The sequence below is a fragment of the Malania oleifera genome, chromosome 9 (assembly GCF_029873635.1).
Source record: "Malania oleifera isolate guangnan ecotype guangnan chromosome 9, ASM2987363v1, whole genome shotgun sequence".
NCBI classification, from domain to species: Eukaryota; Viridiplantae; Streptophyta; class Magnoliopsida; order Santalales; family Ximeniaceae; genus Malania; species Malania oleifera.
The window spans coordinates 43,900,148-43,972,236 of record NC_080425.1 but is presented as its reverse complement, the minus strand read 5'-3'; the positions used below and the strand labels follow the sequence as shown (position 1 = coordinate 43,972,236).

Genomic DNA, 72,089 nt, shown 5'->3' with positions numbered 1-72,089 from the left:
AATTTCACCTAACACCAATAAGGATACACAAAGCACAGAATCTGACTGTTCTCCTATTAGTTTTAAGAGTGATTCTGAAATTGATTTAAGCAATCTGTTTGACCAATTCTTTGAGGAAGTCATGGCTGCACCAGCACCATGTACACTTCAGGATTTTCCACATCCCACACACACATCGACACCTTTATGCATTGTGTTGCCACAAGATGCAGCTAACTTCAATCTTAAGCATGACATGTTATTTGTGATACCACAGTTTCATAGGATGGATTCTGAGAGTCCATACCAATACTTGACAGAATTTGAGTTGGTCTGCACCACTTTCATTAATAGAGCTGGAACTGATGAATATATCAAACTTCGCTTGTTTCCCTTTTCTTTGAAAGATAAGGCAAAAATCTGGTTTAATTCTCTGCGACCTAACTTTATTACTAGCTGGGTTGAAATGCAGCGTAAGTTCTTACATAAGTTCTTTCCTTTTCAAAGAACTCAGTACCTGCAGGAGCATATCAGTCAGTTCATGCAAAAAGATGATGAGACATTCCAAGCTTGCTATGAGAGATTCAAGGACTTGATGAACATATGTCCACACCACGGATTCGAATCTTGGAGGTTAGTGAATTATTTTTATACTACTCTAACCCCTGCGTGTAAAAAATTCGTTCAGACTATGTGCAACGGGGAGTTCTTCCGCAAAGAACCAGATGAGGCTCTATCATTCTTTGATTATTTAACTGAGAGTGCCCAACAATGGAACACATGTCATGAACGAGCACCAATAGTAGCACGACCTCTCAGAGCGATCAGTGGTGGAGGCAGATACGAGATCAAAGAGGAAACTAGCTTACAGGCTCTTACTGCTGCGTTGTCTATGAAACTGGATATTATGGAATTAGGAAAAGTGAAAGCTGAGGACTGCTCTATCTGTGAGGCCTCAAACCACAGACCTCAGGACTGTCAATTCCTACTAGTATGGCAAGAGAGTAGATTTGATTAAGTGCCATCAGCGAATTAGGTTAACAAAATGCATAATCAGATGGTCTCGAACACTTATAACCCAAGATGGAGGAATCATCCGAACGTCTCATGGAGGAATGATCAGCTCGGTCCATCATCCTCTTGGTATTAGCAAGTTCCTCAACCTTACACAGCGCCTCCGCAACCGACATATCACCCAGTTGCAGCTCCTCAATCGCAGTATCAGCCGCAACAGATTTCTCAGACCTACGCATGTAACGACCTGATTAATTTCCATAGTTTTTTTTCCATAATAAAACCAATATCACAAAACTCAGCAGATCATATTCCACCTGGACCCGTGGGTACCAAGGGATATAACAGTAACAAAATGAGGAAGCCTAAGCAGCAGGAAACATAAAATCATAAGCATATCATAATATCATACACATAAAACCATCCATCTCAATACTAAAGTTACTACATCCATTGTATTTAAGTATATACATCCCAAAAGAAAGACCTAGGGACATTTCCCACAAAATCCAACCATCCTTACCAAAACTTACCCTTCAGAGAGGGCAGATTAACAGTACTAAATCAGCGATGCTTTACCCGCTCTCCTATCAAGAGCTCCTGAGATGTTTATAAAATTTTGAGGTCACACACCTCTCAATAAGGGAAATAAACTAATACTAGTGTGTGGCAACATAAGCATTTCTATGGTATACATATAATCATAAACATAACCAGTAAAACTGTATATATATCATTTCTGGGAAAACATATATAATCAAAACATTGCAGAATATAATGGTTTCCATAGCATAATTCATCTCATATAAATAATAATACAAAAACAATCCTAGTAGGTTAACTGACTGTTGTCATGTATTACCCCCACATGATTGGGTTGTGTGGCCCGAAGGCAGGACTTGACAATGGTTGGCCGACCATTGCTAAGTCAAAAGTACAGTTTGTAAGTCCGATGGGTCTGCCAGACCTAGTCCGTACACCTGGCGCACTTACACTTCTTAAAACCATATCGACCATCCAATCTCACACCACTCCGTACAGCGGCGTTAACACAAATATCATGATGAATCATGAACACATAGCATCGGTACTATGCAAGTGCTAGCCCAAACCAAAACAACCAAGTTTTGATAACATATAACATATAATGAAACTGTGATACATGAATATTTATACTATTTGTTGCCAAATCAATATCATCACATCATTTTGCATGTATATATATATATATCATCATGAAAATCATCGGCCCGTACGCCAGTATTTCATATTTTTCCATAGCTCGACCCGTACACCTGCAAACATATCAATAGCATGGCTCGTACACCAGCAAATATATCAATAGCACGGCCCGTACGTCGTCAAACATATCCATAGCCCGGCCCATACGCTGGCAAACATATCAATAGCACGGCCCATATGCTAGCAAATATATCAATAGCGCGGTCCGTACACCGGCAAACATATCCATAGCACAGCATGTACGCCGGCAAACATATCAATAGCACGGTCTGTACGCCGGCAAACAAATCAATAGCACGGTTCATACGCTGGAAAAAATATCCGTAGCAGATTCCATAACATTTCACATTTCCCAGAAAACAGTATTTTACCATAAATTTTACTCATACCACACGAACTAGGTTTTTCGTATATTTAACATACCATCATTTTCAGTAGTATTTCCCAAATATAAATCATATATAAATATATTTATTTTCTTGAAATCAAATGCTGTAATAACATACATATATTCTCATAAAATACCTAGCTTAGTTTATCCCTTTACCTGATTCCTGAAAAGCCTCTAAGAGAAATACTCCTGCACCCATAGGGTTCCCCACTCAACACCTTGAAAACGACATTTCCCAGAACTAAAGTTCAGTATTTCTACGCGTACTACGCTTTCTACAACTGTCAAATAGCCAAATACTAAGTAGAAAGTCTTACCCTAGATTTGGGATGGTTTCCAACTCAGCCCCACTGATGATCCGCTCCGACAGACTTGCAGAGAACTTTTCTAGGAGTGTCGTGGTGGCCTCAGATCGTCGATTCAGTGACTAATGGGGCCGAAATCGAAGAGAGAGAAGGGAGAGACTGTAGAGAGAGAAAAGAAAGGGTTTTGGTGAATTTCCTGCACAAGAAAATGATTTTAACACTATTTATACTGCGGGATTCGTCGACGAGCCACGTCACCTCATCGACGAGTCCTGTAGAAAGTTCGTCGATGAACCTAAACCCTCATCGATGAATTTCAGACTTCCAAAAATCCTATTTTGGTATCTTCTCGTCAACAAGACAAAACTTCATTGACAAGATCCTGAAGAACCCTCGTCGACGAAACCCCTGTGTTTGTCGATGAGGCTTGGAAAATTTCTTGGGATTATCACATTCAAAATACAACGTCGTAGACGAAGTCGGCTGCCTCCTTCTGTTCCTGTTTCCATTTTCCTTTCTTTTAATTATTTAAATACCATTATTCTCCGGGTCATTACAACGCACCACCGGGATTTCAACCAAATTTAGCTCCAATTCCAGCAAAGAAATCTCTTGATGTTAGCATGACACAGATAGCGAACATGTTTTAGCAATTCATGCAAATTCAGGTGACGACTAGCAATCAGAGTAACCAAACCTTCAGTGAATTGAAAGATGTCATGAATAAGATAAGTACGTAGCTGAACATCATGGAAAAAGGGAAATTTCATGCATAGCCTCAGCCTAATCCCCAAGTATATAAACAGCAACAGCAACCAGTGCACAATGTTTCAAGGGATGCTATTGAGTTAGTTAAGATAGTTATTACCTTGCGAAGAAAAAAAGAAGTTTCTCGTCCTAAAATGCCCACTGATCAACAAACAGTCGTTCTCGCACTTGAAGTGACAACTGACCTAGATGAGGGAAAAGAAAAATCAGATAAGGCCAGCTCAAGTTTAACAAAGTCAGATAATAAGGAGGATGAACCGGTCAAGGAGTACCTGTGGTACCCTATCCTCAGCAGTTGACATCTGGTCAAAAGAATAAGTATCACACTGAGATCCAAGAAATATTCAAACAGGTGAAGATTAACATCCACTTTAAGAGGCCATACAGAAAATCCCTGCATATGCAAAATTTCTGAAAGACCTATGCATAGTAAAAAGGAAATTGAATGTGAAGAAAAAGGCTTTCTTAAGTGAGCAAGTTAGCCATTGATATTGAGTTAGACTCCATAAAAGCTTAGAGACCCTGGTTCTCCCACCATTTCGATCATGATTGGTGAATCTCGTATTAGGATAGCTCTACTTGATCTGGGAAGTAGTGTGAACCCGCTCCCATTTTCGATATATGAACAACTGGGTTTAGGTGAGCTGAAGAAGACTACTATGATGCTACAGTTAGGAGACAGATCCGTAAAATCTCTACAAGGTGTTGTTGAGGATGTATTAATTCAAGTCAACAAATCTTACTACCCAGTGGACTTCATTATTCTGGAAATGCAACAACATGTGTCCACCATATATCAGGCCCCTGTTATTCTTGGCCGACCATTCCTTGTCACTTCTAATGCATTGATTAACTGTCAAAGCGGAGTATTCAAGCTCACATACGAAAACATAACACTAGAAATGAACGTGTTTAATAAGACGCCGATTGGGTGTGATGATTTGGAAGTACACGCATTAGATGTGGTGCATGACTTAGATACGTTGGAGCTATTTTCAACATTTGGTCCTGTTGGTGCATTTGAGAATGAAGCTTTTGAACAACCTGAGGTAATTGATGACAAAGTTCCATTGATTAGTGCATTACTTGAATCTAAGGGGCAGTCCACAGTGATAGATACAATACCAATTCGTGATGTGCGATGGAAACCGCCAGAGTTGACAATGTTAGACATCATCTATCCTATCACGAACATGTCATGCGGCCCTCGGGTTTATGATATTGTGACCTACTTTGCCACCAATCAAACACCAATGCAGGATAAGCAACAATTCTTTTTAGAAGTCAAGATCATATATGACCAGATGGGTTGCCCTAACCGAATAGCCTGGTTCGAGAAATTGGTTATGCGCGCTGGGCTTACCACACTAGAATCAAGAAAATTTCAGGGATGACTCAATACAGGTTGATTTACAGTAAGGCATGTTATGTAACTGTTAAAATTCAGCATTATGTATTTTGGATTATAAAGCAGGTCCGTGCGCTCACAGAATCTAAGAAGAAAGTCTATGACAAGGACCGCTTAGAGAAGAAGCAGATGAAGGTGCTGCATAAACTCAAGGATAAACAACCCTTCCCAAATCAGCAAGGCCCTCTCTACAACTCTAGATACCGTCTGTTTCCTTGGAAGCTAAGATCCCGATGTGGCTCGTATATCATTGAACATGCTTATTCCCACGACATAGTAGAAATGGTGGATCCAACAAATGATAAAAACATCATGGTCAAGGAATAGCAGCTCAAGCCTCCCACAATCCCATTTGATCCCAATAAAAAGGTCTTGCTTCTGCAGGACCCAGGGGAGTCCTCTGACCTTTCTATTTTACTATTTTCTTTTTCATTTTTTTTTTGATTTATTTGTTTTTATTTGCATCTTTCTTTCATATTTCTATCGCATTAGTTGGTAGTGATGTTCTATTAGTTTGTACACCCATGCACAGTTTTTCTATTTCCCTTATGCTTTGACATTGAGGACAATGTTCCACCTTAGTTTAGGGGTGAGCATTTGCATGTGACACTATGCACGTATACTTGCTGGGTTTTATATATTAATTTGAGAAAAAGAAATAAAAATGAAAATAAAAAAATTTCAAAACAAGAAAGAAAGAAAGAGCATTGAGGATAAACAAGTATGTCATAATGAACACTGACTTATATCCTTCACATACTTGCATATAACCTAAGAATTACACACTTGAGTCATTTATGCGTAGTTTCTCTTTATATGACTTTGTAACTCCATGAAGAATTGATACCATACACTAGTGTTAATCTGGTTATATAATTTCTTGTATTTACATGACATATCATGAGGTTGAATAGACACATTCACGTGATTCATTGCACTTAGGGTTCCTTGTGAGTACTGAGAGAACACCCGTGGCGACTATGACACCTTGTGAGATATCTTTGAACTATTTATCATCCTTTTGAGTGTTAACATCAAATCAAAGTTCACGAAACTCGATTTTCTTTTCTTCTGAACGATTCTTTGCACACTAGTCTCTGTTTTTTATTTGCTAGCATAGAGGTGACATCTAGAGAGGAGATAGAAACTTAGGTCTTGTAGCCTACCCAAGATGTGAAGGCTGAGCCACCCCTGGAGATAGATTTAGTTTATGGACTACTATTCGAGATTAATTCCCATTGATGGTATGAAGATAACAAAAGAAGTGTAATAATTGTCCTAATTGACCAAGAAAAGACCGAAATTGAAGAATGAGCAGAAGAAAGAATAAGAAATAGAAACGCACAAGAAATGAAATGCTAATGCTTGCTCCACAAAAATTTTACAAAAAAGTCAAGGACACGACACACGTTCTCCATGTATGAAGATTCTTCAACCGTTTAATGCCTCAGATGTATTCACGTCAAGTTTGTGAATAAGTTGATCTAGGGTGGTCTCGGTTGGATATGGCGAATAGATGAGAAGATGCTAGGGTGAAGGACCCGACACCTCATAGATAGGTTAGATCCTTCTCTGACTAGGCCACTCCATATACTTAGCATTTGTTCCTTTCAATATGTGGGGTGTTTGATCGCGACACTCCTCCTCACATATAACAAGTGAACTCATCCTCTTTGAGTATTTTTTAGGGTATACCAGTTAGGCCGAGTCAAAACGACCGTTTTGTAGATGTCTACTAGTATCTTAGGTGTAATGAGTCACACACATCACACACACCTTGAGATTTCGTCTGTTTATACTCGAACTTATATGACCACATTAACTTTGAATTGTACCGCCAGTTAACTTCATGTGAGTATATTATTCTTAAATGCTATATCATGATGAAACTTGCATGAGTGACATGCTTCGGAGTTGTGTGCGCTAAATATGAACGAATGTGTGTGAAATTTAGTTATATTCTTGTATGTGAAATGGTATGACTGTGTTGCATGTGCATTAATTTCATTTTCTCTGGAGTTGGTATTTTTGGATACGCCCCTAAAATTCATTCATGTTATTTACCAGAGACTAGCAAAACGTTAATTGGGGGGTGTGATTGCGCGCTTAAACTGCGTAATTAGGCATTTTAATCCGTGCAATAGGGTTTATATTTTAAGTTAAATGCCCAATTACTCTCAACATTTTAAAAAAGTGTCCCATTTATAATATCTAGGTTTTATTAAGCATTTTATGAAATTTTGGCATTTTTTTATCGCAGAAAAATTATCGGGAGCTAAAACCGGCATCAGTTCGTAATTCACGCCTAACTTTTCCGTCTAAGCTCTGAATGAAACGATTCAAAATTATAGAGAAATATGAAAAGATTACCTACAACTTTCGTGTTCAAGTTTCAAGAGATACGAGCTCCACGAGGGTCAAGATTGGCTTCGTTCGTAAAGGAATAAAAAGAAGAAAGAATATATATAAATATACAAAACCTTTTATGTTACTGGGTCGGATCCACCTGTCTAGGTCCTCTTGGCCGGTCGTAGGGCATCTTCCCTCCTCCATATATCATCTCTTCTCTCCCGCGTACCCCCTCACCTGTTCTCTCCCTCTTTTCCTCTCAAACTCTCTCTGAATCTTTTTTCTGCTCTTGTCCCTGCCCGCTCTCTTTCTCTCCTCCCTCAGTCTCTCTTTCTCCCTCAATCTCTCAATTTCCCTCCCTGCACACTCTCACTAACTCCCCTACAGCTCCCTCGTCTCTTCCCTTCCTCCTCCTTCTCTTTCCCTACTTCCTCTCTTATTCCTTCCTTTTCTTCTTGGTCTATCTCCCTTTCTCTGTCTTGCCCTCTATTTTTTTCCCTCTGATCTGTAGCTAAAAATCTCGTAGCCCTTCTTCCTTTCCTCCTCCCTTAATCCTCTTCTCCCCCTCTCCTTTCGACCTCTATGCCACTGCGGCTCCACAGCAACCACCAGCCATCATAACCTCCGGCTGCCAAAAACCTACTATCGAGAACCTCTAATCCAATTACACTCCAGGCACAGAATGCTGCAACTGCTCCAAGCACAAACCTGCTGTGCTGCCTAACACCCCTGAGCCACCAGAAACTAGAAGCTCCACTCCAACTGCTGCTGAAGCCGAGAAACAGCCACTAGAAGCTCCACTTCTGCTACAGCCTCACCAACACCAACCGAGAGCCACTATCCGTCACAGATTTTCTCTCTTTTCCTCTCTCTTTCTTTTATCTTTTCTTTTTTTTATTATTGTTTAGTTAGTTGAATATTGATAAAGTTTAGTTTTTGAACTTTATTTGAAATTTTAGATGTTGAATATTGTTTAAGGTGTTTAATTATTATTAAGGTTATTTATTTATTTATTTATTTTCTCTCAATTAGTGGTAGATTTAATTAGTACGTTGAGTTATTTAATCAATTAAGTTAAATCTGGTTTGGTTCTAAAAAAAAAAGAATAAAATAGAAAAAATAAAAAAATTTGTTTTTGTTCTTAGAAATTAAATTAGTTCTCCTTTTAAAATTTAATTTTTGATTGAAACTCGATTAGTTTAGGGTTAGCCTTATCAAAGTTTTCATTTTTATCGTGTTCAGTTATCGTTTGATTTGTTTAAGCATTAAATTTTTGTTTGTGCTTGCGTTTAAGTTTGGTCTTGAATTAAGTTCTTGATTTTGTTAATGGTTCGGTTTTTATCGTTTGTGTTTGTGTTTGTGTTTGTGTGAATTTTCATCATTGCGTGTTTAGGTTACATGTTAAACTTATCGTCTTTAGTTTCTATTCTGAAGTTTAACGCGTGTTTCAATTTCTGCCTGATTAGACGTAAGATTTCCGTTCTTGTTATTTAATTCAATGCATGTTAAGATTAGGGTTTAATTTGCGTGTTTGTTTAAATTGTCAAAAGAAATCTCAACCAATCCTGAAAACCTCAAATCTGATCTAAGTTTAGTAACCTTTTATTTTTTGATTGGACAAATGTAAAATTTGATATTAAACTGCATTTCCTGAGGAGACGATCTAACCTTTGGGCTGAATATTACACGACATAATTCCTATACTTAGGATAACTTCCAAGCTGCTCATTTTTCGAGTGAGTCAGTTAGTGAATCTCTGAGCTCTAACTCTCCATAACTGACCACGTGGGAGGGATCTGGGACGTAATTTCTCAGCATGGGACATGAAATACGTCATGCAATCTAAATAAGGTTAGTGGTAAAGCTAGCCGGTAGGCAACTAACCCCACTCTTTCAAGTATCTCAAAAGGGCCAATAAACCTAGGGATCTGTTGACCCTATGGGTCATACCCTATTTTGATTATGACAAATACTCTGGTATTTAACATTTGCCAAGTTTGTGTGCAGTAGGACTATATTAGGAAGATCATATTAATGGCATGCGGCAACCTGAAGAGAAGTGAAGACCCCGACACATTTATTAATTGTTGTAATGTTATTGTTTGTAATAGTAATTAGGATACGGTCTGTAATAATCTCTGCATGTCATGCATGTAGGTTTCTGTAAGCTCAAAAATATCATAGACAGACCATAAAGACCAAATGACCTTAGGGCATTTGGTCGACCGACGCCAGCTTTTTTTGGTGTACTTGAAAAGACCCTAGGTCCCTACATAAAATGCACAAAATAGTCCCCATTATCATGCACTATATCAGAGGAATTAAAATTGGATAAAAATGGACTTAATTGAAAATATTATGAGTGTTTGGGCGACCAAACCCATTGCGTTTAAAACGCTTTGGGCGACGAACTCTAGACAAGTCAACTTGTTGACTTTTGTTCGGGTACCCGAACCCTTTAAAGGGAACTTTCCACCAATCCGGGCGACCGAACCTTTTAGTTCAAATCAGACCCCGGGCGACCGAACACAAGAGTTCAAGCTACCGAACCCAGGACCGAGCACCCGAAGTCACAAACAAATGTTTCTGACTTTGATTCGGGCTACCGAAACACGACACGGGTGATCGAACTCAGTTGAATATCTTTTAAAGTAATGTCTGTTCGGGCGACGGAACAAAGGTTCAGCCACCCGAACCTTAGCAGGTTAAAAATATTTAACCATGGTAAATTTGGGTTAAGTTGAGTTAATTGTGTTTAAGCTTTTTGAAATTTTTCTAAGAATACCCAATAGGTCCTAAACGGTTATATTTTTAACCTTGTCTATAAATATGGGTTCATTTGTGAGGATTAGACAGAGATTAGCATAAAATCATTAACAAATCCTCTCTACTTCAAAATCCTATTCCTTCCCAAATACTCTCAAATTTCTATTCCCTTGATACATTTTAGTGTTATGAGAGTATATTGGTGTTGCTAGTATTGCTAATACTCCCAGTGTGCTCGTGTGATTGAGATATTGTTTTTGGGGAGTTTAGCTTAGGTTTATCCCACAGATTTTTATACTATAAATCTTGTGTTGGGATAAACTAGCAAGCTTAGGATATTTGCATTGTTATTGCAAGTTTTCCATAACTTTGATTTTGTTGTGCAAAAATATTTTCTACAAGTTATATTATTATTTCAAGCAACTCTTGAGCATATGACATTGAAGAAAATATTTTGAGTTGTATTGAATACTTGCAGCATCTTTAAAACCCTGGTTTATTATTGAGATTTAATATTTACTATTTCAAAGAAATAACTTGATTAAAACACGCTTGAGCATATTAACGATCATATCTTATTGAGTGTAGCTTGCACAAAAATACACATCACTGAGCTTACATTTACCTACATGGTTGATGTGCATTTGATTGATTAAGTATACTGCGCGTATCTGGGTACACATCTACTTTACATGAAAGCATAATCACTATACCATTTCGTTGTATTTCAAATACTGTTGTATTTCCAGGCACGGGCCTGAAGAGGGAGACTAGCCCTTTGAAATAGTCCCGGATTGGCTTTGACCCAGTTAGGAAAGCTAGGTGCGCCATCCTAGTAAGGCGTGTTGGTTGAGGTCAGCCCCTTAATTGACCTGGTTAAGGTTGAGGTCAGCTCTGTGGTAATTGACTTGATTGTATTAGGTGCTGCTCCACCCGTTAAGTGAACTTTAGTGGAATCCTTGGGCTTGCGAGCTAGAGGCAGGAATGTAGGCTTAGTTGGTTGAGCCCCGATAACATATCGTGTGTCTATTTATATTTCCGCACTTTATATTTACCGCACGTGTATGCTATTGTGTGAATGATGCGCATGATTTAAATTCTGAATATTACACTTATCTACGCATTTGGGTAGATAGACCTAGGTTGTGAATGTACTGTTGCTGAACTAGTTTAACCTAGGAGAAAAAGTTTCAAATTCCAATTCACCCCCCCTCTTGGGAATACACCAAAGCTAACAAGCTCAACTTACCCTTCCTCCCAAATCTCATAACTCCCTTAAATGGTTCTATCTTCAAAAACACATGGTCCCAAACTTCAAATTCCAACTTCCGGCGGCGAGTATCGGTGTAGCTCTTTTGCCGACTCTGAGCTGCACATATTCTTTCTTTAATAAGCCATACTTTGTTGTAGGCTTGCTGCACTATTTCTGCTCCCAACACTCGCCTCTCGCCTATCTTATCCCAATATAGAGGAGAACGACACCTCCTACCAAAAAGAGCCAAAGTGTCATGCTGATGCTGGCCTAGTAGTTGTTATTGTATGCAAACTCTACCAGCAGCATATACTAGATCCCACTACCCCCAAAATCCAGCACGCACTCCTGCAGCATATCTTCTAATATCTGAATCACCCTCTCAGTCTAGCTTTCTGTTTGAGGATGAAACGCTGTGCTGAAAGATAACTAAGACACCAGAGCCCCTTGCAAGCTCTTTTAAAATTGTGACATGAAATGTGGGTCTCGGTCAGATACTACAGACACTGGCACACTATGTGAGCATACTATTTCCTCAATATATAATTCCGCTAGTCTGTCCATGGAGTAGCTGATTTTAATTGGAATGGAGTGAGTGGTCTTCGTCAATCTATCAATGACCACCCAAATCACATTTTGACCATGCTGTGCTAGCGATAAACCTATCATGAAGTCCAAAGATACATGATCTCACTTCCACTTTTAGATGTAAAGCAGCCGCAACTGGCCCGCTGGCCTCTAATGCTCAACCTTTACCTACTGGCACGTCAGACACTACTACAAAAACTCGGTAATTTCCCTCTTCATGCCGCTCCACTAGTAAGACTCTCGCAGATCCTTATACATTTTAGTACTACCTGGAAAAAATGTGTACAAGGACCTATAAGCCTCCTCTAAGATCGTCCTCCTGATGTCCATATCTTTAGGCACGCACAACCTGGAACGGAACCTCAAGACCCCGTCATCAGAAATATTGAATTCCTCTCCCTATGCGTCCTGCACCTTAGTTATCGGCTCTGCTAATTTTGTGTCATCCATCTGAGCGGCTCTAATCCTTTCCCGTAAAGTAGGTTGCACCACTAGGTTGGCAATAAATGCCTGAGGATCACTCTCTACCAACTCTACACCAAGTCTCTCCAGATCCATCTAGATTGGATGTTAAACCTCCATAGCTGCCAATGCTGGTCCCACTAATTTCTTGCTCAAAGCATCAGCTACCATGTTTGCCTTCCCTAGGTGGTAACTAATAGTGCAGTCATAATCTTTAATAAGCTCCAACCACCTCCTCTGTCTCATATTCAACTCCTTCTAAGTGAAAAAGTACTTCAAACTTTTGTGATCGGAGAATATCTCGCATCTCTCACCGTACAAACAATGCCTCCAAATCTTTAATACGTGTACCACTGCAGCCAATTCCACATCGTGGGTAGGGTAGTTCTTTTCATACTCTTTCAACTATTAGGATGCATAAGTTACAATCCTACCATGCTGCATCAATACACATTCGAGTCCTTTCAAAGACACATCACTGTAAATTACATAGCCATCACCCCCCGATGGAATCATCAGTACTGGTGCAGTGACAAGCCACTGTTTCAGTTCTTGGAAGCTCTGCTTGCAATCAACATTCCATTCAAACCTGACATTCTTCCTGTTCAAATGCGTGAGTGGCCCTAATAAAGATGAAAACCCCTCTATAAACCGACAGTAATAACCCGTCAGTCCCAAAAGACTCCTAATTTCCCAAATGTTCTTTAGCCTGACCCAATTCAACATTGCCTCAATTTTACTGGGATCCACTGAAATATCATCCCCTGAAATAACATGCCCCAAAAATGACACTTTCTTTAGCCAAAATTCACATTTGCTAAACTTGACATACAATTCCTTTTCCCTGAGCATCTGAAGTACTAGCCGTAAGTGCATCTTATGCTCCTCAAAGCTCCTCGAGTAGACCAGTATGTCATCAATGAAAGCTACAACGAAGTGGTCTAAATACTGATGAAAGATTTTATTCACCAAATCCATGAATACAGTAAGAGCATTCGTCAGACGAAATGGCATAACTAGAAATTCATAATGCCCGTACGTGGTCCTGAAAGCTGTCTTCGAGACATCTACTGCTTTTACTTTCACCTGATGATAGCCTAACCTGAGATCAATCTTAGAATAGACTCGTGTACCTTGAAGCTGATCAAATAAATCATCTATGTGGGGTAGAGGATACCTGTTCTTGATTGTCACCTTATTGATTTCTCTATAATCTATATACATTCTCACAAATCCGTCTTTCTTCTTTACAAATAACATTGGAGCTCCCCATGGTGATACACTGGGCTGAATAAAACCCTTATCCAGCAAGTCTTGCAACTGATCCTTTAGCTCTCCTAACTCCACTGGAGCCATTCTGTAAGGAGCTTTAGAAATCGGTGTCGTCCTGGGAAGTAGATCAATAGCGAAATCTACCTCGCGGTCAGGAGGCAATCTTGGTAGATCTTCTAGAAAGACGTATGGAAACTCCTTAAACACTAGTGTATTGCCCAGCTTCAATCCATTTTCTAACACCTCCTTTGCAAAGGCCATAAACCCCTGACAACTGTCTAGGAGCAATCTTCTCGCCTACATGGCTAACACTAACTGTGGCGGGGAACTTACCTGCGATTCCACAAATCTGAATTTTTGCTTCCCCGGTGGTCTAAAAATCACTTCTTTCAAATGACAGTCAATATTAGCATAGTTAGCTGTCAGCCAATCCATACCCAGTATTACATCAAATCCATGCATATTAAGCTCAATAAGATCAACTAGCAGTACTCTCCCCTAAATTTCTATCGGATAACCCCATGAGCACCCTACGACATTACACCACTGACCCTGTCAGAGTAGCAACCAACAACTCTACATCTAATAACTATGTCTCATTTCTAGACAATTTAATATAGACTGCAAACACAAAAGAGTGGGTGGCACCTGAATCAAATAAAACAATCACTTGATATGATAAAATGTTAAAGGTACCTATCATGATGTCACTTGCGGTCTCAGCATCTCCAAGCATCAAAGCATAGACCCTCGCCGGAACTACATTCCTCTGCTGGCCTCCACGGGGCATTTGATAGCCTCCCTAGTAAGGTCTGGGAGCAAGAGCAGTACCAGGTGGTGTAAGGCAATCTCGCAGCAGATGGCTCTGCTCACTGCAATGATACCAGACGACTCTTCCCACTCGACACTCTCCCAAGTGTCTCTTTCCACAAGTCTGACATACAAGGAAACTCTGCACCGCCTGAAACTCACGACCTCCAGTCTCCTGCCTCTGTCCTCTACCACAGTTTCCTCTGCTCCACTGACCTTGCCTAGATCCTTACTGGAAGCCTGAAGGCATAGATCTCTTCCTATGTCCCTGTTGCTCTGCATCTATCCACTCACTAGCTTCAGCCAATGTTGCTATGTCAACCAACTCGGCAAAATCTTGTATATTCAACGCTACTAATTTCTTGTATATTCCACGCCTCAAACCTCTCTTAAACTGTCTCGCCTTCTTTATTTCATCAGGAACAACATACGGGGTGAAGTGGGACAACTTTATGAACCTCGCTGCATACTTCTAAATTGACTGCTGTCCCTACTTCAAATTCAGAAACTCTTCCACTTTGGTCTCTCTAATAGTGGCTAGAAAATATCTATCAAAGAATAATTCTTTAAATCGGTCCCATGTCATAGTTATCGGCATTGTCCTCTGCTGCTCCAGGAGTTTCACAGAAGTCCACCACCTCTCGGCCTCCCTTGTCATTTTATAGGTGGCGAAGAGGACTCTCTGCTCCTCCATACACTGCAAAACTACCAACACATTTTCAATCTCTTGCATCCAATTTTCAGCGACTGCAGGATCAACACCTCCTGAAAATGCTGGATGATTCATCTTGGTGAATTTCTCTATCATGCACCCATAGCCTGCAAATAGGCCTCCCTGCTCTCTAGAGCTCCTAGCAATCTCAGTCATAACATGCTAAGTGACACTACGTAATATTGCATCTGAATTAGCCCCACCTGCATTTGAGGGCCTGCACCGTCACTATCGCTTGCATGGGCACTACCTCCTCCAAGGTTCATCTTGAAAAGACAACAAACATGGCTCAGGACCCTATTCTTATAATTTACACATCTACGCAAAATCCCCTATCTTTACATCTTTTTCTTAATTCAAGATTCAGTCCTGCACTTTAGAAACACAACCCGACAATGGTTTGCTATGACTTTCCTGAAATCGTTACCCTAGGAAAAACACAGAAACCATCATGGAAATCCTGCCTCCAAACTGCAGAACAAAACCTAAAATCCTTTTCTTATACTCTAGTATTGTTTTCGCTGCATTCTAAAGTTTACAGAACCTAGCAACCTAGGTTTTGATACCAAACTGTAACGACCCGCCTATTTTACCATATAATATTTTTTTTCACATAAAACATTCATAATATCCATAAACATAATTCACCTAAACCCGTGGGTACAGGGAATAAACCAGTCATACACCTCTGATACCTAAGCAGCAAAAAACATCCATCATATACATTTCAAGTCATCCAACCAACACAATACCAGAGTTCTACCAAATCAGTCATATACATATACACATCCCAAAAAGACCAAAAAGTGTCCTAGGGTCATAACCCAAAAATCCATCAGACCCTAGCATAGCTACTTACCCTTCTGATAGGGTAGAACAGTCGACCTCTAACGCTGCGGAGCTCTATCCGCTCTTCTATCCGGGTTTCTTGAAATGTTTATATAGTTGGGGTGAGAAACCTCTCGGTAAGGGAAATAAACTAACATCAGTGTGTGGCAAAAAAAGTATTTTCGTGTTATACATGTATCAGTTCATAAATCATATTTTGTAAAACTATTTGTATCATATCTGGATAAACATAATTTATCATAACATGGTATAACATACTAAGTTTCTATACATGAAAATCATCTTATATAACTGTACATTACATAACACTCAGGATGAATAGCTGGCTGGTGTCATGTTTTACCCCCACATGACTAGGTTGTGCGGCTCGAATGCGGGACCTAGCAATGGTTAGCTAACCACGCTAGATCAACATAAGTCTATAAGTACGATGGGTCTACCCCTCCTGGTCCGGACTGTAGATGGACGCATGTACTACCATGAAACCACATCGACTGCCGTTCTCCCACAGTCTCTTACGACATGTGGTAGCATTAACATACACATGATCGTGAACATATTGCTACGGTACCTTGCTTTGTGAAAGCTTAAACCAAGTCATCCGGGTTTTGATAACATATAGTGATTTTTATATAATGATACATAGCTGTTTCATAATAACATCTGTCGTAATAATATTTTCATAAACTTTCGCAAAACATATCATGTAAACCACGGCCCTTGCGCCGGCATAGTATAACATGTAAAACCACGGCCCTTACGCCGACATAGCATATTATATAAAACCTCGGCCTTTACGCCGGCATATTATATCATGTAAAATCACAGCCCTTACGCCGGCATATACTTTAACATATATAGTTTTGAAATCTATGTACTGTTTCAATACCATACTTTAAACATAGTTCCTGTACTGTTTTCATAGTTTTCCTGAAAACTAAGAAAAACATGCTTATTTTGGGAAATTCACAATATTCTGATATAATATAATTTCATGAAAATTATGCTCATGCCACACAAATATGAATAATGTTTTAAACATAAAACCTGCCCTGAAATCATATTTCTTGATAAATAACATCAAATCCATTTTCCTGTTCAACAGCAATATTCCCAAACATGTGCTAATACATACATAATTTCTAAAAATAAATGTTGTAATATGGTAAATAATTTCATGAAAATACCGACTTAGTTTATACCCTTACCTGATCCATTAGGAAGCCCACCAATTACTCCAAAATTACACCCATGGTGTTCCTTGTTCAACACCCTGAAATTTACACTTCCCCCAACAAAACTTTAGTATAACCTATCTAATACCTTTTCTCAGCCCAGAAATACCATTTAGCTTAATAATTATTAAAATAACTAACTTACCCAAATTTTTAGATGGTGTCTAAGTTGGCCTAACCAACGATCTATTCATGTAGATATGAAGAGAAACTTCTCAAGAGTAGCGTGGCGGCTTCGGATCGTCAAACCGGCGAAGAATCGGGCCAAAAACCTGGAGAGAAGGCAAAGGGGGACGGGTTAGAGAGAGAAAGTAAAATTCTGCATGTGATTCTCTCGCAGAAATGAACTTTGGGCCTTTATAGAATGCTTGTCCACGTGGCCTTGTCGACGAGCCACATCTCCTTGTCGACGAGCCACATCTCCTCGTCGACGAGTCCAAGAAGGAGTCTCGCTGATGAACACTTCTCCTTGTCGACGAGACACACGTCCCTGTCGACGAGTACTTCTTCACTCATTGACGAGACCCCACTAAAATTCCTTTTAAAAATTCATTTTCTCTCCTTTTGTCATTATTAATTACTATAATTATTCAGGTTTCTACATTATTAATAATAATATTTGTTAGACTTCTAAGCGTAATTTTATCTTAAAAATTATTAGCCATTAATTCATGTGTCATATGCAATAATATCCGCTAGATTTAACTACTTTTTGTTAAAGGAAAGAACTTTTTTACAATCATGAAGATACATTAAAGGGTGCAAGTATATTTTTTTTCCTATATTTTGTTAATTCATTTGGTATAAGAATACATGATCTATGCATAAGTGTGAATGAGTATACGTCTATAATATATTGCTAGTAGAGATGCATGCTATGCACGAGATATGATTTTAAAAATAAATTTTAAATAAAATTATTATTAATTAGATTATAGCGTAAGACCCCACTAAATAATGTTTGTGTTCACTTTTAAAATAAGGGATAAAGGTGAGGCCACATACCTGCTCAGAGTATAGATCCTTAGAATTTTCGTTTTTTTAAACGAAGGTTTTTTATTGTCTCAAGAAAGCTTATATCAAAGATACTAGAAGAATTTCTTGTGCATTGTTTCAATAGAAACTATTCCATAGAAACTCACATTAAGAAGGGTCAGACTTCTTGAGTTTTGACCAATGTTCTAAGACAAATAAAGGGAGGGTGCAAATAAGTAGGGTTCCTTGTACAAGAAAAGGAGCTTAATGTATGTTATATGGTCTACTTCACAGTGGGTTTTGCAAGCTATTACAACATGGAATAGTAATAAATAGGAAAGCAAAAAAACAAAGGCGCCCATGAATCCTTAGGATATATCAATCATTTATTGTGTGTTTTCATTGAACCCTTATAAAATTTGGTTGGATAAAATGTACATGTAAATTGGATTGAATAAAAATACTTCTAAGCCAAATAGATATCGAGACCACTTCATATGTGGTATGAATATTTATTTTCTTTGTTGCTTGTGAATTTGTCGTGTTTTATGGTATGAAATTTTACATCAGTCATATATTTTCATAAATATTCTAAATTATTTTTAAAAAAATTCTAAGGCAACAAAAACATTAGGAACTTTAACATCTAAACATTTAACAAACATAAATTAGTTCATAATATATATAAATTAAACTATTTTTTAATAATAATGCAAATTATGTTTTACTTTTATATTGATATCAAAAAAATCCATGTAATAATTGCAGCTAACTTTGCATTAGTTGTCAGTAATTATAAATTGAATTTTAATACATTCAAAATCTATCTTTTTTCCAATAATAGTGATAAGTAAAGCATATTAAAAATCCTTGTTCAATTTTTTTAATAAAATATATACTAATTGTCTATGTTGTAGGATTTTAAAATTAAAAAAATATCATTAGCATCCCATTGAAAACTTCAAAAATTTACTTCTGTTATTAAAAATAGACAAACAATTTTGAACTTCATAAATTTTGTTTTCTATTTAAATAGAAAGCCTTTTTTACATTTTATTGTCAAATATTCTAAACAGGGTGACTAAATTTCTACTCTTTCAATAGATAAATATATTAAATTATTCTACAAATTTTATCTAATTTTAGTATATAAAAAAACAAAAACCAAGACAGCCACAAACATTTTTATTTGCAATATAATGCTACAAGAAATATGTCATGCTTAATTTTAGGATATGAATTTCTAACCTGGACATAACATTGAAGTCTAAATATTTTTGTGAAAACAGTTCCTTAAAGGATGAAATGCGCTAGTGTAAAATATTGCATCATAATTTACTTTTTTATTTTACAAAGGACGCCCTCTGCATAATAGATCCTGGGTCGATCCCTGGAAAACAGAAACCATCAATACGATAAACTGTTCATTCCCCCGACACCGAGTTTTCACAAGAATCCAATCAAACTGATGAAGATACGACAGCACATTGATTGCATTTTGATTTCAATTGCAATTCAATTTAAAAGCAAGTTAGATCAGTTTGGTGATCAATAGCTCCAGCTCATTTCGGAACCATTGGTTTCCAGAAGCGTTTATTGTGATATTTTGGACTCCATTCCAGTCTGTCTGTATCTGTCCTCGAGTCTGCCCGGCACATGAAGCTTTTGTCAAGGGGAAATTGAAGTACAAATACTTAAAAGACCATCAACAGGGAGAGAAGCAGAATCATATGTACGGTTCAACTAGCTCTTTCTTTATCATTAACTCTAGGACACTATATTTTCTTTGAATCAGATGGATCAATATATTTCCAAAAGAGACCCAAACTGCTACCCATGATATTCATAATTACAGCAGACATGGCAGGTGGCAATGCAACCATTGGTGAGGTAAAATGGGATGTAGCCAGAACGACACCTAGTGATGAATTTTGCATACCAACCTGCAGCGTCGAACAAGGGGAAAAATGTGACTGAATCTTACCATGATATATACACACAAACATACTAATAATAAAAGGAACTGGAGGCTGTTTTTAATGTGTTTTTTCCTCATATTATTCTAAAAGGTCATTTCACATCTTCTCACAACTTAATTTTAATAATGAATAGATTCATAATTTGTCATATTTATAGACTTTACTACCATAAGCTGCAGCCTGCAGGGCACAGGCATTGCACCATGCCCAGGCCTAGTATATTACTAATAGAATGAGAATTCAATCATCGAGCTTTTCTGTAATGAAATTTCATGCAAAAATATTACATAAAATCTTGAAACTTTTGGGATTTTTTCACAATGTCAATCTCGATCATAAACCAGATCAGTTTAGGGTTAACTGAATAATACCTCAATTGATATTGATCGTCGTTGCACTTCTCTAAACCCACAAATAGTTGCTGATAAATACCTGCAAATTGAAACTCACATAAATCATACAATTTTATTAGTGAGCCAAACCACAAATGTATAATGCATACGAATGTGATTTTATCCCACTTTTGCCATGATATGATCTCAGTTACAAAGCACTAGTTCCAAGACCTCAACTATGGCTCTCATTGGTATCACTTCTGCAGTTCAAACCAAATGTACAATGATCAATATGATTTAGCTTTTCCCTTTTGTCATGAATCGTGCTTAGTTTACATTTGTAAAGCACTAGTTCCAACAGTTTAACTGTGGTTCCTTTTGGCAGTGCTGCTGTTCAGACAGCTGCTCTTGGATAGCAAAAGTACCATTTTTAAGTGTTGGGTAAAAAGGGGACGCGCTTCTCAAGAAGAAACTGCTGCCCTGAAGCAGAATTTGAGAATTTGCTTTGTTTGGAAGTTGCCTATTAAATTAATGATTGTTACTTTCCAGCATTGTCATTTAAGAAAATATTCACCAGACACAATAGAGCACAGCAGCTACTAACATCAGCCTTTGCAAAACATGATCAAGTAGCATTTTTGAGAGAAAAGCCATAGTAGCTTCTGTAAAGTGATTTTTTGACAATACTTTCGACACAACATTACTGAACAGAATCTAGATCAAATCCCAACAATGATGTGGTTTAAATTATGTCTTCGTTGAAGGGTTCTTGAAAGGGGAGGAGAATCTACATTGTACAAAGTAATTGGATGTCCTCAAGAGGGGCAGAAAGAGGTATGAGACAAGTCCTAAGAAGCTCCAGTGCCAGAAGATTAAAGATTTGTTAGTGTGTGCATGTGCGCATATGAGAGAGATCTCAGTTGCTCAAGTGCCAGAAGACCCCACGAAACATGGTTGGGGGTATTTATAGGGTGTTGACACCCTATTTTGTCCAGGGTTAATTATTCCAAAGTCTAGGTTAATTTAGAGTTTAAGGAGCAATTAAGAGTGAAAGTGAGTTTAAAAAACAATTAATTAAAAACATGTTCTCTCTGCTTGCATCTCAATGCGCAAGTCTCACATTCAGAGTGGAGCCTTAATTTCGCGTTTTCAAACTCATTTAATCAAGGAAAAAGGTTTATCCTTCATTTTAATTTGAAATTGGACAAAATTGGATAAAAAGAGGGCCCAAACACCCTTTTTGGACATGAAAGTAAACTCCTTTTGAAATGAGGGATATTTTTGAAAGAGGGAAAAGAGGGAAGCGCTAACTTTACTCTATTTAAAGGGGCTTAAGCCTCAAGGAAAAACACACAAGGAAGAGGCAAAGAGGGTGTACATACACTCCCAAAGAGAGAGCAAAAGATATAGGGAGAAAGAGGGCAAACAAGAGAAGAAGAAGGAAGTAATACAAAGAGCTTGAAAATTCAAGATAGGAAAAGAAGATCATTCAAAGTTGGAGAAACAAAAACTACAAGAAGATCAAGGTAAAGTTGCATTCTTCAACTCTTCTTTACACTATTAAGAATGCATGACGGCTTATGTATCAAAATCTTTTTCTTTGCATGCCCAAAAATAGGATTTTTATATGTTTCTTGATGCATGAGTTCGAGCTGTGTTTTTTCTGCAAAATACTACATTAAATACATAATTTTCAGGGTTTGATTGCATATGTTCGGCTATTGAAAAATGCTCAAAGGTATTTGTAATTTAAGATAAGGTTTTTTATCTCAGAAAAGTAACCATACCATATGTACGTCTTCTGGTATCTCTCTCACTAGTCCCTAGGTTATCAACTCTTTTGTTGTTGACCCTATGACAAATGTCACCAACTTCTTTTATGCTCTCTAGTATTCTAAAAATCTACCTTAAATTACCCTTGCTTATGGGTCCACTACAGCTATTAAGGGGATAAGAATAGAAAATCCTACTCCCTCCATCTCTCTTTCTCTTGTGTCGTACATTCCTAAATTCCTCTTCAATCTCATGTCTGTTTAAAATTGCAAAGTCACTAAATTGCTTTGTAACCTTCTTTATTGATTAAGTTCTTATTTAGCATCTGAAGACAAGCAATATGATTGGCACAAGATGTGAGGCTGGTGGAGTTTACTACTTGAGTCACTCTCTTCTCTTACTGCCTGTAATGTCACTGTTGACCTTATAGGTCATACCCAATTTTGATAATGACAAATACTCAAGTATTTAATATCTATCAAGTTTGTATGCAAGTCCATATGAGCAGATCACTTGATGGCATATGAAGACTCAAAGTCTAAAGACCCAGAAGAATTTTTTATTGTAATCTATATTAATTCAGGTTTGTAATAGTAACATAGGAAAAATGTTTGTAATAATCCCTGCATATCATGCATGTAAGTTCTAATAAGCTCAAAAAGACCTAGACTGACCTTAGGACCCTCATGTCTACATTAAAATATGCCCTATTGAATTAAATTCAATCATCATATAAATAGGGATGATTTTATAAAGGGACTAGGACCGAAATGTCTAAAAAGGCTTGTTCGGTCAACCAAACTGTAATGCACAGAAGCATTCGGTCAACCGAACCTTCACCGGGTCAACATTTTGACCCTTTGGTTGACCGAAGCGAAAATGAGATGTAACACTCTAGTCGACCAAACTAACACATGGGGTGTTCCCAACCTCCTGGCCGACCGAACTTTCAATACAAATAATGGCTGGTCGACCGAACACCCAGGTTCGGTCAACTAAACTCACTTCGGTCGACCGAACCTCGGAGGTTCAGGAATTGCCTTATGAATGGCCGACCGAACACATAGTTCAAATTTTTCCCTGGTCGACCAAACTGAGCACTTCGGTCGACCGAACACTCTAGACGGTCGACCGATGCTCTTGGGTTGTCGAAATTTACCGAGGTTAAAAATGTTGTTATTATTATTAACCTCACTTAAACTTTTGCAAAAATGACATATATGTCCCCAACGGTTATAATTTTCACATTTTCTATTTATAGGGGCTCATTTGTGAAAATTAGCAGTAGATTAGCAAGAACATTATCGAAAAATCCTCTCCAATTTAAAAAGCCTATTTTGCCTAATACTACTTCAAATACAAATACTCTCATACACTCCTTCCCTTGATCATCCAAAGTATTGTGAGAGTTTCTATTGTGCTATTACTCCATTTCAAATTGCTTAATACTCTCATTATATTGCTTGTTAATTGTTATTGATTTTGGAGAGTTAAGCAAGAGTTAACCCACAGATTTAAATAAATAAATTTTGTGTGGGAAAACTCATAGGCTTTAAGGTCTTTGCATTGACATTGCAAGATTCCTTAAGCTTTATTTTTGTGTGCAAAATATTTTACAAAGCTTGATTTCAAACAACTCTCAAGTGTGATACATTTGAGAAAATATTTTTGAGTTTGTTTGAATATTATTGCTAGCATCTTTAAAACCCTAATTTGACATTGAGATTTAGTATATCTTGTTTTCAAGAATAACTTGTTTGTACACTCTTAAGCATACTTGAGATTATCATTGTATTGAGTGTAGATTGCCCGTATACACCATTGAGCTTATAGTTTTTACATATTTGGTGTGGATTGATTATTACTTGTGCATAATGTAGTACATATCTGCTTAAAGTGAGAAGCATATTTCCATGTACGCAAAAATTGTATTTCACATTTGTTGTATTCCAGGCGTGGGCCTGAAGAGGGAGACTAGCCCTGTGGAATAGTCCTGGATTGGCTTAGACCCAATTAGGAAAGCTAGGTGCACCATCCTGATAAGGTGTAGATTGAGGTTAGCCCCGTGAATTGACCTGGTTATAACCGGTGCCGCTCCACCCGTTAAGTGAGTATTAATGGAATCCTCAGGCTTGCGAGCTCGAGGACGTAGGCAGTATTGGCCGAACCCCGATAACATATCGTGTGTGCACTGTTTATATTTCCGCAATTTATTTATCGCACATGTATGTTTTATTTATGATTGCATAGACAGACCCTAAGTTGCGTAATATTGCTGCTAGATTGGTTGACCTAGGAAGAAAGTTTAAAATTCCATTTCACCCTCTCTCTTGGGAATACACCAAAACTAACAGCCACTACCACACCATATCAAACCCATTGTCACCTTTGTCATCCATCAGTAGACAAGTTAAAATAGCCAATTCCTATTTTGAGTTTCGTGTCTAACCTTGAATGTGAGTTTTGTCAATTAGAAAAGCATCATCTTGTTCCCTTTTGCCTCTTGAGACAATAAAAGAGTTGTTAGCCCTTTTATTTTAGTCCATTTTGATGTTCGGGGTTCTAATTGCATGTCAAAGTTGGGGTTTCGGTACTTCACTACATTTGATGACCACTCCAGAATGACTTGGTCGCATTTAATGAAAGAATGTTCGTATTTGTTTAATATCTTTTGTGCCTTTTGTTCTCAAATAAGGATTCAACTTGATATGCCAGTCTTGATAATTCATGGTTATAATGCTTAGGATTACTTCAGTACTCAATTCACTACCTATATGACTAACTCTAGCAAGATCCATCTGTCATCTTGTGTCCACACTCCAAAACAAAATGGAGTTGCAGATCGGAAAAACATATATATTCTTGAAGTCACTCAAACCCTATGGTATCAAATTAATGTCCAAAAGTTTTTTGGAGTGATGTGCTCACAACTTGCTTCTCTCACAATCTCACCAATAAATTGTCATCTTATGTCCTTGGTGGTAAAGTCCCATATTCAATTACCTTCCCTAAGGCTCTATTGTTCTCGTTACCTTGTATATTCAATTGTGTCCTTCATTCATCAATTAAATCCAAGAAGGGATAAGTAGGATTCTTATGCAATCAAATGTATTTTCTGGGTTATTTCTATCATGGTCTTAAATTGCAGTCACGGGTAACATCGCAAACAGTCATAGGTGTCACGGGACGCAGGAAACGCAAGTATTACGTAATAGGAAGTGGGCATAATGGCTGTGAATTTTTTTCACGCATGCACAACCACGCCAATATTGAAGAATAAGCATGAAATAAAGTACATGATTTTTGATGAATTTTGACGCTTTAATTTAACCTACAAATACTTTTTAATAGGCAATATGAATTTTATATTAATTTTAGTGCATTGTTTATATAAAGAAGTCATATTCTTTATAGTTTGTACTATTTTAATGGGTAAAAAATGTAGAAATGTAATTGAAATGGAGAACCAATTAATTAGAGACATAAAATGACTAATGAGTCAATATACATATACTTGAATTTGAAAATGATTAATATCAATAGTTTAATAGTCGATACATGAATACAACATTACAATTTACAACAAAGCCACATTTCACCACTAAAAAAAATGACGTGGAGGTTCTTCATAATCTCAATCTCTATTTTGAGATTCGATTGGAAATTATCTCCCCACCCTTATGGAAATACATAGCTAAACAAATCTATGTTCACATCATTTTGTTGTGGCTCCTAAAAGTGGTGAAAATCCAACAGATATAGGAGGTGCATAATCTTCTTCTTGATCATATCCCGAATGATATCCTAAATGACTGTGATGATGAATCATCTAAATCAAAGTCACCAAAACTACGAACCACAACATATGAATCTTCAGTAGAGTCACGGTCTCGATGCCAGTGACTTCTTCTAGTCTATGCTCCATGACTCCTACTAGGGCCACCACTAGTAGCACTCCTCCTCCTAGTTTGTGAATATCGGTACTCAGGAGGAATACCTAAATCATAATTTTTAGGTATATCATGTAATTCCTAACGACCAAGAGGATATGTGTCCCCTACAAATGATGTCCTCATGTCAAACCTATAATCATATTATGCAACACCATCACCCCTAGCCCTAGCACCACTAACATCATCATCATCACTTGGTGGGCTCAAACCAAGGTTATCATCACTTTATGTACATTCAGAACTTGAACTCAAATCATGCACATTTATTAGTGGTTGATCACCTCCTTTTACAATACCACCAACCGCTTCATCTAAGCAATTTGAGTTGTCTTGACCATCAAGCAATGATATCTCCCTCTCCTCTAACCCTGGACTCAAAGCATCATCTTCTTCAAAAATATAATCCAAATTGATGGTATTGAAGCTATCTTTAATTTCTTATTGGCTTCTCTGTATTGTGTATCTTAACTTTAGCCTCATGTTGTAATGCACGAAAATAAGTTTTTAAAGTCTCATGTGCTTCAATCTATCATTGTTTTTATGTGGATGAGGCTAAAGGTGCTCCAATTACGCTCATAGTTTGAGGCTGATATGGTTTGGCTAAGAACTCTAATTGCTATTCTATGGAGCTCAAGAGCACACATGCCATAGTAGATCCACCATTCGAGTGCATTGAATAGTGTATTTTTGAAAATTTAAATTTGAACATAAAAATGACAAAATAAATCCATTCATCCATTATTTAGCTATATTTACAAGGATTTGTTTGTTTCACTACCCTTTAAGCAAACGGAGTTCCAAATGTCTCCTATCTATCCCAATATAAAGGATGATTGTGAAGTATAATTAATTAATTAGATATATGTTATAGAAATTATTATGAAATAGAATCAATACTTAATTAATAACCCAAAATTGAGTATCTATATCGGGTACCAACTTGGTTATCACTTTTTTAACCCCATCCATGACTTCTCTAGAAACTTTAGGAGAGGGTGGTGCACCATAAAGAAATTGGGAGTTCAAAAAATATCCTAAAATTAAATTCATAAACATATTAATTAGTAATAGTTTTTTAATGCAAGAACGTAACAACATAATATTTACACTTGCTAGTTGGGTGCAAGTCTTGATGCAATTGAAAACTCTACCGATTATCAGTTATTTTTCAACAATCTTTGTAGAACCAGCAATATTTCTAAATAGCCAGCTTCCCCCTATCAATTGTCTCATATATGTAACCAGTGGTTGGTTTGTCATCACCGTTAACTAATTTAAGAACTTTCACCAAGGGATCCTGCACTCTAATTATATCAAAAGTCTTTTGTCAAAACTCTTTCCCTAAGATAATCTTCTTTATATCATACATTGGGTCTAATTTTTTCCATCCCAAACCTTAACTTTTTCTAAGCATCAGATGTGAACATTGCCCTCAATGCTTGTTTATGCTTAACAATGGTCTCCAAGGCAATAAAGTTGGTGGCAAATTGAGTAATGGCAGGACAAAGCAATTATCTATTTTTGTAAATTTCTTCATGAAATTCACTTTCCATGTGTGATTGTAAATAAAGGAGATTATTGTTTTGCATTTTCTAAGACCTTCTTCACATTACTTTTTTTTACCAATATTTTCAAGAATAAAGTCTATGCAATGAGCTGCACATGCTGTTTAGTAAAGATTAAGTCTCTTTTGTAGCATTAATAATTTCCCTCCTACCTTGATTGCAGCTTCATTATCAGTCACTACTTGGACAACATTTTCTTCTTGAATCTCTTCAACCACCTCGTCCATTAATTTGAAATGAAATTATAGATTTAATAATTTCTACTACTTAATTAAAAATATACAAGTCATCAAGTGACTCAAGTCTATAAATTCATAAAACTATTTACATAAACAATCAAAATTAGAAAATTACCTAAAATAATATTCAATTGTTTGGCTCAGCACATCAAAGGCATCAACTAACTTGTGGAACACAGTGCATCTATTGCAATAAACTAAAAAGTTTATTATGTATTCTATTGTGGGCCCTAACCAACCATCACACATAATGGTTACACCTCTCTCCTTTCAAATGCCAGCAAAAGAAGATTTATAATTTTTCATTTCTTGATACTCTTGCTCTAAATAAATTTCAAAGACCTTATAAGGTGATGGACCCTTCGCCCCTATTTCAACCTCTGCAGCAACATCAAGCATCGACTGCATAAATGGAGATTCATCTACATTTTCTAAAATAAGATTATAAATTAGGAATTTTCCCACTACTTTTCCTAATTTACAACTTAAACCCTTCAGAAGTTCGGTATTTATTTTTGATTGCTTGGAACTCCTACTTCTTTCTAGAGTAGCATCCATCCCCCTTAATCTAGCTTCAAGGGAATCAGGGTTAATCCATTTCCATCCACTACCTCCAGCTTCTCAGACACTTTGTGACCGAGCTCTACCAAAACCACCGACACTGCCACGACCAGAGCCACCCCTTGTTCATAATAATTATCACTTCCATCGGCTCTTGCCCTAATTCTTTGCCTCTTTTCCCATTCTTCTTGTACTAATATGCTTTCTTGTCAAGCAAATCTCATTCTTTCCTCATCTGAATCTTCTTCATCACTCAAATCTTCATAATCTTCTATAATTTGAGCTTCTAGTTCTTCTTGCCTTTTTTGTTTATCTTTCTTCTTCTCGGCATATTTTTGTAGATGTTTCATCATTTCTTCTTTAACTTGCGCGATTACATTTGGACACATAGTCATCTGACTTTTTTATGTGTCAAGTGTTGTTTCAATCATGTGATTCCTTCTTTAGCTATCTTTTCACATAATTTACATAAGACAACATGTCTACTACCTTCCATTTGAGTAGCAAAATGCCGACCAATGTCTTCACCAGGTAGCTCTTCACTCCCTTTTTAATCACGCGGCATCTTGATCCTTGATTAGATGATTTCTACACATAAGTAAAAATAAAAAGTTATGGTCCTTACACAAGAAATTAAGAAAAAAATGGTACATAATTAGTTAATCACATAACAATATAACATAAATGATGGATTAATTTTGAGACTTTAAGTTGCTAACTATTTAAGTATTAAGTTATTAACTAATAAATTCATACTTCATAGCTACCAAAATAGAAAATAGGAATTGATAAAGTTAATGCTTAACACTAATAAGTTATTATCTATTGATTCTATTATGATATTTTCTCAAATTATTTAATTTTTAGTTGATTTATACATATATAATGCATGTCAAATATTTTGTGAATGGCCGAATGAATTGACCTTGAGTTTTGTATATTATATATAGACTTTACAATAATGCTATACATGGAAAGTAGTAAATAAGGTCTAGCATGATTCTAGCCCAATACAAGAAAACTATAATATGTCAAGCCCAATACATGTAAACTAAATATATGCTAACTGTACGAAATAATGAATTGAAATATAAGGAAATAAATGTGGGCTGAAGTAAGGAAAGAAATCTTTTGCTTTGCTGTTTGCTGTTCCGTTGACAGCCCCCCTCAAATTGATGCGGGTTGATCAACAAGTATCAATTTTCTACTTAGGAAGCAATGTCGATGACGAGTGAGAGCCTTGGTGAAGATATCCGCATTTTGTAATTTAGTGGAAATGTGTGGAAGAGTGATACACGAGCTTCAAATGCTTCATGGATTGAGTGACAATCAACTTCAATATGCTTCGTGCGCTCATAATAGACAGAATTGGCCGTGATCTAGATAGCACTCGTATTATCGGCATGTAGAGGTGTAGAATCGGTCTCAGAAAAATCTAGCTCAGCAAGCAAGCCTTGAAGCCATATAATTTCAGAACAAGCAAGAGCTATCGCCCGGTATTCAGATTCCGTCGATGACTTAGAAACTTTTTCTTGCTTCTTACTCTTCCAAGAGATCAATGCATCACCAAAGAACACACACCAACCAGTGATGGAGCGATATATATCCGCACAACCAGCCCAATGAACATTGCTATAAGCAGCAAGGTGAGTAGAACTGCCTGCAGGGAAGAATGAACCACGGGCAGAAGTGCCCTGAACATAGCGCATGATCCTACAGACAGCAGCCAAATGAAGATGACGAGGATTCTGAAGAAACTAGCTGACTTACTGTACAGCAAAAGAAATGTCTGGTCTAGTAATGGTGAGATAGACAAGACTACCCACGAACTTCCGGTATAAACTGGGATCAGCAAGTAAATCACCCTCCTCTTTGTCGAGCTTGACATTTAATTCCATGGGAGTATTAATAAAAGTACCCTTTTGAAGGCCAGCTATGGCTACCAAGTCCCTAACATACTTATGTTGATTGAGTAAAATACCTAAGGGACTACGATTCACCTCAAGACCAAGAAAAAATGTGAGAGACCCAAGATCTTTCATATGAAAGGACTTTGAGAGATTAGTCTTGAGCTGAGCAAGTAAAGCAGAATCGGAACCAATAATCACAATGTCATCAACATAAACCAAAAGAACAACAATACCCATGTATAATTTCCGAAGAAACAACGAAGTGTCATACTTGATCTGCTTGAATGAAAATTGTAATAAAGTGGTGTGGAATTTATCAAACCAGGCCCTCAGAGCTTATTTGAGACCATAAAGAGAACAACGAAGCTTACACACATGTGAAGTCGGAGAGGGAAACAAGCCCGGGGGTGGCTTCACATAAATACACTCTTTAAGATCCTTGTGAAGAAAAGCATTCTTGACATTCATCTGATGTAGTGGCCACTCACTAGAAGTAGCAATAACCAGAATCGTACAAACAATAGTCATCTTAGCCATAGGAGCAAAGGTCTCTTCATAATTGACACCATATTCCTGATTATTCCCAACTGCAACAAGGCGAGCTTTGTAACGATCTAGACTTCCATCAGATCGGACCTTGACTGAGTAAACCTATTTACAACCCAAAGGAACAATGGTGGGAGGACAAGGCTCAATGTCCCACGTGTGAATGGCCTCTAGAGCGGCAATTTCTTCCTACATAGCTTATCGTCAACAATCATGCTTGACAACGTGTGAGTAGGAGGTGGGAATATCTAAATTCGACAATGCAGCAGTAAGAGCTGAAACAGAGTTACCAGAACTTGAAGAGGGAAACCCATACCTGTCTGGGGGTACGGACACTCAAGAAGAGCGACGTACCAAAGGCTCTGGAGGTGCTGCAACTGACTAAATCTGGAGCATGGTAGGATCAAACATCGGATGAGCTACCGGAAGAGATTGTGGGCGGGGGCGCGGCGTACACGCAATACCTGGTTTAAAACGAGAAATGACTGGATGAGGATCCGAGAACTACTCCTCAAAGGAGGGGAGAATCACAGTAAGAGAGGAGGGTACAGAGGACACAGGAAAGAAATGCTGATTTTCAAAGAAAATCACATTCCTAGAAATGCGTGTATGATGTAATGTAGGATCATAGCAAACAAATCCCTTTTGACACACATTGTATCCCAAGAATGCACATTAAACAGATTAAGCAAATAATTTATGTTGCTCATGAGGAGGTAAATGAACAAAACATATGCAACCAAAGGTACGGAGGTTATCAAAACGAGGTTGCTTAGAAAATAAACGAAAATAGGGAGACTCCATGAGTAGGACTTGAGAAGGTAAATGATTAATCAAGTAGCAGTTTTCAGAGCCTCAACCCAGAACAAGGATGGAACAGAGGATTCCAGCAAGAGAGTACGGACCACATCTAGGAGATGACGATTTTTCCGTTCGACTACTCCATTTTGTTAGGAGTAGCAGGACATGAACGTTGATGAATAATGCCTTTAGAATCCAAAAATGCCCGAAACTCAGTAGACATATTCACCATCAAAATATGTGCATAATGTCTTAATAGAAGCAGAAAATTGATTGTCAACATACACTAAAAACTCAGTGAAAGTACAAAAAACCTCATATTTAGAGCGAAGAAAGTAGATTCAAGTAAATCTACTATGATCATCAATGAAAGTCACATAGTATTTAAATTTTTCATGTGAACTAGCCGAGGAAGGTCCCTAAACATCACTATGGATAAGCTCAAAACACTAAGAAGCTCTACTAGCATGCAAAGGCAAGGGAAGAGTTTTGCTTTTACCAAGTTTGCAAGAGGCACACTCAAGAGATAAAGAAGAACGTTCTTTATTACCAAGTAAACCAAAGTTCAATACATGAGATAAGATCTGAGTATTGGGATGGCCTAAACGACGATGCCACACCATACTAAGATTTGAAACATTATTACAAGCAAAATACTTAATAGAAGAAACTAGAAAACGTGCAGGAATAGGCAAAAGTAGTGGAAACAAGTGCCCCACTTTAGGTCCCTTCGCGATCTACTCCCCCATTACCTGGTCCTGCACAACACACCCATTACTAGAAAAATTAACAACACAATTGTTATCAATTAATTGACCAACAGAAATAAGATTCATGGAAAGCTGAGGAACAAGAAACACATTAGTGAACTTATGAAAGGCATCTCTGATAGCAGTTATTAGCAAAGAACTGCCATTGGTAGCTTGAATAGCAGATTGACCAACGTAGGGCCGAACATGACACAAGATAGTGGGATTATTCGTCATGTGATTCAAGGCACCCGAGTCCACATATCAGAGATTAGTAGAATTGTTACCTTGGAGCCTCATTGCTGATAATGCTGAAATTAGCATCTGTTGCACCATTTCGGGTGTGCAGTAATTCATTGGAGGAGGTGTAGGAACAGAAAAGTCACCTAAAGAAGAGCCAGGAGCCGCAAACGTCACTATGGGGGGTACACTAACAGAAATCTAGAATACCTGGGCCTGACAATTCTGCGGGCGGATACGACATTCTTTGATAATGTGACCCTTCTTCTTGCAATAAGAGAAGAATTTCTTGGAATTAGCAGCGATATGTCCAAATTCTTTGTAGCAAAAACACTGCAAAGTGCTAGAATGCGCAGGCAGTCCTCGTCGTTGAGCAGCATAAGCCACAAGGACAGACCCAGAACTACCATGAGATTGTAACAGAGTAACTTGAGTACTAAGCCTTTGTTCTTCACGAAGTAACTCACTAAAACAAACATTTAGAGAAGGAACGGGGGAGCAATTTAGCAGAGACGAGCGAATAGATTCATACTCGGGGTGGAGTTTCATAAGAAATTGATCATGATGACTAGTCTCGTGAAGACGTTGAATAATGGGAAGAGAAGCCACAGGAACATCCGCAGTAACCAGATCAGAATATTCATTTCAAAGAGTCAGAAACCCTGAATAATAGTCTTGAATGGAATGATTGTCTTGTTGAAACATGGCAATCGCATGCTCTAACTGAAAACGACGAGCACCATTATCTTGATGATATACTGTTTTTAAATAAATCCACATGGTTTGAGCGGTGCAATAAGGTCGCAAGTTGGGGACAATATGTGGCTCAGCCGAACCAAGAAGCCAAGACATAATCCGAGCATCAAGCATAGCCCATGAAGGACAAGCTGCAGACTCCTTCGATTTATCAGGATTGGGTGCACAAGCCATGCCATCAATATGACCCCAAAGATCTTTTCCCTTCAGGAAAAGTTCAAACTGAAAAAGCCCACGTAGAATAATTGTTGTCTGTAAACTTGGCAGACACAAGTGAGGAGTCCATGCTACATAATGGAGAAAACCGAGAAGCCCCAAATAAATAAAAAAACAGACTGTGCTGAAAGAAACAAACCACCAGAAAATCTAGAAGCCCAAAATAAACAAAGCAGGTACAAAGAAAAACCAAGCACAACCTCCCTGCACTAAAAAATTAAATCTTGAACCAAAAAACTGCACTAAAAATTAAATCTTGAACCAAAAACCTGCTGTGCCAAGAACATAAGTGCCAGAAACGGCAACAGAAAGTTGTTGCCTGCTTGCCGAGAGTCACGAACAGCACCAGAAACTAGAGAAATAAGTGGCAAACCAGAAACCTGTTGTGCCTACTTGCTGAAAGTCACAAGCCTGCTTGCCGAGAGTCACAAACAGCAACAAAAACTGGAGAACTAAGTGGCAAACCAGAAACCTGTTGTGCCTGCTTGCCGAAAGTCACAAACAGCAACAGAAAACTGTCACCTGCTTGCTGAGAATCACAAGGACATAAACTGGAGGAATATATGGCAACCCAGAATCTTGCCGTGCCAATAGCCATGCAGCAACAGAAGTACCGAAAGAACAGAGAAAATTTTCCAGAAGAGAAAACAAAACCCCAACGGCCACAAAACCGAGAAAACAAAAAAAATCGAAGGGAAAAAAACTTAGCAGTCGGCTGGCTCTGATACCATGTCAAATATTTTGTGAATGGCCAAATGAATTGGCCTTGAATTCTGTATATTATATATAAACTTTACAAGAATGCTACACATGGAAAGTAAATAAGGTCTAGCATGATTCTAGCCCTATACAAGTAAACTATAATCTGTCAAGCCCTATACGTGTAAACTAAATATAAGCTAACTGTACAAAATAATGAATTGAAATATAAGGAAATAAATGTGGGTTGAAGTAAGGAAAGAAATCTTTTGCTTTGTTGTTTGCTGTTCCGTTGACAATGCAATCAATTATATTACAATTTACAATTTAACAAAATAAATATAGAATTGTAGATTTTATAATTTAATTATTTAAAAGGTAGTGTACTAGAGTCACTAGACCGCTTGTGTAGAAATTAGAATATATTAATATTAAATTATTAATTGTCAAAGTTATTTATAAAATAGATATGAAGATTTATAATTTGCGGTAATTTTTATATTAATTAATAATTTTTAACTTTTATAATTAATTACTTACATTGTTAGTTGTTACGCACATAAAATAAAATATGAAAATGTAATTCGAAATTTAGTAATTACTTACTATGTGCAGCCTCACAATCAAAATCTAATATTAAATAATAAATATGTAGATCTAAAGATTCTATACTCTATACCAACTTTTTATATTAATTAATAAATTTTACTTATATAATTAACTATTTACAATTTTACATACATAAAATAAAATAAAAGTAATTAAGTATAAACATAAAAATATACAATAAACTACATTAGTAAGCTAGTAGCAGTGTAGCACTGTTGCAGTGCTGGAGTAGCCTCTACTGCTTCAAATTAAAAAATTAATAATTAAAGAAAAAAAGATGGAAGATTGGAGTCTAGAAGAAGACATACCCGACAATGGCCGAACTTGCCAAATGGAGTGAGTTTCAGCTGCAAGCCTCCAAATCCTCAAATTTCTTCTTGTTTATGAAAGATTTCACAATTTCCGTGTAGAATCTACCCTAAACCTTCTCAAATAAGCAATTTTTCCAAGAAATTGTGAAAATTTCCACAAATCGAAGAGCCGTGTCAGCCAACCTGCGGAGCACAACTTCAAACAAGTCGAAGCTGATTTTGGGTGTTTCAAAGCTTCAGATCAGTAGATCTAAGCTGGACGAAGGATAGGAGAGGGGAAAAGCAGCAATACGCAAAGAAAACCAGAAAAAAATAAAGCAAATTCAGAGATAAGGCATCGGCAGTCCGTAATGGTTAGTAACGACCATTACGGACTGTAACGTAAGAGAACGCCTATTATAGGCCATTACGGTTCCGTAATGGCTGTTATGACCATGAATTTCACTCACTACATTAGTAGCCTATAACGGTATCAGAGCCCTCATTTTCCGCTACGTAACAACCATTAAGCTATGTAACAGCCGTTATTTAATACCATGATTCCTATACTCAAAAAGGTTATCAATGTTATAGGCTTGTTTTACATCAATTGTGGAGTCCCTTCCTCTACGTAGCCTTCTCAATCTTAACCTATTTTTTCAGCTCAATCCTCCATCTTCATCCAATTTGAGTCCTTCCCGTCACATGGATCGTCCCAATTTGCAAGTGACACAGTGAGTCAAGAGAGATCTTCCTCCAGCTTCCACTTTTACGCCTCTAGTTCCCTCGTCTAATGATCCTAATTCCTAAGTGGTTGACCTTCCTATTGCTATTCTAAAAGGTAAATGCACTTGTACTGAACATCCAATCTCTAAATTTGTTTTTTACAATTTCTTGTCACCCTCATACTACTGTTTGTTAGTACTTCATCTTTTGTTGCTCTTCCAACGACTATTTCTGAAGATCTGTCCCATTTTGGGTAGAGAAATGCAATGATAGAAGAGATGCATGTGCTACAGGATAATGATACTTGGGAGTTGGTACCTCTTCCATTAGATAAGACTGTGGTTGGTTGAATCCAAATGGTTCCATGGATGGGTCCATCTTGCTACCGAGGGATGTATTCAAGTGTATGATTTGGACTATTCATGCACATTCTCCCCTGTCACCAAACTAGTCTCACTTTATTTGTTTGTATCCTTAGCCACCACCTATCACTAGCCTTTACATTAGTCAGTTGTATAGAATGCTTTCCTACAAGGTGATCTTCAGGGGGAGTTAGGCTTAGTGTCAGATCAAGAAGTCATTATATGGTTTAAAACAATCTCCCAAGGCATGGTTTGGTCAATTAAGTGTTGTAATGATTACTGATGATGATAATCAAGGTATCTACAGCCTAAAGCATTTCCTGCAGACTATGTTTCAAACCAAGGATTCTGGACTATTGAAGTGCTTCATGGGGTAAAGAAGTACCAAGATCTCGTATGGGAACCATCTTCTCACAGAGGAAATATGTTCTTGATCTTTTAGATAAGACTGGAATGTTGGATTTGTTGAGATCTTGATTAAATGAATGACCTAACTTGAAGATAGGTCTCTCCCACTATATATAATATAAATCGAATACGTTCTAATGACAATAATACATTTATTAACTCTCACTAATTAACATACTAACATAATAATAATACTAAAAGACATAAATAACCTCTAACACTCCCCCTCAAGCTAGACCATAGAAGTCATATGCTCCTAGCTCGTCACAAATAAATTTAACACGAGCACCACCCAGAGTTTTGGTAAACAAATCATCAAGCTGCATATTAGACTTCACATAAGCGGTAGTAATGAGCTTCTTCACAAGTTTCTCCGAAACAAAGTGGGAATCAACTTCAATGTGTTTCGTCCACTCATAAAAGACAAAGTCGAAGGCAATATGAAGAGCAACTCGATTGTCACACATCAACTTCATAGGCTAAGAATGTGAAAAACCCAATTCTTCCAACATGTTCTTCAACCAAACAAGTTCACAAGTAGTGTGAGTCATAGCTCTATATTTTGATTCAGCACTTAGCCACCACAATTTGTTTCTTACTATTCCAAGAAACCAAATTACCACCAACCAAGATATAGTACTCGATTGTGGACCTCCAGTCAAACGGCATCCCAACCAAATCTACATATCAATGAATATAAGTGTGACCTTGATCACGATATAAAAGACCTCTTCATTATTGCACCCCAATGACTTGTCCTCGAAGATTCTAGAAATTGACTCTCAACGTTTGTTGCAAAAGATATATCCATCTAAGTGACTATGAGATAATTCAAATTTCCAACAAGTCTTCGGTATTGTCCAGGATTAGGGAGCAAATCACCCCTATCTAGTAGTAACTTGCTGTTAGGATCCATGGGTGTATCAACCGGTTTGGATCCCAACAATCCAGTTTCATCCAACAAATCAAGAACATACTTCCTCTATGACAAAATAGCTCCCATACGAGATATAGATACTATCTTTACTTTGAAAATTAGTCTATAGAAAGTATATGAGTAGCCCAAAAAGATACATTTTATAGCACGAGGATCCAACTTATCCACCCAGAAGTTAGTTGATGAACAAAGGACACACTCGAATATACTAGGAAGGAGAAGAATAAAGGTAAATTAGGAAAGAGAATGGAGTAGGGAATTTAACCACTAAGGACAGAGGATGGTATCCTGTTAATCAGATAGCAAGCAGCAAGTACAACGTCACTCCAAAAAACTTTGGGTACATGCATTTGATAAAGTAAGGTGTGAGTGATTTCAAGGATATCTCTATTTTTCCTTTCTACAACCCCATTTGTTGAGGAGTGTGGCCACAGGATGATTGATGGACAATACCAAACTAAGTCATATAAGTAGTGAATTGTGAACTAAAATACTCTTAGCATTATCACTCCGAAGTATTCGAACTGACAAACCAAAGTAATCTTTATTTCAGAACAAAAGGCGCAAAATATGTGAAATAACTCGAAATAATCTTTTATTAAATATAGCCATGTCTTCTAAAATAATCATCCACAAAGGTTACAAAGTACCGGAAAGTCGGAAACCCAATTTGGACACAACTCTACAAGGACCCCAAACATTGGAATGAACTAACATGAAAGGGCTTGCAGCCTGTTCATTAAATAGGAAGCAAAAGGGACATGATGGTGCTCTCCCAACTGACAAGACTCACAATCAACACTAGACACAACTCAAATCAGAACAAAATGTTTCAACTTTTCTAGTGAAGAATGACCAAGAAGACAATGAATTTGGACAGGTGTGGCAGCAGCAGTGTAGGCAGTAGAAGGAGATAGCGGCTCAAAGTGATAAAGTCCACCAGCTTCATGCCTTCCGCCGATCACCTTCCTCATCTTCAAATCCTAAATAACCATAGAATCAAGGAAGAATGTCATTGAACAATTCATGGATTTATTAATCTTGCTAACGGACATAAGATTGAAAGGAAACTTGGGAATATACAAAATCAAAGGAAGAGAAATACAAGAAGTGGGATTTACAGTCCCAATTCCCTTGACTGCAATGGTGCATCCATCAACAAGAGTAACACAAGGTAAATTTGCAAGATATTGAATAGTGGAGAAAAAAATTAAGTATACCTATGATATGATCAGTGGCAACTCAGTCTATGACCCAAGGACTAGGAGGAGAAGTACTAGATGATAGCCATATTGTGGGATTACCTGTTTGGGCACGAGATCCAATGGAAAGAAAAGCTTGTTGTAACGCTTGATACTATTGGAACTTCGTATACTCTTCCTTTGACATGGATACACCGATACAGTATGTTGTCGCCCACTCGGCCCCAAAGGTGTGGAGTTGGTGGTGGCTACATTGGCTGCCCACAAAGGTGTGAAGTCGGTGGTAGCTGCATTGGCAACACATGAAGGTCTACAGTGGAGATCCCAACACTGCTTAATAGTATGATTTCTTCGTCCACAATGAGTGCACTTGTGAGGAATGCCTCTACCTTGTCCATCTTTACCACCACGACCGCTCGAACCACCTCAATAACTTTTGTGGTTGTTTGGTAGAAAACTAGATACACCTCGTGTAGTAAAGGTTGTCCTCTCATAGTCAAATGCATAAGCAGAAGAATGTGTACTAAAAAAAAGCACAAAGGACACAAGAATAAACATCAGCAAATGATGGTAACTCTGCGTTACTAAGTATCTAGGACCAAACTATCTCAAACTCGAGTCTCAAGCCCGCTAGAACCTAAAGAACTGTCATCTGCTCGCTCTGCTTCTACATCTCACATACGCCAGCTGCTAAAGGTTGCACGACATTAAGCTCCTCATGAATACTCTTCATCTATCCAAAATAATCTACAATGCTTCTATCTCCTTGTTGTAACTGAAAGTACACCTAGGATAAATCATACATGCATGTAATGTTCCTAGAGTATAGAAGCTTGGAATAATCCCAAATATCCTTGCACATATCTAGATGCATACACATCCATGCAATTTGTTGCTCCATCGAATTCCACAAGAGGGAAATAATCAAGGCATCTTCTTGAATCCACACTTCTTTTCTCTTCTCATCATCAAATTGGAGCAAGTGGTCAAATTTTCCTAATCCTACTAAACAAAACGAACAGCTTTAGACCATTGAACATAATTCTTTCCATCCAACTTTTGAGTTGTTATCTGTGGCAGAGATGAAGGAAACATATTTTTGGGATTCATAGACTCTATCCCAAGACTCACAAACTTGCAACCACACCAATGTCAAACAAGAAGAACAATCAAAACTAATCGGACAACCACAAACTATGTGAAGCACCAGCACAACCACGAACAAGGTGAACGACTTACCAACTGAGATAGCATTGCCACAGCCTCACAATCTTAACTTACAAACACTGCCACTGCTCCAAGAAACTCAAAAGAAGCCTTTACAAAATATGAACAAAAACTAACGGATTACCACAAGTGCATGGTCGAAAAAGGTTGGATCTTTGGACAAAAAACATGCCTAACAGCTTGATATTATTGTCTAGAGAAGGAATCAAAACATGGCAGAAGGGGAAAAAAAAAACTTGGTTGGAAGCTCTCTCATCCGCCAGTGTGTGGGGTCAGCACTGCCGGCAGTTGGTCGGCATGTGGCGGGACATGGAGTTGTTTCTGATGATGGGTTTTGTGGGGATAGGCTTCAGAGGGTTCTATTTTCAGCTATATGGTTGGTTTTGTGAAATAATGAAGGGTCACCGTGGATCTGAGAAGGGCAACGACCGGAATGTGTTCTCCGGCAACGGCTGAGTATGATAGGGAGGTTGGATCATGCTCTAATACCATGTAGAGGTTTTGATTAAATGAATGATCTCACTTGAAGAAAGGTTTCTCCCGCTATTTATAATACAAAACAAATACATTCTAATACCCTTACTAACTCTCACTAATTAACATACCAACACACTTAATAATAATAATACTTAAAGACATAAACTCTAACAGGATCCAAACCTGTTAAAACCCCTACAGATCCTAACAGGAAGCTAGTGCTAGATATGGGTGATTTGTTGCCTAACCTAGAGCGATACGGAAGACTCTAATGGAAAGCTAAATTATCTCACAATCACTTAATTGGATATATCTTTCTCAACAAGTGTTATAAGTCAGTTTCTTGATTCTTCGAGAACAACTCACTAGGATGCAATAATTTCGCACCTTAAGATATCTTAAAGGTGCATCTGTGAGAGGTCTCTTATATCAAGATTGATGTCACTCTCATATCCAAGGATATACTAGTGCAGATTGGGCTAGATCATCTTCCAACAGAAGATCCACAAATGATATTGTATCTTCGTGGATGGTAATTTGGTTTCTTAGCAGAGTAAGAAACAATCTGTGGTGGCCAAGTCAAGTGTTGAGTCAAGGCATAGGACCATGGCCCACAATACATCTGAACTTGTTTGGATAAAGAACATGCTAGAAGAACTAGGTTTTCCACATTTTTAGTCTATGGAGTTTACATCTAATAATCAAGTTGTCATTCATATTGCTTCCAACCCGATCTTCCTGAGCAGACAAAACACATTGAATTTGATTGCCTCTCAGTTTGGGAGAAACTTGTGAAGAAGCTCATCACCACCACTAATTTGCAGCTTGCTGATTTATTTACTAAAGTCTTAGGGGTGTTAAATTCATTTATAACAAGCCATAAATTCATCTGTAACAAGCTAGAAGTATATGATATATATGCTCCAGCTTGAGGGCGAGTGTTGATGGTTATTTTAGTCATTTAGTATTATTAGTGTGTTACCGTTATATTAACAAGTAAGAATTAGTAAGGGTTTTATGGCCATAGGTATGTACTTGACGTGTATTATAAATAGAGGGAGAGACAATTAGGTCTTCCATTTTACCCAATTCATCATCATCATCATCATATATTAATTGTACACATGTGAAGGGTATGATAGTCATCTTCTTGAAATGCCCGCAAGGATACCCATGTTGAACCAAACACCGACATTGGCAGGCATCTTGAGTGCATTATGGGAGTTTTACAGCATGAACCATACCTAAAATATACATGAGGCAAGAATCCATTCCCCGGAAAGAGATTCCCAGGAATGTCATTTTTCAAGGGAATATTTTTTTATACCACAAAGCCCCAACGATTCAAATTTTAATGTGATAAATAGCTATTTATATTTCAATTCAAATAACCAACAAAGGCTATCAAGCATGCAGTCATTTACAAACCAAACAAATTTATACACCGGTATTAGCCTGAAGCTAAAGAGGAGGCATTAACAAATATAATTAAATATAAACTAATCAAAAAATATATATAATCATTAGAGGAGATAGAAAATCATACCCCACCAGAAAACCTGTAAAATGTAGTAACACAACAGAAAGTATAATAACCCCCAATTCTCCAAATAAAATTGCTTGAATGCGAAGAAATGGAGATAGATCAGATGCCAATAATGACTCGATCATTGATGATTTGAAACGAACAACATTTTCTGAGAACACACTGCAACCAAAAAAAAAAAACAAAGAAAGAAAAGAACATATATGTGACAAGGAGAGGAAGAGTGCCTAAAAAGCCATACTATTCGTCAAATTAATCAAAAATAAACAGACAATACCTGCAGGCAAGTAATGACGAAGCTAAAACAGCAAGAAGTGGGGCAAAAGGCATCACAGTTTTCACTGCTGCAGGAAATGCACGCTGTAGATAAGAACCAAGGAGGATTGGCGCCACAACCACCTAGAGGAAAACAAAGAAGATGATAATTCCCCCAAAATAACTATTACATGTAGCTTTATAAGACAAAGTAGAGATTCAAACTTTAAATTCACCTGCAGGGTGCTAAGAGAAAGTTTAACAGCATCCACAGGTATGTAAGTTCCTGCCAGAATTTTGGTCAAAAGTGGAGTGAGAAATACTGCTAAGAGAGTGGTGCATGCTGTCACTACAATAGATAGTGGAACATCCCCTTGAGCAATTAAGGTCACCTGCAACACTATTTCAAAAGTGATTAAAAAATGCATGGAAATTTTCTAAGACAGTAATCCTTAATCCAGATGCGTTCATGCACATGGCAAACCCTTCGAGTGACTACATTAAAAAATCAGATTGGAATTTATTTGTATACAAAACATGTTGCTGAAGTACTTGAAAACATCATTTTATACAGTCAATTTTGGCTGGATAAATTGATATGCACCAAGAATCTATAATTCAAACTTGTTCATGAGGTCAAAGCCCACTACATCCCTGCAGGTATTTCGTCCATATCCTAATACTCAGAGGCCAGCTTTGCATGTATAAAAAAGAGAAAATATCAAGACTGTAGCAGAAAAATATTTAAAAAGAAGAAAAAGAAAAAGAATAAGGAGCATATGAAAAATTCAAAATTTAGCAGAGCAGCAATAAAATTAATAGAGGAAGAAGAAGAAGAAGAAGAAGAAAGAAGGAAAAAAATTACAATCTACTATCTTACACGCTGTTTGGTATTACTTCTGTTTTAAGTTATTGTTGTTGTATGGTGAAGACTGAAGAAACAAGTCACGACAATGCATTTGTTTATGCTGCTGGTTTTCTATTTTTGTTGATTTTCGCAAAAACTAAAAAGCAGATTTTACAGTTTCCAGTTGTTGTGGTAACCTATTTGCACTTAAATATCCAGAATTGACTTATGTGAATTAAATCATTCATTCTATATTAGTTAAAATTAAAATAATATGACCATGTGAAATTAAAATTGAAGTAAAATAATAATAACCATCAAAGTTCTAAAGTTCAAAATATAATAAAAGTGATTCAAAAAATTATTGTTATCATTTTTCAATTGTCATGTACATAGGATTTATCTTGGAGCAATAAAAAGTGAATTTAGAATTATAATAATTAAATAAGAAAATAGTTACAGTTATTTTTATCTTCATTGTAATATTTTTCAATTTATTACTTTATAGTTCTATTATTGTAATCATATTTTAAAGTGTTATTTGATTGAGGAAAATTGAGCATGAGCTCAAGTAAGTTTTTAATTTGTTTTAGTTTTGGAAATATTAATCAGCTTGCTTGTTTTTAGTTTTTGTTTCTCGTTTTCGTTTCTATAATTTTTTACAGATACAGCCCCTTAGCATTTCATGTCTTTAACAATTCATAGTCAAACTAAAATCCTCACAATGCAAATTATGCAATTGACCATTTGCTTTCCCACGTCATTTTTGTTCATAGGGACCTTAACTACACAAACCCTTAAAATTCTCAAGAAAAGGCTAAAAAAAAAATCAAACAAAAAATAAAAAAATGCAAATATTTAATATCACATGACCAACCCAAAAAAACTAAAAATTTACTCGTTTACGAATTACTAATATTGACTTCCTAAATTATGACTACTACTTAGACTTCATAACCTAAACAAACTAAAACTTAATTACTTAAAACTAATATCGGCTTCCTAGATTGACTATTGGTTAGAATACCTAAGCATACCTTCATATCATGTAATCATTCAAGCACAAACATATATAAAAAATTAACCCAATTTGTCTCTTTCTTAATGACGTCAGCATTAGAAATACCTTCTAGCCCAGTATTCTAGTTCATGGAGAATTAATATATTGTAAGCAGTCATTCCACCATGATGAGTCCTTGTCTCATGATGCTAAATAAGACTCGACTCAACTAAAATCCTCACAATAAACAATAACCTGGATACCAAACAATGTGAATCTTTAAGATTACAAACATATCCCCAACAAAGTAGCCTCAGTTTGCTCACCTGATACTAATGCTGATTACCTAAATTAGAAATACCAACTAAACTACCAAAGCTGCCTGGATAGAATGGTGTTGGGTGCGGGTGCATGTCTAGGTGTTGGGTCCTTTAGGCATTCAATATTAGTATACGGAGACATGGAAGTGTCCACAAATAGGATACAGGTGTTAAGACTGCTAATTATCCTAACAGCTTAAACAAGGAGACGCGAAAAAATTAAAATTAAAGAGGTGTAGAAAGCTATGATCATAAATACAACAAAATGCACTAAACAATATGTATCAAGTTGTTTAACAATACCCCTCATGTTTGACCTGTCTCACATGTGGAGGCCAGAGAAGTGGACAAGTTCTTTGTAACAAACATTAGATGAGGGACAACAATAATGATGAGACTTGAACCCTTGACCTCCTAGTATCCTATGGCTCGACTTGCCACTGCATCAAACCATGCTATACCACCAATTATCCCACAAGCTTCAAGAATTAGGCCCAACAGTGTATATCAAGCTACCCAACAGCTTGGTTGGAAGAATTTTTATCTAGCTTTTATTACACATGAAGTTTGTACTGTTTCCAGAGACGAGAATCACATAAATTCAGGTTGGTTCACTGCTCTGACATAATGAGAAACAATAAAGATATTATTAACGTCAAACTTTGGATCAGCCAAGCTGCAAGCTTGACTTGCACACGGTAATGATTAACAGCTTAAAGCCAAATATGTAAACTTGAGATAAAAGCAAACAAAATTGGTAGAATTGAGAATGTCTGCATGAGGGGTTGGTCTCAGAAACATAAATGCAACAATTGGATTTGGGAAAATTTATTTTCAAATCAGACGATGGAAACTCATTGAATGACAGACGAAGCCCAAAAACTAGTTATCAAACTCATAAAAATGGGTTTGAAATGGTCTTATTTTATTTTTTTGAAAAACAAAATATATTAAAAGAAGAAAGGAGTACAACAAGAAGATATAAAAACAGGAAGTATAAGATATCCTCCCACTACAAAAGGAAAACAGCTAACAATCCCACATAAATCTTCCAAGGAAACACGACTAAAAAATCTGCTTGCAGAGCAGCAAAGGATGCAAGGAACACCACTCTGCTCCAAGGCATGCTAATGGAAGTCAAATGCACATTTAGAGACTAGCTTTTCTTTCCAACCATATGCACCAAACAATAGCCAAAATAGTAGAACACAATTTAGCTTTCCTCTCTTTCCTCTTCCAAAACCCCTAAACATAATAGTCTACAAAAGCTAATAAAGAAGGGGCACATCGAATTTTCACCAAAAATTCCTAACTAGTAATCCCCCCAAGTTAAGTACTTAAAGAAGTGCTTTAATTATTGGAATTTCCAACTTTGGAATGTACAGTATGTACTTGAAATAAACTTGGCCAAGCACAAGCTTGACTTCTATGCAGTTTGCAGTTCACAACTTACAGCTCATTTGGTTGGATGGAATAGCTTTTCATTAGAATAAGATGGAATATAGTTTAATTTTGGGAATAAAGGGAATAGTTATTCCTAATATATTCCTAATTATTTCATTCAAAGTGTAATAAAAAAGGAATAGACATCCCCATGATGAAATTTGGGCATAGTTATTCCTTGTCTATTCCTTAGTATGTGATGCGGAACCTCAAGAATGAACGTCCAGAGACCCCAAATCAGATTTATCAAAACCCCAAACCCAAAATAAAATTCGACATGGTAGTGGATCCTTGACCTATTGCTTGACGTGAAGCACAAACCAAGAATATCAAATTAATGGATGAACGCCACAAAGATAGCACCTTTGATAAGTTCGGTGAAAGTTCAATGAAGAACTTGAAGAGAAATAAACCTCACTTGGAATTGTATTCAGCCAAAAAAATATTAACTTTTTCAATACAACAGAGAGTTGGCTACTTATAGAAAATAAAAGAAACTCATGACATCAGCTCAGCCAATAAAAATAGGCCATGACATCAATCTGGCCAATAAAATAGTCCCACATAACCTTAAGCATGCCATGTCATTTAATGAAACATGTGCAAGTCACATGCCATGTGCCATGTGCCATGTGCCATGTCATTTAATGAAACATGTGCAAATCACATGTCATGTTTAATTGACACAATTGGCCCCCTATTTAGCCCATACTTTAATTAAAACAATTAAAATTCCCCAAACAGCCCTTATTGGCTTAAGGTTCTAGCTTCGCACGTCTTTAGACAATTTACCATCTTAGGCTCTTCAAGAAAGTCCTTTTCTTTAGTGTCCATGACTCTCATTGACTCTTACTCAAGCAACTTCTCAATTAGTCCTTGCATAGCCTCCTTGACCTGCTTGGCTCTAACTCTTGTGATGGGTCCACTTGGCATGTGCAAATCATCTCGTGCAATCGGAGCTTGTTGGTTCATATTAGTATGGACTATAAAATGTTTCACATTGTTATTTACTTTATAGTAACAACATAATTTCTTGTGTAGCTAATTGTAACTAACTTACTAAAACTAATTTATTCTAGAGAATACACATACTGCAGACCAAACATAACCTTAATGTCTGAAGAAGCAAAACTTGAGTGACAACCTAATGCAGCAAAAACATGCGAATTAATTTTATTTCATTTTTATTTTAAGGTATTCTTTTCATTTGGGTGAGGTACTTATGATTCCAAGGTATTAGTATTTAAGAAAGTGGTATTTTTGTTCATATAGGATTCTAAAAATTAGTTTTCTTATTTCTCAAATATTGCAAACCAACAAAAGACCCCTATTTAATATGTTTGTTTATAATTGAATTAGAATTCATGTTGCATTGATGTTTGGCCCAGTGTTAGCTGGAATGAGGGCAAGGGCATACTCTTAACACTACTATTACTGTTATTTGACATGGTTCGCAATTTTAACTCAAGTCGTCGTGTCTATCAATGTTTTACAGTGTGAGTTTCACTCAAACTCATAGGGTTTGTGATTCAAACTTGTGAATTGCCGCATGCTGCTCCTGCCATGTTGGCCTCCACTGCCCTGCTAACCAATCATACTTTTGTCCCACCCTGATATGTGCAACTAGGAAAATTATTAGCAAAACTAATCCACACCCTCAACCATTCTTTGCTCACAAACAGGAAAAAAGGGAGGAGGGTCTCGTCAGTGGAAAAACAAGAGTGCAATAACGGCCTCTTCATGCCACAATAAACCTGAAATTCACAGATCAGTTCAAGCCCAAACCAAATCGAAAAATAGGCCACTATCTAGATCACATATAATCAGCAAGTGAAACAAATTGATTCAGACCAATCAAAGCCTCAAACAGTTACTCCAGAAATTAAATTCTTTTGCCACCTTCATCATTGACTAAACCTCTTTGCCCTCATCAATAGCGTGCCCACATTGCCATTGCAAAATTTTTGCCAGATTTCGCCACCTGTTGACCACCATCGCTGCTCAACCATTGGACCATTTCTATGTTGCCGAAGCTCTGATGGCCTCCAATGCCACATCAACAGGTTCTCACAGCCATTTAGCCACTGCGTGTTTATTGTCACTTGTCTTTGCTGGCATAAAGGCATCACCGCCATTATCTATCAGTGTCACCAACTTGGCAAATGTCACAGTCACAGCCTTATACCACCATCAAACCCATTTCAAAGATGACAGTATCAAATGACTGACTTAAAGTGATGAGTGTACCCAGTATGAATATCCACACAGACATCAGTGCTTGACCTGAGCCAAGCTGAACGGACACCAACCCCAACTACTGAACTGGATCTGCCCTGAACCATCTTTTTCTTGAACTTGCTGGTCCATACAAACTGAACCAGACCAGTCTGACCTGGCTAAAGATAACAGGAGAAAAAAGGAAAAAACAGAGAAGGAAGAAATGGTAACAAAGGACCATTTTGATCCTGTTGATCATAAAGTGGTTCGGATGTACAATTGGAAAGAGAGGAAAAACATATCAATGGATTAACATCTCAGATGGCCTCTCTGCTCTCAGGTTATTGCTTTTCAAAATCAAATTGACTCTATGTTTGGTCAAAAGTATAACATCTCTTGAACATTATCCATACAGAAAATTCCAGTATCCCAACTACAAATATCAATAATAACATACTGCTACTGCACAAACCTCTAGCAAGTCAAATTATGGAATCATGATTACTTGCCCAAGTTCACAGGCAAGAGGGTTCCAAATATGTTATTCGATTGGTTCAAACAAATTGAAAACACCTTTTACCTTTCAAAGTGTCAAGACCATAAGAGAAAGTTAGCAATTTAGCATGGTTGTTTCTTGTCTTAAAGGCCTCACATGTACTTGGTGGTATTGTCTAGTTCATCAACACACTTCACAGGCTAGCTCTAGTAACTAAGCAGAATCTTTAGAGGCATCTCATGAAAGAGAAATTCATCTCATTATGAGTGTAAGATGATCATGTTGCATGCATTAGCTTGACATGATAGAGATATCAATACTTAAACACTTGTGCTTCATAAAGTTGTTGCTCGATGCTTTTCGATGAAAGACGAACAACAATCACAATTTGGTTCGCTGTGGATTACACGTTAGCTTGCCATCCTATGACTTTAGCTTAGTTGATCAGGATACTGCCTAGTGCCTTTGCTAGGGTAAAGAGCAAATATGGGGAAGGATACTTGCAAGTTCCACATGAGCTGCCAAGCTATCTGATTCCAAGACGGTCGAGCACTTTCCACTTAATTGCTATGATTCTGGATAAAAATGTACTGTATCAGAATTGCCCATAGAAGACCCATGTCACTGTGATGGAAACTACTGACCATAAGATAAGCCTATGATTTTTGGATGATTACAATGTGAATGAAGTAGTATTCTAAGGATGCAGAGAAAAAGGGCAATGTTAGATAGTAGGTGTTAGCTTCAATTTGAGATTGTGTTCTTTTTTCAACGGGGGAAGGTTGATGCAATACAAGCATAGGATAATCTAGTTTTAGTTTTTAAGAGTATCCTTTTATTTGGGCAATATTGATACTAGGGTATTGGTATTTAGGAAAGTATAATTTTTGTTTATTTTAGATGCAGGACCAAACGTCCAATGCAACATGGACATTTGGTCCTGCATCACAACCACATAAAACTGATGCCATCTATAGATTGAGGATGGCAAGCATCTATATTAGAAGCAATTTATGGAGTTGGGGAAAATATTTTTAAATTGGACAATTTAAATTCACTGGATCAGATAGATATGTGTCAAAAAATCTCATATTCTAACTCATGGGTGGCCTTTGACATGTTTTGAATTATTTGGGATTTGGAAAGCCATGTGAAATAAATTTGGGGTAATCTCAATTTCTAAATTCTAAGCATTCTGAGTTTCTGACAGATCTTTTTGAGCCCTAGAACTTATCCAATCTCCTTATAATGTCTTCAGGTTCCCACTCCTTTTGAGATTTTAATTATCTTAAACAAAAGATACAGGAAGGTAAAAATATTGGATAAATGCACATTCATTATTATGAATACCCGATTACATTCATTATATGACCTTCTGCATTGGGAAATCATATGAAAATTCTAACTGGTACGTAATTTGGATCCTCATTATGAAAAAGCAGATCAGTTTCTACCACTTCTCTTTCACTGTTCCGGAAATTTTCAATCATAAAAAAGAAAAAGAAAAAGGTGAGTGCAGATAAAGTAAGAATCATTAGCAATAGAAAGAAAATCAATCAGATAGATTCTAACAAAAATACTGAAAAATTGGGAGAATGATTACTGAAAAGCTACTAAACCAATCCACAACTAGGCAACGTTTTTGTCAATTTGAATGTTCTCAACTCTTCCAAATGTTATTCATCATTGATTGTAGTAAATACATGAGTAGAGAAGGAAAAACAGACGGATAAAGTAATCTTACCACGTTTGACGCAGTGCCTCCAGGGCAACAAGCAAGCAATATTAAACCCACAGAAAGAGATGGTGACAGTCCCAAGGATTTGCTAATAATCATTCCAGCAGCAGGCATAATTGTATATTGAGCAATGCATCCAAACAGTATCTGGTTAAAAGTGAAAGGAATAAACTTATTATCTCAAATACTGGTTTATTTTTATATATAAAAGTATAGAATCATAAAACATAGAATCCTTTAGTTTCTTCAATAAAATGTCCATCAACCAACATGATAGTCTATCCTCCAAAAGGACACTGATTTGCACTTTTTGTTTTTGGTTCATTTCTTCAAGATGCTTTCTGGACAATTTCCAGTTTAAACGTGGAATTTTAATAATAAAAGAAACAACATTTTTTATCACAATACAAAATTAGGACAACATTAACAGCTATAGCATGTTCTGCCAAGTAAGCAATTGTAAGTCATTCTCTGGAAAGTAATCAAATTCAAAATAAAGTTCAGACATCATACAACCTCCAGCAACATTGAACTTCAAAAATTATGTCCCAAACCATCCTAGTTGCTACAAAAAAAAAAAAAAGGTTCAATCCTTGGGAGTATACTCAAAAGCAAACGAAGTGTCCATCAAATAGGCATACCCACTTCACTGATTCCACAAAACAACTAAATTACAGCGCAATTGTAAAACTGCAAAACACCATGCCCGGGATAAATATAAAGAAACGTCAACTTTCAATATTCCAAAAGTAAATGAATAAATAAATGGATAAATGGTGCCCTCTGAGTTCTGAAACTCACTGACAGAGGCCTTTGCATTAGCAAATTTAAGAAGTCCCTGAGCTGCAATGTGAGAGCCATGGCCAGCATGATGAAGCCCAGAGCCAAGCTGTATGAAGCTGGACCTCTCCTCACAAACCAAGAAAAGGTAGACGGTCTCAAGCAAGCAACAACCGCTCCAACAATGACATAGACAGGGTACAGGCTAGCTGCAGTTTCCAGCATGATTTCCCATCTGGGTTTTGCACAGACAACAGCTCGGGAGCGCTCAGAATTTCGATGGACAGATCTGATAATGCGCAGGGTTGAGAGCCTTGGTGGTCTAGAAATTGAGGGTTTTCTGCGTGTGAGAAGCGGTATTCTTGGTTGGGATTGTGGGAGTAAAGTTAGAGAACTGAAGCAGAAGGTGAGAGACATGATCGGCTACTTCAGAGACGGGCAGTGTCCACTTGCGGACATTTGTGACTGAGAGAGAGAGAGAGAGAGAGAGAGAGAGAGAGGGAGAGAGAGAAGCTTGGCGGAAGAACGATGCAGCCATGTCGATCATGAAGAAAGGATGGTTCAAAAGAGGTTAGCCGTCAGTCCAGCGGATATTAGGCGCTCCCGGGAAATATTAAAATAACGCACCTGAAAATTATTTTTCAAAATAATGTAAAATCAAAACTCGAGGGATGTGACGATTTTATTCAAAAATCTTTTATATATAATATTAAGGGTAACCTTCAAATGCCTTAAAATCCTAATCCTAATTTTCTCAAATTTTTAAAAAATTTTAAGTTGTAATTAATATAATTGGTTGGAAGTTTATAATTCTTAATCTGATTAGTTGGTGTATTTTAAAATACGTTAAAAAAATAATTAAAAGTCAACTTCCTCTTTCCTATCTATTCAGCATTGCAATTTTAATAACTTTCTTAATTAAAAAATCCTTTCATCATTTCTACCAATTCAATATTTGTTGTGAAATAAATGATGAATGTTACCATTCATGTCTTCAACATACCTGCCTCATCTCCCTCATGTTTCCCATGCATGAATCCATTATTATTATCAAACAAAATCATTTGCTCTTCCCACAACTATATAAAGGGGATCACCTGATTGAGATTAGGGGAGGAAAAACGAAGAGTGCAGAATGTAAAATATAGAGTGCAAAATATTAAGCGTGCAAATAAAGAAGAAAGAAATAAGAGATAAAAAAGAAAGTGAGATATTTTGTAAGGTAAGAAGGTGAGATAATATGTACAAAAGTCAGGTATATTTTGTAATTCCTCTTAAAATAGTGGATTTCAGATTTCATTCATCCGTGGAGTAGGTATAAACCGAACCACGTAAATCTAGTCTCACTTTTATTTATTATCTATTTTTATTTTATTTTACTTGTGTTCATTACTTTCTGATTATCTACGTTTATTTATTCTTGTATTATTTTATAACACGTTATCAACACGATGCTCTATCCAACTGATATATTTATATATATACCGCATTAATGGACAGTTTTATTTTTGTTTATTAATATCGCCTCAATGGCTGGTTTTATTTCTATACTGTCTATATATATATATATATATATATTACCAATCTCCAGAAGAGATGGTAAAATAATCCTCCTGAAGAGACTATATATTTAATCTCCCGAAAAGATAAGTCTCCTGAAGAGACAATATATGTTAGAATTGGTGTATTCCCAAGAGGGGGGGTGAATTGGAATTTTAAAATTTATCACCTAGGTTGAACTGGATAAATAGTAATATATACACAACCTAGGGTATGCCTATTCAATTTCCAAATGCGTAGATAAATATAATGTGAAAATTAAGTCATACGCATCATTCACCCATAACATACATGTGCGGTAAATATAAAGTGCGGAAATAAAAATGAACACACGATATGTTATCGGGGTTCGGCCAACCGTGCCTACGTCCCCGCCTCAAGCTCGCAAGCTAGAGGATTCCACTAATAGCTCACTTAAGGGTGGAGCGGCACCGTTTACAACCAGGTCAAATTAACACAGGGCTGACCTCAACCTACACGCCTTAACAGGACGACGCACCTAGCTTTCCTAACCGGGTCTAAGCCAATCCGGGACTATTCCAGGGCTAGTCTCCCTCTTTAGGCCTGTGCCTAGAAATATAACAGTATTTGAAATACAATCAAATGGTACAATGAATAGGCTTTCAAGTAAAGCGGATGTGTACCCAAATACGCGCAATTACAAACACCACAGTATGATTCAATATGTAAGCTCAATGTGGTCTAAGATGTCAACTCTCAAATAGATTTACTATCGTTGTAATGAGTACGTGAGAGTGCAAACCTAAATGATCTTTGTATCACAGGCTATTCAATCTAAGTGTTCAAACAAAGATATTATCCAAACTTCATATATTCCAATCAACAAGTTTTCTCAATATATATATGTATATGAAGCTCTAGCAATGTATAAGTTTGGTTTGCAAAAGGAGTTTAATCTTTGTATTCAACTATGGATATAAATCAATGAATATTGCAACAAAGATTTTTCTCACACAAACAAATATCTCTTTAAAGCTTTATCAAGACAAAGCACGCTAGATATTTGAATGTATTTTGAAAATGTTTTGCAACCAAAAACAAATACAATCTCCTTAAGATGTTGCAATGAAGGTGCAAATCTTAGAAGATCTATCAAAGTCTTCTTAGGATAGACTTATTAACAAAGTCTCCTAAGAATACTTAGGTTTAGCTCTCAATGAAAATAAATCAATCAAATATGAATGGGAGAGCAAACCTATTAAATATAAACACTCAATCGACTTACAGAGGATTTAAGAGATCGAAGAAGGTAAGCATGAGTGAATGGGGATTGGATATGAATATTATAGGATTTGGGATTTTCAGAGAATTTCTCTTAATCAATATTTTTAATCCCATACTAATTATCCCAAATGAGGGGGGTATTTATAGACAACCCTTGAAATATAACCGTTGGGGACCTATTGGGAATAATTAGGAAAGTTTAATGACCTTTCAAATATTTTAACCCTGCTTAAACCATTTAATCGCGGTAAAAAAAATAGGGCAACCCGAGAGGTCCGGTCGACCAAAAGTAGCTCGGTCGACCGGCACTCAAGTAGCTCGGTCGACCGAGGGCATTTTGAACTAAGGGGTCGGTCGACCGGGTAAGGGCGATTTTTGAAATCTCCGAGTTTCGGTCGACCGGACACTTTTTGAGCTACATGGCTCGGTCGACCGGAAAGGGAAATTTCCCAAACTTCCGAGGTTCGGTCGACCGGGGGACTTTTGAACTGAAATGCTCGGTCGACCAGACCGCTGGGAATTCTCCCAAGACCCTTCGGTCGACCAGGTAGTTGGAGTACAAGAGTGGTCGGTCGACCGGGAGGTCAAACGGTTGACTCCCAGGTGGTTCGGTCGACCGAGGTCAAATGACCTATAAGGGCTCGGTCGACCGGGCTAGGGTCAAATAGTTGACCCGGACCGGTTTCGGTCGACCAGACCAATTTGAACTGAAATGGTCGGTCGACCGAAGGTGCACAAAGTGTGCAATTCGGTCCCAAATTGACCCAAATAAGTCTATTTCAAGTGCCTAATAAACATATGTGCATATGTGTGTATCCTAAGGTCACTTGGGGTCTAATTTGAAATCACCGAAAAAGTCCGGTGTCGGTCGACCGAGGTCGACCGAGGGTTCACCCTAAGGTCTTTCTATGGTTCGGTTTGAGCTTACAGATTAAATCATGCATGTGATGTGTGTGTGAGCTTATTACAACCCGAATGCCCTAATTACTATTACAGACATTTCCTACTTAAATATTACAGACCCGAATATAAATTACAACAAATCAATTATATCAAGGGTCTTCAAGGTCTTCATTTTCCTCCGGGTCTCCGAGTGCCATCATAGGATACTGCCAAGATAAACCTGCACATCAACTTGGCAATCATTAAATACCTGAGTATTTGTCATAATCAAAATAGGGTATGACCCATAGGGTCAACAATATATTTAATCTCCAGAAGAGATAGTAATTGTTTACCTCTTAAAGAGAGTATATTTTTAATCTCTTGAAAAAAAATATTATATTACTATTTCTGTATTATTTCAATTAGAATGTTTAACTTTTCTAAATTGCTTTATTATTGTTAATTTATTCAGATGTCGAGCCTAAGCAAAGTTGAGTTTGTTCCCCTTAACATCACAGGCAACAACTATCTCTCATGGATTCTTGATGTAGAAATCTATTTGAATGCAATGAATTTAGGAAATACAATATTAGATGGAAATACCACATTCCAGTAAGATCATGCTAAAGTCATGATCTTTATCCAACATCATTTAGAAGAAGAATTAAAAATGGAATACCTCACTGTTAAAGTCCCACTCATCCTATGGAGAAATTTAAAAAATAGGTTTTACCATAAAAAAAAAAAAACAGAGATTTTACCAAAAGCTCGATATGAATGATTGCACCTAAGGTTGCAAGATTTTAAAACTGTCAGCGAATATAACTCAACTCTACATAAAATTAGCTCGAAGATAAAGTTATGCGGAGAAAATATTACTGATGAAGATATGTTAAAAAAAACTTTTACTACTTTCCATCCCACGAATGTGCTCCTGCACCAACAATATAGGGAAAAGAAATTTACTAAATTTTCTAAACTTATATCATGTCTTCTTGTCGCTGAACAAAATAACGAGCTTTTGATGAGAAATCATCAAATCCGTCCAACTGGTTCAACCTCATTCCCTGAAGTGACTGTAAACACATCTCGTGGTCGAGAGCAAGGCCGCAAGAATGGACGTGGGTATGGTCGCATCCGTGGTCAAAATAATTACTGCCTTCGACGTGAGGTAACAAACCCCCAAAAGAGGGATGACCCCCAGAAGAGGGCAAATGATCAAAATCAACAACCCAAACACTATGAAACTAAATGTTACAGATGCGGAGGAAAAGGTCATTGGTCGCGTACTTGTCATACACCCAGACATTAGGTTTATACCAAGCATCCATAAAAGAAAAGGAAAAGAGTAAAGAAATTGAAACAAATATTGCCGATAATATTATTCAAACGGACCTTGATACTGAACATGTAACGACTTGCTTAATTACCATAAAAATTTTTTTCCATGATAATAAAACCAATAAACCTGACAAATCGTAATCAACCTGAACCCGTGGATACCACGGATACATCATAAATATAACACGGAAACCTAAGCAGTAGGAAATATAAAATCATATACATCTCATATTACCATTCAACATAATACTAGAGTTTACTACATCCATCATACACATCCCAAAACAATCAAAAGTAGTCCTAGGGTCATCACCCAAAAATCCATCTGACCCTAACAAAAGACTTACCCTTCAGATAGGGTAGGACTAACGAACTTTAGCGCTGCAAAACTTTGTCTGCTCTCCTATCTTGGGCTCCTAAAATGTTTATATAATTTGGGGTGAGACACCTCTCAGTAAGGAAAATAAACTAATATTAGTGTGTGGCAACATGAGTACTTTCGTGTTATACATATAACAGTACAAAAGCATTCCCAATAAAACCCATACGTATCATATCTGAGAAAACATATGTAAACATAACATGGTATAAAATACTGGGTTTCCATACATATAAACCATCTAATAATACTGTACATAGAAAATATCTTGGAAGATTAGTTGGCTATTGTCATGTCTTACCCTAACATGACTGGGTTGTTTGGCCCGAAGGCAAAACCTGACAATGGCTGACCGACCACTGTCAAGTCAAAGCAAAAGTTTGTAAGTACGATGGGTCTACCAGACCTGGTTTGTACACCAGGGGTGTAACGACCCAAAGAGTAACGGTATTTAACTAATAAAAGAAAGGGGAATGGAAACTGGAAACAGAAGGAGGAAGTCGACGACATTGCATTTTGGAAAGGGAAAATCCCGAGGAATTCTCAGCTCCTTATCGATGAATAAAGGGGACTCGTCGACGAAGGTATTAGAGAATTCATCAACGAATGCAGGGGACTCATCGACGAAGGTATAAGAAAATTCGTCGAAGAATACAGGGGACTCGTCGACGAAGAAATACTGAGAGGGGATTTGAGCTGACTGAATTTTGTCGACGAAGACTGAATTTTGTCGACGAAATTATTGAAGAATTCGTCAACGAATGACGTGGCTCATCGACGAATTCCCCTGTTTTATAAATATGAAAATCTAGATTTTGACTTCCTAAAGAAGCTAAGTTTTCCCTCTCTCTCTCTCTCCTTTTCGGTTTTCTCTCTCTCTCTCTCTCTCTCTCTCTCTCTCTCTCTCTCTCTCTTCGATTTTGGGCCGGATTTGTGCTAGATCGAAGGTTTGAAGCCACCATGACGCTCTTGGGGAAGTTCTCTCCAAATCTACCGGAACGGATCGTGGGAGAAAGTAAGTTGGGAATCATCCCAGCGTTGAGGTAAGACTTTTTAAGCCAAATTTGGCCTCAGGGTAGTTATAAGAAATGATGTACGCATGAAAATACTGAAGTTTAATACTGGCAGTTTTCACTTTCAGGGTATTGGTCAGGAAATCCTACGAGAGTTAGACTAGATTGTTTTGGGGACTTTCTCAGTAGCCAGGTAAGGGGATAAACTAAGTTAGTATCTTATGAAAAATGCATGTATATTTATAGCACTTGATTTCTGGAAAGAAAGTATGTTTATATATGTATATATAAATATACATGCATTTTTCATAAGATACTAGCTTAGTTTATCCCCTTACCTATGTTTATATATATATATATATATATGATTTACATTTGGGAAATACAGTTAAAATGATGGTATGTTAAATATGTGGAAAATTTGTTTAGTGTGGCATGAGTATAAAATATTATGAGATACTGTTTTCTGGAATTATGATTATGATACGAATTTTTATATTGGGAAAACCAGCATACAAGCCGAGATTTTTTATGATGTGATTTGCCGGCGTACGGGCCGTGTTATGATGTGATTTGTCAGCGTACAGGTTGTGCTATGTTTGCCAGCGTACGGACCATGCTATATGTGATTTGCCAGCGTACGGGCTGTGCTATGTTTACTGGCATACAGGCCGTGCTATGATGTGATTTGTCAGCGTACGGGCTATGCTATGATTTGCCAGCGTGCGGGCCGAGCTATGATAAAATGTGTAATACCGGCGTACGGGCAGATGATTTTCATGATACACGTATATATGCAAAATGATATGATTGATGTGAAAATAAATGATATGAGATATCTATGTATCACAGTTTTAGTATATGTTATATGATATCAGAACCTGGTTGGCTTGGTCTAGGCTAGCACTTGTACGGTACCGTTACTATGTGTCCATGGTCTTCGTGATCATGATATTTGTGTTAACGCCGCTGTACGGAGTGGTGTGAGATTGTATGGTCGATGTAGCTTTTAAGAAGAGTCTATGATCACCCCTGGTGTACGGACCAGGTCAGGCAGGCCCATCGGACTTATAGACTGTATGTTCGACTTGGCAGTGGTCGGCCAACCATTGTCAGGTCCCGCCTTCGGGCCACACAACCCAATCATGTGGGGGTAATACATGACAACAGCCAGCTAACCTACCAGGAATGTTTTTATGTTATTATTATTATATGAGATGAAATATGCTTATGAAAATGCTATATGTTCTGCCACGATTTGATATGTATATGTTTTCCTAGATTTGACAAAACAGTTACTGGATATGTTTTGTATGGGATATGTATAACACAGCCTACTCATGTTGCCACACACTAGTATTTGTTTATTTCCCTTACTAAGAGGTGTCTCACCCCTAAATTTTATAAACTTTTCAGAAGCCCAGATAAGAGAGCGAAAAAAGCCCCGCTGATCTAGTGTTGTCTACCTGCCCTTTTTGGAGGGTAAGTTTTATAGGGTCAGTTAGATTTTTGTGGGAAGTGTTCCAAGATTTTGTTCTTTTGGGATGTATATACTAAAATACAATGGTATAGTGACTCTGGTATTTGTAATAATATGATGGATGTTTGTATTTACAACATTGTGAATGTATGTTTCCTGTTGTTTAGGTTTCTGTGTTGTGCTCTGATTTATCCCTGGTATCCACGGGTCCAGATGTATGATGACTTGCTGAGCTGGGAATTATGATATTGATTTTATATTAAAAAAAATGTGAAAATTGGGAAGGTCGTCACAAGGGGCGCCAACACTACAATAAACCACATCGACTATCCATCCTCATGCTGCCCCGTACGATAGCGATATCACAACATCATAATGATCGTGATCACATAGCTACGGTACCGTGCTCATGCAAGCTAAACCAAGTCAACCAAGTTCTGATAACATATAACATATTTTCAAATTGTGATACATGGCTATTTCATAATAATAATTATCAAATCACTAACATCATATCATTTCATAACATATCATGAAAATCTTCGCCCCTTACACCGATATTTCATATTTTATCAATCACAACCCGTACGCTGTATTACATATCAGATAACATCCTCGGCCCGTACACCGACATATCATATAAAAGGCTCAACCCGTACACCAGCATATCATATAAGAAAACCCTCGGCCCGTATGTCGGTATATCATAATAAAACCCTTGGCCCGTACACTGGAATATCATAATAAAAAACTTGGCCAGTAAGCCGAAATATCATAATAAAACCCCTCAGCCCATGCGCCGGTATATCATATAAAAACTTTGTATCATTTAAACATTTTCATAGTAAATTTTACACATGCCACACAAAAGAGTTACTAATCACATTTTGTTCAACAGCATCACTCCCAACATAATTTTATAACATACATATTCATCTGAAAATAATTGTTGAATAATACATAATACATTTTCATAAAAATCCTGACTTAGTTTGTCCCCTTACCTGACTTCTGGAAAGCCCCTAAAATCATCAGTCCTACACCCACAGGATTTCCCGTTCAACACCCTGAAAACAACATCTCTCAGAACAAAACTTTAGTATTTTCTCCACTACTACAATTTCTATAACTACAGTAAAGTCAAATAAATGAAAAGCCTTACCCTAAACTTGAAATGAAATCCAAGTTAACCCCACCAACGATCCACTCCGGTAGACTTGTAGAGAACTTTTTCAAGAGTGTCGTGGTGGCTTCGGATTGTTGATCCGGTGAAAAACGAACCCAGAAAGTTAGAGAGAAGGGAGAGAAACCAAAGAGGAGAGATAAAATATGATTTTTCCTGAATAATCTGTGCTAAAATCTGGATTTAGGGCTATTTATACATTGGCCTTCGTTAACGAGCCACGTCACCTCGTCGACGAGGCCATCAAGGAAGTTCATCGATGAATGCTATTCCTCGTCGACGAAATTCAAAGCTGAAAAATAGCCTCTCGGTATCTTCTCATCGATGGAGCGCACCCTCGTCGACGAGCCCAATATGCCATATCGTTGACGAGGACCTACTGTGCCCCTTTTTTAATTTCCTTTTTCTCCCTATTTATTATTATCTAAATACCATAATTCTTTGGGTCACTACATTCTCCCCTCCTCATAAAAATATCTTCCTTGAAATTTGCTATCCACACAATTCACCATCCCTTAAAGAAAACAATCTACTTATTTTATTACTTACCCTCACTTATGGCGGAGGAATATCGTGGTTACATACAGAGTTCTGGGAAATTATATGTACAAAATAAAATTCTCCCAAAACTAAAAGACTACTTATTAACTAATTAGTACATGTTCCTGCAAAAAAAAAATATTACACAATCGCTTACACTTTCCCTAATTATATTTGAGCTTCATGGAACAATTATGGGTATTTCTGTCTTATCTGTTCCTCAAGTTCCCAAGAAGCTTCTTTTATTGCGTGATTCCTCCACAGAACTTTCACTAGAGGAATCTTCTTATTACGTAATTCTTGTTCCTTCCTATTTAGAATTTGTACTGGTACCTCCTTATAAACTAGTGAATCACTGAGTTCTAATTCACCATAACTGATTACATGAGAAGGGTCTGGGACGTATTTCCTCAACATGGAAACGTGAAATACATCATGAATTCTGGATAACAGAGGTGGCAAAGCTAGCTTGTAGGCAATCGGCCCCACTTTATCTAGAATCTCAAACGGGCCAATGAACCTAGGGCTAAGTTTACCTTTCTTCCCAAGTCGCATAACCCCTTTTAACGGAGCTATTTTCAAAAAAACATGATTACCGATATCAAACTCTAACTTCCTGTGGTGAGTATCAGCATAACTCTTCAGTCGGCTCTGAGTTGCACTAATTCTATCTCTGATAAGCCAAACCTTATTATACGCTTGTTGTACAAGCTCTAGTCCTATAACTCGCCGCTCACCCATCTCGTCCCAATATAAAGGAGAACGACATCTCCTACTATAGAGTGCCTTAAATGGTGTCATGTCAATGTTGGTCTGATAACTGTTATTGTATGCAAACTCCACCAGCGGCATAAATTGAGTCCAACTACCCCCAAAATCTAGTACGCATGCTCGAAACATATCTTCTAATATCTGAATCATCCTTTCAGTCTGCCCATTTGACTGAGGATGGAATGTCGTACTAAAAGATAACTAAGACCCCAGAGCTTCTTGCAAGCTCTTCCAAAATCGTGATGTGAAACACGGGTCTCGATCTAACACTATAGTCACTGGCACGTCGTGAGAATGGACTATCTCCTAAATATATATCTCTTCCAGTCTATCCATGGAGTAGCTGATCTTGATGGGAAGGAAATGGGTGGTCTCGGCTCATACGTCGACAAATCATATAAAAGGCTCGGCCCATATGCCGGCATATCATATAAGAAAACCCTCGGCCCATACATTGGTATATCATAATAAAACCCTCGAGCATATGCCGAAATATCATAATAAAACCCTCGGCCCGTACACCGGAAGGTCATAATAAAACCCCTTGGCTCGTACGTCGGTATATCATATAAAAACTTTGTATAATTTAAACATTTTCATAGTAAATTTTACTCATGCCACACAAAAGAGTTACTAATCACATTTATTTCAACAGCATTACTCCCAACATAATCTTATAACATACATATTCATCTGAAAATAATTACTGAATAATAAATAATACATTTTCATAAAAATCCTGACTTAATTTATTCCCTTACCTGACTTTTGGAAAGCCCCTAAAATCATCAGTCCTGCACCCGCAGGATTCCCCATTTAACACCCTGAAAACAACATCTCCCAGAACAAAACTTTAGTATTTTCTCGACTACTACAATTTCCAAAACTACAGGAAAGTCAAATACCGAATAAAAATCCTTACCCTAAACTTGGAATGAAATCCAAGTTAACCCTACCGATGATCCACTCCAGCAGACTTGTAGAGAACTTCTCCAAGAGTGTCATGGCGGCTTTGGATTGTTAATCCGGCGAAAAACGAACCCAGAAAGCTAGCGAGAAGGGAGAGAAACCGAAGAGGAGAGAGAAAATATGATTTTTCTTGAATAATCTGCGCTGAAATCCGGATTTAGGGCTATTTATACACCGGCCTTCGTCAACGAGCCACGTCACCTCGTCGATGAGGCCATGAAGGAAGTTCGTCGATGAATGCTATTCCTCGTCGACGAAATTCAGAGTTGAAAAATAGCATCTTGGTATCTTCTTGTCGACAAGCCCAATATGCCACGTCGTCGACGAACGTGACGCGTTCGTCGACGAGGAACTACTATGCCCCCTTTTTAATTTCCTTTTTCTCCCTCTTATTATTATTTAAATACTATAATTCTTTGGGTCACTATAGAACAGTCCAACTCTGCTTATCTTGATGTTGCTAATTTCCTTGTAAATCCATATAAAAATAATGATGTAATATTTTAGGACATATATATAGTAAGTAATATTTTATTTGATAAATTGTTGCTATTATTATAGTAATGAGTTTTTAAAATATTTGCTGTAGTGAAAATTTTCTTAAAGCTTTGAACAAGCCTAAGATGTCTATGGAAGAAGTTTGTTTAACTAACAGTGCTACAACACACACAATTCTCCGAGATAGAAAATATTTTCATTATTTGAAAATATCATCAACAAATGTTAATATAATATATGGGTTTACAAATTTTATTAAAGGCTCTGGAAGAGCTAATATAAAATTACCTAATGGTACTTTATTACAAATCGATGAAACTTTTTACTCTAGCAGATCGAGAAGAAATCTGTTAAGTTTTAAAGATTTAAGACTCAATGGGTATCATATTGAAACCACAAATGAAGACAGTAAAGAATTTCTTTACATTACTTCCATTATTTATGGGAAAAAACAAATTTTAGAAAAGTTGTCAACCTTATCTTCTGAACTATATTATATTAAGATTAAATCAGTTGAATCATATAATGTCTTGCACCAGAAGTGCAATGACCCAAAGTTATTTACACTTTGGCATGATCATCTTGGACATCATGGAGATGTAATGATGTAAAGAATCATTGAAAACTTATATGGTCATCCATTAAAGAATCAGAAGATTCTTTTGTCTAGAGATTTCATGTGTACAGTCTGCTCTCAAGGGAAATTAATTGTCAAACCATCTGTTTCGAAAGTAAATTTTGAGTCACCTAGTTTCTTACAAAGAATTCATGGTGATATATGCGGACCAGTACATCCACCATCTGGACCATTTAGATATTTTATGGTTTTAATTGATGCATCTACTAGATGGTCACATGTTTCTTTGCTTTCTACTCAAAATGTTGCTTTTGCTAGACTTCTTTCTCATCTGATTAGATTACGAGTTCATTTTCCCAATTATCCAATTAAATCAATTTGTATGGATAATGCTAGTGAGTTTACATCCCAAACTTTTGATAACTATTGCATGTTACTTAGAATAGATGTTGAATATCCTATTGCTCATACCCATACAAAAAATGGTTTAGCCGAATCTTTTATTAAGAGACTTCAACTTATTGCTAGGCCTATGATTATGAGAACCAAATTGCCCATATCTGTTTGGGGACATGCTATTTTTCATGATGCATGTTTAGTTTGTATAAAACCAACTACTTGCAATAATCTTTCACCCATACAATTAGTCTCTGGGCAACAACCTAATATTTCTTATTTAAGAACTTTTAGTTGTACAATATATGTTCCTATTGACCCTCCTTAAAGAACTAAAAGGAGTCCTCAACGTAAACTTGGTATCTATGTTAGTTTTGATTCTCCTTCTATTATTAGATATCTTAAACTTTTAACAAGTGATTTGTTTAAAATGCGGTTTCAAGATTGTCATTTTGATGAAACGGTATTCCCTACATTAGGGGGAGCAAAATTAGTGCCTGAAGCACAACGTGAAATCACATGGAATGCCATGAGTTTATCTCATTTAGATTCTCGTACAAATCAATGTGAACTCGCAGTTCAAAAGATAATACATTTGCAAGGGATTGCAAATTAGTTACCAGCTGATTCTTTTGCAAATACCAAGGCAATACTAAAATCTCATATACCTGCTGCAAATACTCTAGCACATATTGATGTCCCTGAAGGACAACATTCGGCTAATATGGTTCAAAGTCAAGTGGCACTCACTACCAAAGTAAGAGGACAAAGAATTATATTAACACCACAAACCTTGGCCGCCATTCTTCGTATTAACCAAGGTGATTTTGAGTGTCTTGCATTCTCACGTACTTGGATTATGGACCAAGGATTCACTCCCAAGGAATTTTTATCGTTAATTATGGTAGAAACAACAAATTAATTTAGGACTCCTCCTAAGTATACACAGTTGAGCCTTTAAGCACGGATACTTCATAAAATCATAACATACAATATTACACCCCAGGTTGGTTCACACGATTACATGTCATATGTGGACTACTTCATCATGTGGTGCAATTTCAAAGGAAAGAAACTTGACTTGTCCATTTTGATTTTGAAATGGACGTGGACAAGATTGGAAGCACGACGAATTACTCTTTCATATGGAGGCATCCTTAATATCTTGTTTTCTCATCTTAGTATCACTAGTCCAAATAAGTTGTTCATAAAGAGAACTAGGTATGATCTCTTCAACTCCACAACTCTGAAGCAGATGGTGTAACGATCCCAAAATTATTACCATTTTTTTTCTTTTTTTTAATATACTATTACTCTGATACCCATAATACTACCTATGCAAAACATAGGTAAAACATAAAAACATACCACCTATGCAGTGGGAAAACATAAAAACACTTTAACCTTATTTACAATACTAGAGTTTCAGTATTTTCCAAAATATACATATTCATCTCCCAAAAGAAACCCAATGTCCTAGGGGCATACCCAAAAATACAACTCCTAACTCAAAAACTTACCATGCAGTTAGGGCAGTACTAAAGTTCCCTCTATCTCGAAGCTTGCTCCACACATCTATCTAGATCACCTGAAATGTTTGGAATTCTGAGGTGAGACACCTTTCGATAAGACGGAATAAGTTACAACCAATGTGTGGCAAATGAGTACTTGAATAACATAATTATTAAATCAACTATAATTGTGATAACATTTCAATGTAAAACATATCATAACTCACACCTATGCCTTTTAAAATAAACTTTCTATTTGAACATACTTTTAACTATAATAGAGAGTTCCTGTTCTTTGTAAAACTACATACATTTATTTATATAACTGTGAAAGCTTCCCTAGATGGATAACTGTATGCATGAATTAACCCTGCATGTTCGGGTTATGCGGCCCATGGGTGGGACTTAACTCTGACTTGCCTACTAGGCTAAGTCAAACTGTAAACCTTTGTAGTACGATTGGCCTCCTCAACCTGAACCTAACTATCAGGGAACCTTCGTATCTCCTCTAGGAACAATCGACTGTTAATTCCACACTCTATTTGATATGTGTGGTTGCACTATCTATACTATATTAGCTATGGTACCATGCTCTGTGATATGCTTTGGTCCATCAAGGTTCTAATACTATATAATACTATGTTTGTATATACTGTTTTACCATGATTTTGTATAAACTGAAATAACCATGATTTTGTATAATAACTATAAATCATAGCTCTGTAATAACTGTATATCATGGTTCTATAATAATTGTAAATGATGGTTCTATAATAACTGTAAATCATGGTTCGTTAAAAGCTGTAAATCGTGGTTCAGTAATGATTGTAAAATCATGGTTCTGAAAAAGCTATAATATCATGGTTCGATAACAGTTGTATAAAACTCTGTATTAAATCTTTGTACTATATCTGATATTTCTCACGCCACACAATTTTAAATGAAACTCTTATACTATAATCTGTATGGGAAAAACTGTATTTTTTTGCTATATAAAAATAATACATATCATTTGTAAAACTTTCCTATAACCCAAATTTTTGAATTTTCACATATATACAACAGATGTAAAATCCAAATTTCATACTCTAAATTTATATTCTATAATATTCAGTAAATCATATGCTAAAATCCCATGAACACATGTTATACTTTAATTAATAAAAATTCTGAATTTATCTGGCTTAACTCGTTCTCCTTACTTGATTATTATGAGGCCTGCTAAAACTCTATACTCACGCCCACGGCACTCGGAACTCAAAAGCCCTACAATCATGTATCCCCTAGAATAATATCACATTCACATTTTCCTGAACCCACACACTCCATTTAATCAATGAAACATCAAACAATCAACTATTTATTACTCTTACCTCATTCCCTGAGGAAATGCTTGCAGGGGCCTTAAACTCGTGCCTGCGGTGTTCGCACCAAAATCCTGAAATTTACATTTTTCCCAATTCAATAAACTTTAACCCCATAATTATAATCATTTAAATATCTCTAAACCCATATTCTTCATTTAATAAATCAAATACCAACATTTAACACCCTTACCTCAACTTTGGAGTGGTGCTTGGGATCCTCAAAACATAATTTTGGTCTAGTCAAATTGATAAGGATCACCGCTAGGCCTTAAATATAGAGTCTGATCGCCGATAAGGCGAGTTTAAAGTGAGAAAATGAGGAGAGAGAGAGAGAGAGAGAGAGAGAGAGAGAGAGAGAGAGTTCGCAGCTTCTAGAGGTGAGAGAGAGTCTTTAAAATTTTATAAAGAAATTTAACATGCAGGCCTTATATAGCTTCCTATCCCAGAGCAAAATCGTCAACGGTTTTCTTAAGCTCCTAGAAAACAGTCGCCGATTTTGTCTTTAACCAAACTAGTTTTTTTCACTGTTTACCCTTAACCTAGCCACGGTAAATATATAACCATCGATGGTTTTCTTAGCACTTCATAAAATCGTCGCCGATTTTGTCCTCACCAAACCATTTTCCTCTTTTCTTCTATTTTTCTTATCATTTTTATTTTTTGGGTCTCTACAGATGGGATATGAGAAACATGAGCAGGGTTGGTTTCTAAGAGGAAAAAGACCACCTAGGCTAGCTCCTAAGCAAGCTCCACCTCCTGATTAGTAGCCAAAGCCTCAGATTGATACTCCTTCATGGTTTATACCATTTCATCATCAGTTTACTACTTTTAGTAGTGATGTATGCTTATGACTTCAGTATCTTAAGGAAAGTAATACCTCACTATAGTCTAGTATTTCCTCAATCGATCAAAGACTTATTCGTTTAGAACAATATCAGGCTAGTTCCTCACATTTTCCTAGTGATGTTGCATCTGATGAGGAATCTGAGGAAGAAAAAGATGAAGGAGATGATGATGCAACTGATGCTGATGCTTGATATTGCTATGATGCTTGATGCTTTTGTTGCTATGAAGTGTATTTTAGTTATATATGAGTTTTTTTTATGCATCTCATTGCTATATGTACTCAGTTTGTTTATGTGTCAGGTTGTATCTCAGTTTGTTTTTGTTTTGGTATGTATCTCATGATGGCTCATGACTCTATGTACACCTATGTTTCTATATGAATATCTTTTGGTGTATGAATTTGTGTCTACTTTGGAATTTGCCTTGTTATTGCTTTCCTCTTTTTGATTGATGTCAAAAGGGGGAGAATGATTGAGCAAAATTGTGAGTAAAGTTGCAAAGCAAGCAAAATTGAGAATGATATAATGATATGTTGATATAAATTGAGAATGATAGAATGATATGTTGATATATTGATATATGAAATGAAATAAGATCTTGCAATTTGAACTTTCATAAAACTGAAGTTGATACAATTTGAAAAACTATCATATGAATGATTATTGTACTTTCAAAACATTGTTAAAAAATATGTTTTTTGTAAGGGGAAGCCTTATCAAGGTTCACTCATATTTTGCTCCTTGTTTGTCATTATAAAAAAAGGGAGAGATTGGTGGCCTAACATGGCTTACTATTCTTATTTTGATGATAACAAATCAAAGGTAATTTAACATTTTTTGCTGAAAGTGATGATACTTCAGGAATTATGTCTTTAATCATGAAGCTCATTACAAGACTACAAAAGAGAATAAAAGCTTAAAGGACATGAAAGCATAAATTCTGAAGATGACATGATGAAAGCTTAGAGAATTGAAGAAGCTCAGTGAATTGAAGTTCAAAGGCAAGATGGAATAAGCAAATGACAAGCATGAAGACTCCAAGCTTAGAATATGTTTAAACTTAAGTGAGTCTCTATGTAAGTACTTTATTCAAATGATGATATGATTGAATTTGAAACTTTTTAAGAAACTTATTGACTTAGAGAACATATTTTGAAAAATCTCGGAAAATATTTTTCAAAAGTCTTAAATTATTTTGGGGAAAGCAAAAGAACAAAAATAATTTGGAAACAAAATGAAAATTCAGTTTTTTGGTCTATCTAGGAGCCTGACAGTGTTGATCCAGGTGAATGACAAATAAACAGAATATTTTTAAAAGAACTTGAGAGGACCTAGGCGATTGACTTGTAACGACCCAGTCAACTCACTTCTTACGGCCTTTGAAATTATCAGTGTTTTAATGATCCAGGCCACTGACTCCTCGTACCCATTCGACTGACTTTTCGAGAATTCAAATTTTAAAAATAAGGGGAAGTTTTTAAAATTGAGTTTTTGAATTCTAAACGTTATGAAAACTGGGAAACACTCTAAGTCACTTGGGGAACACGAAATACTCCTTTCTAAACATCTATAAATACCTCTCAAGGCTAATAATTCAAAATACCAAGCAATACACAGCAATCAAAGCTCTCTTGCTCTCAAAACTCTCAAAGCTCTTTTGCTCTCAAACTCTCTAAAGTTCCCTACTGAGTTTTGCTATGAAACTCTCATGAATTTTTGAGCATATTTTGAATTCTTTCAATCAAGAAAGAATGCTCATGGTGATATACTTCTAAGGCTTCAAATTCTTTCTATTATTATTTTGAATTGAAGTATATAGTTGTGCTTTATTGTTGTACTAATCAACTCTTGTTGAGAGTGTCTTTGTACACCAAATTTGTTCTTGTTATTATAGATAGTTCGGGTCTTTGAATCGTTGTTAGACCAAGCATGGGGTATTTTTTGGAGAGGCGAACTCTAGCCAATTAAAGGAGAGATCATAAGGTTCCTCCTACCCGTAAAGGAGTGTGTAAGGTTGCAAGCAACAAGTTCAAGATCATCATGGGAATGGGTACTTAGAACTAATGTATTTACATTTCATATGATTTAATTTGAGGCTCAACATATACCCTAAAATGATCTTAGGACTTATGCATTTCATGAACATCATTAGGGGATATTTATGAACTTAGAAACACTTTCAAAACCCTAAAAAATAGTTTAATAAATGAGCCAAGAAAGAAAGCAAAACATATTTTTGAACTAAAAAGAAAAAATTCAGGAAATGGTCACTTCAGTAGACCAAACTCAACATCAGTCGCTTGAAGAATTTATTCAGAAGACTGAAGATTAAGTTCAATTGCTTGAAGAATTAATGGTGAAATGCAGAACTTGACTGAGACACCTCAATAGACTGAACTCAACTTCAGTCGCCTGAACTCGTCACTTTAGAAGACTGAGCCTCAACTTCAGTCGCCTGACCCTGTATCCAGGTTAATTTTTTCGAAATTCTAAGGAACTTCAGTCACGTGGGCCTTTAACCTCAGTCGCCTGAACTTGCAGGAAAGTTTAAAAATTTAATTCTTAATGAGAGAACACGAGCTGTTTTTTGATCCAACAGTTGAGATTTATCCCAAGGGAAAAATACCTATTTATACATCATCTAAACCCTAGTGCTGAAGCTAAGACTTTTGGAAGAGAAGAGAACAAACCTTTTGCAGAGATTGCACATTTAGTACAACTTTGAACACACTGCTGAAACATTTTCCTGAGATTTCAAAGTTCTTACATCGAATCGGAGCTAAGGCTATCTCGTTTTTCAAAAAGCAATCTAGTTATCATTGTGGAATCATTTTGATATTGAGGTTTGGTAAATCTATCTACACGTTGATATTTCTTCTCATCGAGCTCTTCATATAAACTGATTTGATTTTGATTGATATATATTTTTCAAAGAACTTCTCATTTCAAAATCTATTGTTGTAAATAAGCTGAGTAATTGATAGTGAGTATACTTTCATATAGATTATTTAGATAATATCACTACTTGATAAAGGGTTTCGTCATTGGTTAAATAGTTTTGATTCAAGTATGTATTTAGTTAAAGGATCTATATTTTAGATATATTAAAACACTTGATTAAATATTCTTTGTATTCATAAATATTTATTTTATTGAGGGATATTCTTTTGAAAAACCTTATATTCAGTGTTTTGATCTTTGGAATACATATCGTATATATATATATATATATATATATATATATATATATATATATTTATATTTGCATATTACAAAGATCAGGTTGTGATTGAATATTTGAAAGAAAACTTTTTGATTTAGATTAATAAAATATTCAAGATAAAGCTTTTGATAAGTTCATATTAGATATTCGTGCAATTTCGCAAAGTGAACTAAAACTCTAATTTTCTCCAAAGTTTTTAATTATATCATTACTTGGGAGTTATGGTAAAAAAAGGAAAATTGTGTACTGAAGCATATTCATTCATTAACGAGTGTTTTGTTACATACATTCCGAGTTTCAAGTTTCATCTTATGATTATGTATTAGGAATTTCAATTGTACTGACTACCTTTATTAGAAGCAACATTAAGTGTTTTGCAGAATATATTGTAATCACGGTTCAAATTGTGAACCGGGTTTAAGGAGAGAGCTGTATCTCTTGTAAGCAGCGGATTAGGAGGGAACTGTATCTCTTGTAAGCAGAGGATTAGGAGGGAACCGTACCTCTTGTAAGCAGCGGATGTAAGGGAAGTTTCGTCCCAATTTAAGGAGCAGGGATATAGTGGAATCCTTGAGTAGGTTACTCAAAGCGAGAATGTAGGCCGGGTTGGCTGAACCTCGTAAAAACGCGTTTGCCTTCTCTCTTCCCTTATCTCTTTATTTTCCGCATTGCATTTCAATATCTTGCTTGCATGTATGTATGTTGAATAACCTCACACGAACTTGAT

The 72,089-nt window shown here is 36.7% G+C and overlaps 1 protein-coding gene across 3 annotated transcripts; it reads right to left on the bottom strand.

Moving 5' to 3' along the window:
- Positions 1-19,651: 19,651 nt before the first annotated feature.
- On the bottom strand, positions 19,652-52,204 carry LOC131164418 (probable sodium/metabolite cotransporter BASS2, chloroplastic). 3 transcript variants are annotated; one of them, XM_058121592.1, is made up of 7 exons: positions 51,601-52,204; positions 50,806-50,946; positions 42,975-43,130; positions 42,761-42,882; positions 42,484-42,645; positions 20,728-20,788; positions 19,652-20,320 (listed from the first exon to the last, which is right to left on the bottom strand). In XM_058121592.1, the coding sequence occupies exons 1-7, from the start codon at positions 51,994-51,996 to the stop codon at positions 20,153-20,155; spliced, it is 1,206 nt and encodes a 401-aa protein (XP_057977575.1). In that variant the 5' UTR covers positions 51,997-52,204; the 3' UTR covers positions 19,652-20,152. The 3 variants fall into 3 exon arrangements, 2 of the variants coding, with proteins under 2 accessions (XP_057977575.1, XP_057977576.1); XR_009139262.1 differs by lacking the exon at positions 19,652-20,320 and adding an exon at positions 29,272-29,370 and having other exon boundaries at positions 20,726-20,788; positions 51,601-52,132; XM_058121593.1 differs by lacking the exons at positions 19,652-20,320; positions 20,728-20,788 and adding an exon at positions 28,645-29,370 and having other exon boundaries at positions 51,601-52,132.
- Positions 52,205-72,089: the final 19,885 nt, after the last annotated feature.

What these genes read in the sequence shown, in the direction of transcription:
- LOC131164418 (XM_058121592.1), bottom strand. Translation starts at nt 51,996, where the DNA reads ATGTCTCTCACCTTCTGCTTCAGTTCTCTAACTTTACTCCCACAATCC. An exon ending in TCGTCATTACTTGCCTGCAG is followed by an intron (nt 42,646 to 42,760) that starts GTATTGTCTGTT and finishes TTTTGGTTGCAG; the next exon opens with TGTGTTCTCAGAAAATGTTG. An exon ending in TTTACAGGTTTTCTGGTGGG is followed by an intron (nt 20,789 to 42,483) that starts GTATGATTTTCT and finishes TTCAATTTGCAG; the next exon opens with GTATTTATCAGCAACTATTT.